Here is a 72,089-nt window from a genome sequence, read left to right as displayed (position 1 = left end):
ATTTAAAAAAAAGAGGGGATTGTTAGCACCTATGGAATGAAGAGTTTAGAAGGAATCAGGTAGATTACAATGAGCCCTGAAGTCAAGTGACTCTGTCACTGCTGCCTGAACAGAAACACTGCCACTGCCAGGTAGTTGATTTTAAACTCTGGGTGGAATCAAAGCTGGATCCAGCCCTGCAGATTTAGTTCTCTGTGTACAGTAGAATAATAAATTCCTTTCTGATTTGCAGTGACAAAAGAGGAGTGACATTGGCACTGTCTAAAAACACACATTATACAGAAACTGGCATGTTATTAGGATCATGGATGAATGTCACTAGTACAGCATGAGAGAACAAGAACAAAATTTGACATAGCTAAATTCAATGACCAGGCATTTTGAGGCCATCTGAAAAAAACAGTGTTTTGCTAATTACTAAATAAAAGCTCTTGTGATAGTCTTCATGATCATTAATGAATCAAAAATTAAATATCAAATGACCTGTACACTGTTCACAGTACTCATATGCCTCACAGCCCCTGATAGTGTATCTGCATCACTACACGATCAAGGTGACATGCCTTTTCAATTAGGATTTACACAGGTTTGTTTGCATAGACTAATGAAAGAAGCTGGGATTGAGCCCTAGGATTTACTTAAAACTGCCGCTGCCCAGCCCTGTGTGCTGGGATCAGGTGCTGATCCAGCGCACAGGGCCTGGAGCTCCCCATAGTTACAAAAATGTGGTAGTGGTGGAGTGGTGCCACCACGTTCCTGCCTCCAAATTTCCAGACCCCTGGGAAGGATGTGGAGAAGGCTGTGGAGAAGCTTGAGAGAATCCAGAGAAGAGCCACTTCTATGATTAGAGACCAGAAGAGCAAGCCCTATGAGGAAAGGCTGTTCAGCCACGAAAAGAGAAGATTTTGTGGGGATTTGGTGGCAGCTTACAAATATATCAGGGAGGAGCATCAGGGGCTAGGCAAACAACTATTCACCAAAGCGCCCCAGGGGAAAACAAGAAGCAACCATCATAAATTCCTAGAAGAAGGTTTCAGACTAGATATAAGAAAAACTTCTTCACGGTTTGTGGGACCAGACTCTGGAATAGACTCCCAGCATGGGTGGTGCAGGCACCTACCTTGGAGCGCTTCAAAAGGAGACTGGACACACACTTTGCTGGGGCTATTTGAGCCCAGCAGTCTTTCGGCCCAGAGCAGGGGGGCTGGACTTGATGATCTCATGAGGTCCCTTCCAGCCCTAAACTTCTGTGAATCTTCTGCGAATCTGTGGAGACTACAGATGATTATGGAGCCATGGGCCGGATTTAGCTTATGGGGCAGGAGTTGAGCACCCTGTATTAGATGATCCAGGTCTTTTTGTCCCAACTACCTTCAAGATTTCTAGGAATGGAGCTTCCTATCAAGTAGAATAAATATATGGCATTTATTATACAGTATTGGGCAATACATGTATTTTGCAATAAATGCAATTTATCACATAGGCATTATTCCACCATAATCACATGCTATATATGGTGAAAGACTTTGTGTAAAAAATAGAGATGCGAATTCTCCAAATTCTGATATAACACACGGTGGTTTGAAAAAAAAAGTTTACAATACTTTTCCCCATTTCTCAACCAGCTCTATTAAACTACAGCTAAAACTACTTAATGGAATATACATGAGGAACATTGGGTACAGTTGCTTCTTTTTAGTCTCTTTAATGTTCCTATTTAAAAGCAAAGTGACAAGCCAACATAGGAAGAGCCCCAAAATTTCCATATCGAATTTGTGCACAGAATCTCAGAAAGGCTGATACCTATCTTTCAATGGTTCATCAGCGTGTTGAGTGACTGAGCAATGTTTCCACAACCAGCAACATCAGATTATAACAGTAGTTCAGAGTTCTGCATTCCCCTTGTGTTGGTTGAAGCTATAGATCCATTTTCTGCTGCGATTCATTCTGAAAAAAAAATCTAATGCAGAAATATGCCCAGAAAAAAGACTGGAAGCTAAAAGCAGTCATAAGATAATGGAAATCCCAAAGGCGTAGTTCTGAAAGATGGTCAAGCTCCATAAAGGGAAGAGCTACCATCAGTAAACTTCCATTGTGAAGCCTCCATTTAAATTTTCACTAGACAGAGCCAGAAATTATCAGCCTTCAACAAGAATGAACATGCTGTCTAGTGCTTGGCCCCTAGCTAGACAGGAGGGTGCAGGTTGGACCTCCCACACCAGACAAGGGTTGCTCTGGGCAAAGGTGTCTAGTTTTATCATCATCAAGCTTTTCTAAATGAAGTGAACCTAAAATACAATATCATCATTGATCAGACAAACAACAGCCTGGCTATAGAATTTTAGTTCATAGAAGCTTGGTCTGATAATAACCTTCAGTCTGCAGCCACTTTCCTATGAACAATATCATTTAATCTGATTTCAGGAGCAGAAAATTCAATCATTTACACTGGATAGAACTTCTAACAACATTTATCTCACAGGCATCAAGGCTCTCAGAGCTTGCAAATAATTGGGATTAGAAATTGGTAATGCTGCTAAAGCAGCTGAATAAACAAAAGCGATTATTTAGCACAGACTGCAGTTAAAATCTTTAATATAGATTTAAATGGTTTACTGGAAAAGTTCCACTAAGCTACGTGACATTTAGCTTTGCCAGATAGTAATGTGCACAGAGGCTGAGGTGATTTTCATTCTCTGACCCGCCAATTCCCAACAATCCATCTACAGATCCATAATTATTCATATCCTGTTTGTTGAGCTGTGGTGGAAACAACTTTTATCATCTGGGAGTTTATGAAATCTAGCAATGTAGTATAATTCATAACTCTATCCTAACCTAGCCTTTAAAAGAAAGAGTTTGCATTTTTAATAGTACTGCTATATTTTATTAATATTTAATTAGAGAGATTGTATGCAAACAACAGAATTGCTTGCAGAAGTTTTTAAAAAGCAGTAAAATCAATTTATAAGGCACCTGAACCTTTTAATGTATCGCAGTTAAAGTAGCCAAATTAACTTAACTCTTCCCCATAAATATACTAGTCTCCCATCTTCTTTCCTTGAGCTGAAACAAGAAGATTTACTGGCTGTCTGCTTTTTTAAATCGGTATGTCTCTGATACCAAAAGTGGTCTTTATTGCCATCTTAACTTTTACTCATTTAATTGTAATCAATATTCACTGAGCACAAATTACTAGAATTATCATTTGCTTTAAATCCCTCCCCTCAGGGACACTCCAATTCAAAATGTCTCATTTAAATTGAATGTCTTGTAAACTAATTTTGTAGAGGACTATACACTGAGGCACAGAGATTAAGTGACTTGCCTGGGCCATTAAGGAAGCCAGTGGCAGAGAGGGATGTCCAACTTATTGTCTAAGTAGACCTAAAAGAGTCAATTTTACAGTTAATAGTTATCTTCTTATACAGTAATCTTATATTCTAATAATGCTAAATTAGCAATAGATTAATATTTATCTTGCATTTTAAGTGAATGGGATTTTTCATGTGATGACAGTTAACTAGATACTGCCCCCAAAACTCAGTTCCAACAGAGTTATGCCACAATAACAAAACAGGTGACACTACCCTGAAACTGAAATGACCTAAAATTTAAAAGCCAGGTGGCGCCATACACATCCTCCTGGCTTTCTTCGTTATAATTTCCACGAAACGGGGAAATGCTGACTGCTTGAGGAGCTTCCCAACCTGCTCAGAGGAAGCAGAAATTGACCAGATACGTCTAAAACTGGCCTAACAAAGAAATGATAACAAACTGATCCTTTTTCCTATTTCACCTTTCTTGTCTTCTCTCAGCCAATTACATCCAGTTAACAAAAACAATAATTACATGTTTTTCACTTCCTTGTCTTCCTTTCCTGCTCCCTATCCCTATGCATCCCATCATTGAACTAATTAATATTTATAAATAGCATGAATCAATTGGAACAGTCTATGCTCCTCTACAAGGTGTAGAGCAGGGTAGCAACCTGTGCAAAATGAAAAACAAAGCAGAAATAATAATGAGGGGATATGCTGCCTTCTAGCCAGTTAACCAATGAGAACCTTCTACAGGTTTAGGCTTAGCTTTGGTACAACCAGATTAATAAAAAACAGGAAGAAGTCCCCCTGAGAGACATACTTTTCAAGTGGAAATCTGCCTAGACATTATTGCTGGTGACAACACTATGCCGCTCCTAACCTCTTTCAGGGAAGTAGGAACTAATGGAATTTGCTAGCTCCTCTGTGGGAAAGTCCAAGAAAGCCGAATGCTCATAAAAATAGAAGATACTACTGAAAAATAGAAATAGTATTCAGTTCTCAGAGTGTTACTCATCTGAGCCTGACTTCTACTGCTTTTAAACTATACTCCCTGTTTCACTTATTAGCCAGGGAGCTGGATATGTGCATAAAACCCTTGGGCGAGTGGATAGACCATTTTTATGCAGGTTACATGGAAGTATATCATTTTGACTCCTTTTCAGATGATTAACAGTTTGAATGTTACATGGTATCAATCCCCAAAGAAACAGTAGTTTTCTATATTAATTGTGCATTGTAATACAGACACTTATATTCATACATTCTAATTTCTGTCATTCTACTAACAGTCACATATTTTAAGACGTATTAAATGAACATTTAAAACATGAAAAACATACAATTACTGATTTTTTTGCTTAAAGTGCTAAAACTTAGAAATGTTATAATCTCAAGCACATAAATTATTATTTTTTAATGAATGGATGTCAAAATCACCTTCTAAGCTGTAAATATTCTGAACTTCAAGAGATATTTTTATATGCCTTGTGTTTAAGGGCATAGGTGGAGTTACACTTCTTCCTGGGTGGAATAGTGCTACAACAGTCATAACTGGATGGAGCAGATCCTTCTGAGCATGCTCAAAAGGATGAGGTGAGCTGTTCATGGGTGAATAGAATTTAAAACCCACATTAGTGACCCAAAATATCAACTATATGTATGTGAAAGCTATTTACTCACACTAAAAGGGGGCTATAATGTGTGTGTGTGTACATGTGTATATATATGTGTGTGTGTATCTATATAATTATTAAATGAAAAATTAAGCTATGTTCTCCCTTCTGGGTTTCCATTGGAATTGAAAAACAAAAAAACTATTTTCAGGTGAATTTGTGTCAGTGGTACCTGTGTCACCTGTATCTTTCCAGAACAACAAAGAATATCTTTTCAGAATATCAACATGCATAAAAACTGCTAGACTCTTCTCAGAGCCATGTAGTCACATGAAAAGAGGAAATATTTAGAAACTCTACTAAAGTTTCCAGGAAAGCCTGTATCTTATAGAAGTATGCAAAACTGAAATTTCACTGTAAAAGCTATTAAACTAAAACATCTGTTCTAACATTTGAAAAGCAACCATAAAATAATGACATCAAAACATTAAATAACTCAGTAAAATTAGTGTAAAGAAAAAGGATTGATTTTACCTATGTAGGCTGGTTCCTTTTATCTTCAGTGAGGGGTGTAAAATCAACATCTGAAGTGGAAAGTGGATGTCAAAAATGAGAAACTGTCAATTATAAAGTAGCATGAGTGGCCTGGGATGGGGGCGGGGGGGGCACCCAAAATTTAGATGCTCGTTGTCAAAACTGCATTATAGTGAACAGAGCTGTGACAGTTTACATCATCTTAGAATCTATCGCCTGCTCATTAATCCCAACTCTGTCTGTGATTCCCTCTGTGACCATAGCAAGTTATTTAGTTCTCTAGAGTTCACTTTCCCTGAATGTAAAATAGGGATGCTAATGGTTACTTGCTTCACAATCATGTTATGAGAACTAATTAATTAATGTTTGTACTGTGCTTCTGAAAAAGCAAAGTGCCACCTTAGTGCTAAGTACATTATCATCACCTTCAGGCCTTTAAATCCAGTGAGATAAATGCTAATTCTGTATACCATTACAGACAAACTAGTTTTATGGTACAGCACACATCTGTATTTAACTGTGTGCTGTATTTAACTGTATTTAACTGAAGTTTCACAGCAAGGAATAATTCATTTTTGCTGCTTGAATTAATGCACAACAAAGCAAGTTTACCTCAAAGGAGGACTCTGAAGGCAAGTTACAACAGGCTAGAGAGCTGAGATTACGGAAAAAGATGCTTCATTTGTCATACATCAGACAGAAATGATTTACTAAGCAATTATGTCTTGCATCAACATGTTTTGCAGCTGCAACAAATTAAACTAAGCAAAAATAAATGTGCATTTTAAAGTAGTATTGTTTTCTAAATTATACAGTTATATAGAGTTTATTATGTGGCCAATGATTATGACTGTAATTACTTGAAAAGAGTTAAGGAAACAGACTAACCTGAAATCCATTTTGCTAATAGGACTTTGCAAACAGAAAAATAACTTTAAATTATTATTATTATTCTGTGTAGGAATATAATTGTCAGAGTGGATTAGACCAAGGTTGATCTAACTGTTATTGTGAGTGTAACAGTGATCAGGACAGGACAGTTCAGAAGGAAGTGAAACTTCCATAACAGAGAATTAGTGAATAACAGTCCCATTAACAAGTGTTCTACTAAATCCAGACAGTTGGTGGTTCACTAATAATGTGAAAAATCAGGTTTTATATAGTCCAAAGAAATAGTTATTCTGTCTAACATAACACATTTCTTTCTGCTAATGTACTGCATGGGCGTGTCTACATGTTCATTAATATATAGTAGTTACTGTGCATTTAGTTTAGTACTTGCTTAATGAAGTACTAACTAAATATGCAGTAACTACATTTACTGCACAGTAGAGCTGGCATATGGTCTTTTAGTGAAGGTTACTGCGCAGTAGCCTAGTATTACTGTGCAGTAGCGTATGAGCACAGTTTTTGCCCAGCACGCTACTGCACAGTGTTATTAGGCTAGCACATTAAGCATCTCGTGTAGACATGTCCTATGCGTAGCACAAAGACACAACATTCTGATACTATTGCTATTGCTGATAGTCGTGTTGTTGCAGTACTATTGAAAGTCCCAGGAATTATTCCAATTCTTCTCTCATAGTTTAAAAAGAAGAATGACACAAATGGCATCTTCCAAAAAAAAGGAAAAAAGAAATCAACATTCATGTGGATTAAATTTTCCTTTGTTCTTTTCTTTAGAATTACTATACATGCTCTTGTCAAAAAAACAAAAAGTAATCCAGGGTGATATGACAGTCAGATCTAACAACTCCTATATATCTGACTTAAAGGGGCCATTCCAACAGCTGAATTATTAGGGGCTATTTATCTCTTTTCTTCTACATCGTGTCTCCAGTCCAACCGTTCTATGCAGTCTGTTCCCAATACTTTTCACAGGCCACTGCTTCTGGTGTTGTTATTGACAGATCTTGTGGGGTTCATTTATTCATAGTAAATTATTGTAATCCAGTTCCCATTAAAGGGGATTATCGTGCAAAACATGTATATCAAAAAATGAATGAGCCCTTGGCACATGGATCAGACCACAGAAGGATTATATCTGTCATTGAATACATGCACACAGTAGCTGTATAATTTGTAATAAGATCCTTCAGCTCTGTAGATGTGGATATACCTCAAATTCCCACCTAACATGCACTTAAAATTATATGGAAAACACTCAGAAATATTAGTTTTATATTATTATTATTATTTTATTTATTTTATTATTTTATTTATTTTAATAAACATATATGTGTTTGTGTTCATGCATGCGTATGTGTGTACACACACAAACAGAAACAATGTTAACAGGCCAGCGCAAAATCAAGAAGCCAAAACCTAAGGCATCCATAATTTGACACCCTTGTATGCAGGCACTATGAAAATCTTCAATCACATTGTCATATATTATTTTTTCTACAGTAGTATTTCTAATTCAGGGCATAAAACCATAAAAACACCTAAGAGAATATTAATAATTATTTCTTTAGAGCAGTGTTTGGACAGTTCACAGTAAATAAGGCCTAGGACCACAGAAAACAAAATATTGAACATTGGTAAAAATTTAGCAACTGCAAAAAGTCTTCTAAAAAGTATTCAGCAGCTTTAACTGGTAATACTAATCCTATGTGTTTTTAAAGATACAATTTAAAAAATAACCATATTTTACAGAAAAGACTGTATCAAATATAATGTTCTTTTGCTTATTTTCAAAATGGGAAGCTGCTTCAAACTGCCTAATTAGCTCTGCAGTAAAAATTTTGGTGTCTACACATGAGGCCCTATTAGGTCACAGGAAACTAATTAACTCTGTAGCAGGATAGTACTTGTAAATGCTAGTGTAGCTTGTAGATGTGTAGATGCTGATGCGGCTGCCTGAGGCATGAGGAGGCATCAGTGTGGGGGCAGTCTGCTGGCTAGCCCCACACTGAAGCACCCTCATACCCCAGTGAGGCCCTTCGCAGCATGTGGAGCTAGGCAGATGCAGTCCCAGGCTGGCAGGCTGACTCCCAAAACCCCCTGTCAGCCAGGGCTGCTTTGACCCAGCTCAATGTGCTGCGATCCCAGGTACACGTTCAAATGGTATGCTTGGGAGCAATAAACTCCAGCGTGATCACTATTAAGCAGAGTTTATGGCTTTGCATTAATTACATATGTAGATGCACCTAGTAGGTAGATAATATGGGAATAGATTGGATTTGGGGGCTGAGGAGGGAAGCTGTCACATATAGATATGGGGCTTAATCTGTCTGTCTGTGTGTCTGTCTGTCCATAACACTCTAGGTCAAGTGCACATGTGCCACCGAGAGGGCAGGTGGCGATTGGCTGCATGGGCCCAGGGGGGCAGAGAGAGGCGAAGCGGGGGGGGGGGGGTCACAGTGGCAGCTGTTGTCAGGGCCAGGAAGCAGGGAGGGAGGGGAGTGGGAAGGAGAGTGGAGGGGAGGGTTCACGGTGGCAGCACCCCCCTCCACTGCCCATCTCTGACAACAACTGGCAGGGAGGGGAGGCAGTGTGGAGGGAGGGAGGCTGTGCAGGCCCAAGCAGGCGTGGGGCAAAGTGGGGATCATGGTGGTAGCTGTGGTTGGGGCCAGGTGGCAGGGATGGAGGGGAGCAGTGAGAGGAGGGAGGGGTCACAGTGGCACCCCCCTGTCACCTGGCTCTGACAACAGCCGGCAGTGAGGGGAGGGTGGCAGGGAAGGAGGGAGCTCCTGCGCCGCAAGCTGGAGGAGGAGGAAGAGGAAGAAGCAGCAGAAGGAGTCTTTACATGGCTGGCCCTGAAAGGTGAGCAGGGGGTGGGGGCATGTAAACACTCCCTGAAATCCATCATTCTTGACACTAGTCATATTCATAATGGGGAGACTATGGAAAGGAGATATATTAATTTACACAGATATATAGAAGATCTAGTGAAATTCACTGGAAATATATATTATTTTTTCTAAATGTTGATAAAATTATTCTTTGGTTTAAAACATCCATGTGCATAGGCTATATTTACAAGAAAAACTCACTGTGCCCAGGAATGATATCCTCAAGCATGCTATGATGCTTCTTGGAAGGTTCCTCCTGATTGTAAGCATCCTACCCATGTTCACATGATACTTTGGGCAGGGTAATTAGCGGTGATGCCAACTCTGAACTAGCTATCTCACATTTTGATATCAATGTAGCCAGAGGTGACCCGAGCTGGGTGTGGGCCCGGGGCAAATCAGCCCACATGTGGCCCCACCCCCACTCCGATCCCAGATCTGAAGAAGCTGCCGCCGCCATCAGCAGTGGTGTTGGCGGCTGGGGGTGGGGGGGGAGAGAGCGGCTGGTTGCAGAGACGCCGCTCCACCTCACCCTGTGCCACTCTGCCCCACTCCATGGGGCCCCCCAAAGTGCAGGGCCTGGGGCAGTTACCCTGATTCACCCTCCACCAGGGAAGGCCTTGAATGTAGCTGAGAGTGTGTATGTGTGTTTCAATATGCAAAATACAAACTCTCCTTGAATATTGGGCATGTAATTCATAGCTGAAATTCCTCTTGCTGAACCTGTATGGCTGCTTTGATTACTTGAGCTGGCTGGTTTAAGGTTACCTATGCAAACTGAATTCTCTGATTCACTCCTCTGAACTAGGTAAAATATTATTTTAAAAATAACCTTTGAGAAACAGTCAACAAGCATAAATATTTAGAATTCGATATTTAGCAACTGTTAAAGTACTTTTTATGCAGGGAGGTGTTAAGCTGTTGCTTGATTTTATATATGTTTCATTTGGATATAGTAGGTATTGTAATGCACTGCTGAACGCTGTTGTTTTCCTGACTTGGATATTAATAAAGCCAGGTTCTTTAATTTTAAATGTTTCTTAAAGACCATTAAACTCTTAACATTCATATAATTCCTAAGCATATTTTAATTCTGGTTCAATTTTTCTCTGGAGCATATTAAACCTATTGACTTCAGAGTGTTCAACAAAACCCTTGACATTCACAACCACAAGCTAGTATTTGAATGGATGTAACAAAATACATTATAAGGAAGGAAGAGGCCTATTAGTGATATTTAGAACAATTTGTTCTGACATGGGATTTCATCCAGCGAGCTCCCTCATAACACTCTATAAGCATTAATTTAAACATTTAAAAGTAAAATGGTGAAATATTAATGAATTACAACTTCAGGAAGCCTGGATTTACTGCAAACATTTTTCTGAGGCGGCTCAAGCTTATTGGACAGTTTTCTGTGAATGTAGCTTGTTTAACATGCTGTGCAATTAGAGGAGCAGTGGAATGGGAGTCTCAGGGCTCTGCCCTAGTAACTGAACATAACCTGTGCCTAAGACACTAATCAAAATAAGAGCCTGACATGAAATAAGTAGGACAAAGGCAACAGGAGTTACAGGCTCAAATTCTTTGTGAAATCCAGTAAAGCTGGAATAATCAATTGACTTAATCATCAAAACTTATGTTACTTTGCCTTCTCCTTCAGACACTTAAATCTTTAAAACATCATTGAAGAATACAGCTGACTTCTTTATTTTGTAGCATTTTCCAAGAGTAGTAGTTATCTTCTATGGATAACCAAAATTATACAGGTAGTTTGAAAGCATAAAGTACTATTCTGTTCAAGGAAAGGATAAAAAGGAATGTGTATAACATTGCTATAACATTATATTGTTATGACAATACAATCACTATAAAAATAACTGTGCAATACTGAGGTCCAAATGTATTTCACTTTGTATTACAGGACTTGTATTCATTGGGGACCTGCCCCAGTTGCAGCCACCAGAAGTACTGGACTCTGAAGTTAGTGTAGATAAACCAGTTTGAGTTGCTGAGAAACTGTTTGAAACCTGTAACAGAACAGAAGTTCAGTGCACATAAACCAGTTTTAAAATGGCCAAAACTGGTTTAAGATAAACTTGGTTGAATGTAGTATGAGACTTAACTGATGGAGGTCAAACCAGTTTGTGGAACTTCTGTCCCAGACCCCTACCTGGTTTAAGTTAAATCAGAGTCAGTCCCGCCTGCAGCATCCCAGCCTGCTTTTCAGCCCTGTGGTGGGTTGTGCTGTCTGCTCCAGAGAGCAGGGCTGGCCCCACCTGTCTGCTTTCTAGCTGGAGCAGGTGTGGGGTGTGGCCAGCCACCAGCCCAGCATGGTTGCCTGAGACAAAGGGGGCAGGGAGGAGCAGTTATTCCCTCTTCCTCCCCTCTGCCTGGCCACGCCTCAGAAGACTGTCAGGCAGCCTCCCAACCCACTTTGCTGGAGTGATGGGGAGGTAAGGCCAGCCCTGGCGGCAGCCTCAAGCAATCAGGGAGATGGAGGGGGCATTAATCCCCACCTCCCTCCAGTCCCACTGGCAGGAACAGCAGCCATGATTTGCTCAGCTTTCCCCACTGCTCATAGCTCAGCACTGCCCAAGACCCCCAGAGCTCCACTCCTAGCCAGGGGATGATCCCACTGCAGCTTCCTAGCTGCCAGGGCCAGGGTTTCTCTTGGGGAAGCTCAGGAGCAAGGGCCAGATCAGAGGGAGGGAGGGGAGCAAAATGGCCCCAAGCCCAGGTGGGGACATGCACAGAGAGATCATACAAGTGGCAGTTCCATCCTGGATGCAAGCCCCATCAAGCAAAGGGACCCAGGCTGTGGCAGGGGGTTGGGGAACAAGCTCAAGTGTGTTGGTGCTAGTGCAGGGCAGAGCTGAGCCGAGTATGCAGCTGGGGGAGCAGCTTCTGCCCAGCAACTCCATCTACCCACTGGAGAACAGTGCCTGGGCTGGCCCTGGCCCCTGCAGTGGCATGCACAACATGGGCTCATTTCCTCAGCCCTGAGCACTTTTACCCGTGTCCCCCAGCCACCTGGCACTGAGCTGGGTGTGCACCACTCACTCTTCCCTTACCTGATGGCAGTGGCGGTGCAGCATGGCCCTGTGTACTAGGTGCCAGGCATGGGGTGCTACCACTATGGCTTCCCCACCACTGCTACTGTCTGCCTGCCCAGCGACTGACATCTATCAGTATGGCCAGGGCAAGCCCCTCTGACAGCAGCAGTGGTGAAGCTATGGGGTAGTGCCTGGCACCTGGTACACAGGGTCGTGCTGCACTGTCACCACCACCAAGTAGGGGAAGAGTAAGCAGTGTGCACCCAGTTCAGTGCCCAGTGGCTAGGGGATGCAGATAACAGTGCCTGGGGCTGAGGGGTCAAGTTCATGCTATGTGCACCACTGCAGAGACGAGTTGGTCCAGGTGCTGCTCTCCAGCAGTGGGGGTGGAGAAAGCAGAAGCAGCTAGGCAGGGAGAAAACCAGCGGCTGAGCCAGGCCTGGCTGGACCAGGTTGGGTGTGCAATGAGGTGGGCCATGGCTGCTCGGTGTAGGGCATGACTGAGCTGGAGCTGCTGGCAGGGAGCAGAGCTGGGAGTGGTGTGTGGCTGGGACCTGCCAACAGCGGGGTAGCCCCAGTGCAGCCAGGTCCCTGACCCGGCCTGAGTACAATCCTGCACATTGGCTGGGAGCCACTGAAGCTACCTAGCAGGCAGCGGCTCCATGCCCCTAAACATGGGGTAATGTTACATGGGGTCCTGTGTGACTGGCCCTGGGCTCCAGCTCCAGTTCCAGCATGGAACTGTGGGCAGGGGCAGCTAAAGCTCCTGCCCTGGGCATGGGGGGGCAGTGTGTCCCTTTCTGGCCACTGCTTCCACTGCACCAGCTGGGGATGGAGCCTGTGGTTGCAGGGAAGGCCCAGGTCCTGTGGGACAGCATGGGCAGGTCAAGGGGAGGAGATTGGAGCCATGGCTCAGTGGGAGGGGCCCAATGGTGCCTGCAAGCTTGGGTAACCACAGTTGAGCACTGCACAGGTCACTCTGGGCTAGGCTCCCTCCTGCAGCATCAGCAACCCAGCGCCCCCAGGGCAGGAACTGCCTCGGAGCCAGCACAGCTCAGCCCCTGCTGCCCCATGCTCCTGGCCCATTCAAGCCCTTCCCCGCCTGAGCTTCCAGGAGCCCCACCCTACTCTGCTTCCGCTTCCCTGCAGTGCTACTGCGTGCACTTGGCCCCATGGACCGGCAGCAGCAGTGGGGCCTGTGCAAGGGGAGCAGCCTGCTCCCAGGGTGGCACATGACTCAGAGCAGGACTCAACACCTTGCACTCTGCTCCAGGAGTCCCTGTGTGTAGCCCCCATGCACTCTGCAGACACAAAGGGCAAGGCAAGAGTGGGTCCCTCTGCTAAGCAGGTCTCAAGTCCAGGGTGGAGCCACTGCTACCCTAATCCCTCTGTGCATGTTTCTACCTGGACTTGGGGCTATTTCGCTCCCCTCCTCTCTGCCCCTCCTCCGCAACTGGCCTTTGGTCCTGGGCTGCCCTAAGTGAAACCCCAACCCCAATGGCTGGGAAAGTGAAGCAGATTGCCCCCTGGCTGGGAGGGGGCCTCTGGGGGTCCTGGGCTGTGCTGTGCTATGACCATGGGGGAAAAGCCAGGCGGACCCTGGCTGGGGTCTCTGAAGGTCAGGGTGGAGGTTTAAACCCCTCCCCCATCATACTCAGCTTGTGAAGGCCTGGCCATGTCCATCCTCAGCTCATGGAAGGGAGGGCTCGCTCTAGCACCCCCAGCTTCTAGCCTGAACCACTGCAGGCATGTGGCTGCATTTCTGGAATCAAAAGTGAATGTCTATTCACTAGCAAATTGGTTCAATCTATGCAGGTTAGACTAACCTGCAAAGATTGAATCAATTCAGGCTCAAATCAATTTTGAATGTCTGTACTTAGCCCTTATATATACAAACTCAACAGCTATAAACAGCAGTTTCACAAGCACAGCTACTCTGGTTTCAATGAGGTATAATCTTTGACTACATATTGAATTCACACTGCTGTAGCTACTATAGAGGGGACAAACTGTGGTTTTGGGGAAAATATCCCCAGCCTGGATAAGGTCAAAAAACATAGGGATTAGTTATGCTAGTAGCACAATTAAAAAACACAAAGGGCTATTATCCATTCATCATTTTGTGGAGGAACTGATAACAGATTGTGCCTTGCAAAAAAGAAAATGTCAACTTGTTCAAGAGAACGTTGAAAGATAAGGATGTTCAGATAGCGGCAGCTGACAGTTAAGGTCGTATACACCTCATCTTGGTTTTTATGACCTTGATAATTTTCTTACTGAAATAAGAAGTTCATCATTCTTGGGAGCAGAAACATTAACTTACCTACTTTTAAACACATTTTTTAACACTTTATAACAATTATGAAAGGTCTCAGGGGTAGAATCAATAAATATTTTGGTTCCTCCTGTTGCCTGTAAGGTGGGAGACTATGACAACACAGGCAGAGATAGAAATAGAAAAGGTAAGGGAGTATTGGCTCAAGCTTGTAAGGGAAAAGCAGTAATGAATTGCCTTTGTTTTCTATGTAAGCAGAGAAAGAATTCCCCTTCTTTTATCTCTGGTTCTCTTCCCTGCCTTACACAAATATGTACACACATACATATATTTGATATTTATGTATATGAATATCCAGGGGTCAAAAAAACCAAAACAAAACAAAACTATGGCGGAAAAAAAACGGTGCAACGCACACTTGGCCAGTACATGCTGCTGAAAAGTAGAGCTGGGCTGCCCAAAGCCATGCTGTGGCTGCTGGCAAGGCTCTGTGTGGCAGAATCACCTTGGCTGCAGCCCTAGGAGGCCCCCAGGACCCCAGCTAAGGCAGCTAAGGCTGCTGGGGCTAGACCCAGCCTCTCCTACCCAATCTAGGGCAACTTGCCATGTGTCAAAGCATGTGTGGCACGGGCATTCCATGGGGACAAGTAGCAGCGGTGCAAGGAAACCAAATGTCCATGCACATCTGGGCGCATCCCCTGGGTATGCTGACAGCACTATCAGTAGTTCTGTATTGAAGGAAACTTCTGTAACTCTAGTAGGTAATTACTGAGCACAAAGCAGGCAGAACATATTTAAGCATTTAGTTTCACATTATTCTTTTTTATCTCCTTTCCTAATCAGAAACTTTGGCAATAGTGTTGATTGTTACTGAAATATTTAAGAAACCAGTTGTATACCACTAATTGATTGTGGACTCTGAATATGACTCAAATTTTAGTACATATTGAGGGTACCAATAACCATTGGGACAGACAGATGTTTTCATAAGCAGATGGAATATAATTTTTCCCAATTCACCACTGATTTTTTAGAAACCATGACAGATTTTTCAAAGGCATAAATGGCAGTTAGGTACCTAACCTCACTAACTTCCACTGGGAACAGGGAACTCTTTTGCGCCTTTGAAAACTCCCCCACCCCCCTTCCCTCGGAACTGCTTTACATAGGAAATAAGCTGGTCTAAACCTCTGTGTTGGCTTGCAGGGCTCCCCACAGGTCTGGAAATTTAGTGGCAGGGGAGCAGTGGCAATTAATGCTGCCACCTCTCCCCACTAACAAATTTCCAAGCCCCACCGCCAGATGACATGACCCCATGTGCTGCACCGCACTGAATGGTGTGCAGGACCCCAGTCCAGCACACACAAGGCCAAGGCTGGATTATGCCCACATGCCAGCTCCGTGCTGAATTGGATTGTGCACTGGACCTGGCCTGCAGATCAACCCTGAACTATTTATTTAACCCATAGCTGGGAAAGGTTGGGCAGAACTGGTATAAAACATTACACCTTTAGAGAGTTTATTATTCAGCTCTTCCAAGGGAAATCTACAGAAAGATACTGTGTTTGTTTTAACTATAATTCCCATTAGCACATTTGAAAATTGCCATTAAAAATTTCTAGTTCTAATGTAAATGGGTCATATTTCTAAGTATCCTTGATAATACAAATGTATTTCAGCCCTTGGGCTAGAGACAAAATTATACATAAACCAGTATAAGTGATAAGAAATTGGTTCAAATCTGTAACACAACAGAAGTTCAGTACACATAAATTACTTTCAAAATGGCCAAAACTGGTTTAAGATAAAGCTGGATGGATGCAGTATCAGACTTAACTGACTTAGGTTAAATTAGTTTATTGAACTTCTGCCCCAGATCCCCTCCAGATTCAAGTTAACTCAGTCCCCCAGGATCCCAGGATGCTTTGCACCTCCCCTGCAAACTGCTCTTCACAGGGTGGGCAGGCTAGCCTTGGCTCAATCTGAGTAGGGAGCCATGCTCTAGTGCCCCCTGTATTCTGGCCTGGGCCACTGCAGGCATGTGGATGTATTTGTGGAATCAAAAGTGAATGTCTGTTCATTTGCTTATCAGTTCAATCTACATAGCTAAGATTAACCTGTGAAGATTGAATCAATTCAGCCTCAGGCTTTTTGACTGTCTGTACTTAGCCTTGATGTTCAGTCTTATTTAATGAGGAAATGATTAATCTCAAATTGTTACTTGTTTGTCATTTTTGCTCATCTGGCAGAAAGCTAAATCTAAAGCTCGGTATTGCAAAAAAATACACATGAATAATTTTTGACCAGTGACAAATCCCAGTAACTTCAGAAGTATTATTTACATGCGTAAAAAACTTTACATATATAAGTATGCACAAAATGCATACAAATAAAAATATGAAACAATTAATTAAAAAAATGAATGTATTTAAGTTAAGCCAGAGTTCCCTTTAATGAAAAACTGCATTCTAGTATTGGTTAGTAAAAGACTTGGCTAGACTGGACAAAGGCCTGTTTAAATCCTGAAAATTAGGCATTTATAATAAAGACTAGAGAGGATAAGAGAAAACTTTGGCTGTTAAATGGAAGAATTTGTCAACAGTTGAAATTGATGTAAAATCCCAGAGGTGAAACACAATTTGTCTAGCATTAGGGCCCAATATCAAGAAACATTCTTGCAGTTGAAGAGTTTTCATTACCTTATCTTCTGTGCTAGAATTGTCGATGCAAATATCAAATTCTGAGACATGCTCGGGGCGGGGAGGGGCAGGACAAGGTAGCGTGGTCCCAATCCAGACATGGTGGAAGGGACTGAAGGGGAGAGCAGCCTGGCCCCGACCTGGATTCATGAGGTGGGGTAGAGAGGCACCAATCCAGAACTTCAGGGGTTGGGAGGAGTGGGGTGGAGCAGCCCCAGTCTGGATGCACCCTAGGGTGGTGGGGGGAAGAAGGAGCATCTGATCCAGATGCCAGGGGGTAGGCAGGCTGGAGCAGCCCTGATCTGGATGCATTGATTTTCTCTGCTCCTCACCTGTAATTTTTTTCTGATCCACAGGGATCCCTGAGGGCTGGATTTGGCCCATGGGCTAGAGGTTGAGCACACCTAAGCTAGAACATGGGCATTTTCACATAGTTTTGATAAGTGACTTCAGTTTTGTTTAGCTTGTTCCACTTAGCCTGATTTGACTATGACAGGTGCAGTATAAAACAAGAAGCTTTAACAATCCCTAGGTAGTATAAAGCTGGCATAATAGCTCAGCATGATCCCCTCTTGTGGCTCTCTGAACTAAGTGAATTAATGGTGAAAGAGGAACAGCTACAGACTCTCTCAATGCTGTAGATGTTCTTGATGGTTAGAATGTCCTCTCAGAGGCATGGGAAACTCTCCTTCTTTCTTTTAATGCCAAACCAATTCTGATCTAGCCCAAACAATGGGGAACCCCAAAACTGGTGTAAGATTCCGCTGTTCTCCACTTCCTCATAGGTCCTGCACAAAGCATCAGACCCTAGAATTCAAAAGGTTATAGGCTATTTGCACCATGATGGTGACAAGAAGTTAGGTTGCTCCAGGTTAGTAGCATTATAATAAAACATATATATATATAATCTCAAATGTTTTTATGTAATATTATATATATATATATATATATATATATATATATATATATGAAAAAATCTTCAGCATTCCAAACCTGAAGTGACTTCTGTGATGGTTACATCTGTCTGTCTTTGAACAAAACTGTTGAATTCAAAATGATATTTGCATTGAGACTTGTGTTCCAGTTATCCGAGTTCTAGCATATTAATCACTCATTATTTTGCAAATGCTCACCATCAGCAACTGACATTTTTACATAAGGGATAGATAACAGGGAAACTAAATTGACTGTATACAGATTAAAAAACCTACAGAATTATTATTAAAATGTATATCTGTAATTTCCTGAAAACAGACTAGTTTCATATTTAATGCAGCAGCTGAGAGGGTAAGAACAAGGTAACAGTAAAAACAATTTACATATCTAGTAAGGTGCCAGCACAATACTTCAGAATGTGCCATCTTTCCTATGATTTTCCACAGTCTTTTCAGCAGCACTGCTATATTACCTGCTTGTTCACTTAAATAACTGACCTAACTCCCTTATAGTTCTGCTACAAGAGAGGCAACTAAATGAACCAAAACTTTCCTAATTGAATGCTTACCTTAATTCAAAGCAACATTTTATTTATTTACTATTTTCATTTTCACGGCTTTATTTGTCAATTATTATGACCAATTAAGTCTTGGAGTGCAAAATGGTCAGCAAAGCAAAACTGAAAAACAAAGACATTATTTCATACAAAAACAAAATAGCAAGTACTTAGATACCACATTACTGTTCTGATTTTGCTACCATTGAAAACCAAAGGGATAAGGATTACAGGCATCAGGAACAAATGCAGTGGCAAGGTACAGCACATTACTTATCATTTAAAATAAAAAATAACTTCAAATGTCGGGGACTAAATTATATAAATTGCTGTTTTCTATTGATTGTCACAGGAGATTTTTGTCCTTCACATAAAAAGATATTCTCATAGCAAAAGGTTCATGAAGCTTTAAATGAAGATATATATCTGATCCAGTTATCAAAAATGTCTTTCCTTGAAGCAAATAGTACAACTTGAAAAGCTTTGAATATCACAGCCAACAAAACAGCAGATTAAAAGATCTTTAGCAGATAGAGTTCAGGTGTTTTTCATATACCAGAGATTATATTTTTCAGAGTTTCTAAAAATACTTTCAATTATCTTTTCATAGAAGTCTGCTAGGAAAGGACATTTCTACCTATAGTAGATATAGCTTGTTTGAACTTCTGTTTATTAGGATAGATGTTATAACTATTCTTAACTAGACTAGCTGCAATACACGAGACAAAATTGTGTCATGGATATAACTTACTACGAAGTAAAGTCAACAACAACAAAAAAGGCCCAAAACATATTTATTACATGGAAAATTAACCCACACTATCCTACTCATTAATTATGATGAGAAGAAAGGCAAATAAAACCCCAAATTAAAAAGCATATTTTTTAATCAATATGAGAAGACAAGTTGGAAAAGGATAAATTAAAACTAAGAGAGCAAATTCACAACTTTTAAACATTCCTTTTATAAAACTTGCAGTGATTTAAATTAAGCTGCTTGCAGTGCACACATTATTCTAAGACACCAAGTCAGAATATAGTCAACATGCATAGAAATATCTTACAGCTCCATCTAGTGAAACATTCTTAACACATCACACTTTAGAAGCAGAAGTTGATTCATACTAATTACATATACTGTATTTACTTGATTAAAAGATGATGTTTTCCCCATTTAACATGGGGGAGAGAGTGCCTCATCTTGAAATTGAGTATGAGGTGGCAGGGGGAAGGAGGCTGCTGCAGCTCCAGATCTGCTGACCCCTGCTCCCTCGGCACCCCCCACCACTCCTCTCCTGCAGTCTCAGGCCCCCACTGCACCCAGTGCCATTTCTCCTTCCCTTTCTGTCTCCCTCCCACCCCTGCACTCCCCTTACCTTTCCTCCAGTACCAGTAGGGCTTGTCCTCACTGGAGCATGGAGCACAGAGCGTGGCCCCAGCCTGGCTCTGTAGCAGCAGTGCTGACTCCATGCTGCTATGGTGGGGCCAGACTAGAGCCAGGCTCAGTGCCGCAGGCTGTAGAGGGGATGGAGCCTGCCAGAGCTGTAACAAAAACTAGGAAACTATGAAAAGTAAGAGGGGCAGAGGTAGAGGAGTAGGCAGGGGGTAGAGACTTTGAGGGCTGGGAGATGGGGGAAAAGGGAGGCAAGGACTCAAAGTTGTGGGCACCAGAAGTAGCACAGAGAGAAGGGAAGGGAAGGGGAGGATAGGAAAGGGGGCAGGGGCCTGAGGCTGTGAGGGGAAGAGGGGTTAAGTAGGGTAGAGACAGGTGGCAGGGGATAAACTGCATGCCTCCCCCTCTCTGCATTCATGCTGTCTGCCCACTGCCTGCCCCATCCCCCACTGAATCTCAACCACCTGCCTCTTTGCTGCCTCACCCTGCACCTGCTCTTTATTGCCTCTCCCACCATCCCCATCACCTACCCCTTACTGACCCCCCACAGCCTGACCATTACTGCCCCCACCACCTTCTCTATTACATGACCCTCCACTGTCTGTTCCCTTACTGCCTGCCCCCTCATCACCATAACTAGCTTCTATACCTGGAAAATTATAATAATTTTATATATTTACCATGTATACCAGTGGTTCCCAAACCGTGGTTCGTGTACCACCAGTGGTACGCAGACAACCTGTGAGTGATACGCACATAGGCAGCAGAAGGCTGGGGGCAGAACAGTGTACACAGACAAGGTACACAGCTGCAGCCTAGCCACAGGTGGAGCAGTGCCCAGCAGGTAAGTGTGTGGTGGGGAATGGGTATGGGGGAGGGAAGAGATGGGAAAGGCAGATCAAGTCCTCCACAGTAAGGGAGGGAGTTGGGCAAAGGTAGGGATGGGGGATGGGATGAATGGAGCCCTAGGGAGGGTCATGGGATGGTCGGAGCCCCTGGTGGCTTGTCTAGGGGTGCAGGGGGGCTACCACTGCTTTGTGCACCCCAGGGGAGGCATGGGGGGCAAGTGGCCACCAGATTTGTGCATGTTGCCCACTGTGTACTGGGCTCTGTGCACATGGCATCATGTGAGGCTCCCGAGGAAATGGCAGCAGGGTGCAGATCCGAGCATGCAGTGGACAGTCCGTCTTTGTCCTGCATACAAATCTGGGGGTACATAACCCCCATGCCTCCCCCAGGGTGTGCACAATGGTGGGAGCCCCCTTCCAGCCCTGGATGAGCTGTCCAGGGCTCTGACCATCCCACTCCAGGATGACCCATTCCAGGGCCCCATTCACCCCAGCCCCTGCCTCTGTTTTAATACAGCCTGTTACCTATGTGTATGAAAAATGTGCTGGTGGTACTTAAGGCTATATTGTTTTGAACTGGTGGTACGCAATCTGTCAGAGTTTGGGAACCGCTGCTGTATACAATCTAATATGTGTGTGTGTGGGGGGGGGGGTCATCTTAAATTCAAGGTTATCTTAGATTTGGGTAAATATGGTATTAGATTAATTAATCAAAGAAAATATTCTGCTTATACTTTAGTTCATATATAAATGTGTTTTAGCAACACACCTATTGTTTTAACAATTCACTTGTAAGTCCATCTGCCTCACTCATCAGCATGTGAACAATGTAACAATAACTAAAATATCAAAGGGACAGCATTGATAGGATATATTCATGAAACTGGTCACTGAATCAAGTTAGATTACCACAATCTCCCTCTCATCTGACTTCTTTCTCTCTGTATTCAGGCAAGTACTTTGCCCTATTTGTGTCTTAAAGAAATCCTTGCTCAATCCTATTTCCCTCTAATTTCTCCCTCTCCCTCCATCTTACTACTCCCCACCTCCTTAGCTTCTTGATCGGGCTCTCTCCTGTGTGGACATTGTCTCTCTCTCTTTAATCACAACCAAGAACAGGGGCGACGTGTAGGGGGTGCACGTGAGTACATGTGCACCCCCTGAGCGTGGCGGTGCAACCCCTACAAAAAGGCGTCACTGACACCGTCAGCAGTGCTCGCCACCCCACCACCAACGCTGCCCTCGGTGTCTGCAGGCAGTTCGCGATCCCTGCTGGCCACTGCTAGTGGCAGCTGTGGGTGGTTGTTGACCCTTGGTCAGTGCTCGCTACTCCCCCCACCCTTCACCGTCAGCACCGCCAGTGGCATCTACGGGAGCTCCCCTGCTTACCACTGCCACGCTCCTGCTGCCGCCATGCCCCCCAAGCTGCTGGGGGCATGCATCATTCATGAACAAGAATATGGACAAATGCACATTTTAGCCACTTTAAAAAAGGAAGGGGATATGCTGTTTAGAACTTTGCATGAGCTGCTATGATCTATTACAACATAAATCACCCTAATTTTGCCCCTGAATGAAGCAAGGTTGAAGTTGGAGCAGTTTTGCAACATTTAGCAATTTGTATTGCTACTGAATAACGCAGATGTAACAACTGCATCACAAAAAAATATTTTTGATATCCTTTAATATTGGTTCAGTTGTTACATCTGTTTCTATCCTGAAAATGCCCTCATGACAGCCAGTAATAGACTCTCAAAATCCCAGACTCTTTTAATTTATTCATTTTCCTCAATCTCTCAACAAAATTTTGTATCATCAGTCATAGACTTCCATACACTATTAAAGGGGAATCCAAGACTCAAAATGGGCAACTAGCAATATGGACATTTGGTGGAGTTGAAATGAATCTCCAAGACACTGAAAACTTATCTGAACTTTAATAAGCAATTCAACCCTCTTTCAAATATAAAATAGTTAAGTCTCATGAAACCAGGCTTCTCTGATTACTTTAAATTACCTTTTAAGTACCAAGGCAAGAATACTGAGAGAAAACCTTTACCTTTGGTACACTGGCATATCCACTTTGCATCCCAGATTGGTTCATGAAGTCCAATGATTGATTAAAAAAAAAAAAAGAATATCAAAGTAAAACAACTGACTGAACTTTTCCAAGATGTTCAACTTTTGTTTAAAGAGTGGACAGAACTTGTGGGAAAGTACTTGTTTTAGCCCAGTGATTCACATTCTGGGTGCCATGGCCTTGAAACCCTTTCATGGGTGCCATGGGATACAAAACAATGTTAGCACAAGGCCCAATGACTTGATACTGAGGCAAAATGGTGGCGGCAGAGGAAGGAGAAGGAGACCAACCTGGGGCTGCATAACCCACTCCCCCATGCAACAACATGTTCCCATTGCTGAAGAACGTGTTTCCAGAATCAGGCTCCTCAGTCACCTGAGGACCCATCAAGCCTGACGGATGTGGTCCTCAACTCCGTCGGATGCAAACACAATAAACAAGATAAATTCAGAAATTTCAACTAGAAATTCATAGTGTTAAAAGCATTCTGACCTCTTATGGTCTTTCTAAATTCTTTGCAACAGAATTGCATTTTTGTAGTAAAAAAATAAGTGAAAATTAAGAGCTGACATTTTATGAGAGAGACACCTTGAGTCTAACAAGGAGTGATCCTAATCTAAAAAGTTTGTCTAAAACAGTTTGTCAACCTATGTCATCAGTGAGCAGTCTAAGCAGATACAGAAAGAAAAATAGGAAATATGCTCTTAGTGTTCATAAAAAAAAAAAAACTATTTATATTTCCTAAAAATAAAGACACAGGAGAGAGGAAGAATGTGTATTCATGGCAATAGAATTGCAAATAATCATTTGGGACATTTACTCATTGAGGACAAATATGTTACAGCAGAAAACTTTCTTTGGATTTTACATGCTGTATCATTGCCTCTTTTCTTGCCTGTGAAGATTCTGGTCCTGATTCTCTAACCACAATGTGCCTTGTCGACTCATTTACTTTTGCCAAATGCAGAATCAACAAACATGGAATGTGGGCCCCTGGCAGATGTTACACTTAAGATGTGATTAACCAGTTAATCATGTCTTAAGTAGCAACCTGGCCACATATTTGTGCAATTAATGACATGATAAAACAGGAAACAAGCCACAAAGTCATTCTCAACTGTGAACCTGAAAGGAGGTTTTGAAGTTTAGAAGAGTTCATTCAGTTGGTCACATTAACTTTCATTTGGCAACAGAATGTCTGGGCAGATGTCACAAAGGCAGCTGGAGAAATTGGAGACTAAAAGAATATAGAAAGATCAGCCTGCAAGCCATGAATGTAGATGTGCTAGCTGAAGCCATCATGTGATCAGATAAGACCACAAGATGATAATAACCCATGGAGGGAGGAGAGGGCAATACAGAGCTCTGGAGCACACTGAGGCAGAATCAATCTGAGTTACGCAGTTTTCTGTAAGTGGTGTTGTTTAGACTGGTAGTGAGCAGAATATACAGAAATATTCGCACCTTGGTGAGGGGCACAAATCTTAGAGAGGGTTCTACCATTTTCAAACCAGTCTATGTGCACCAAACTTCTGTTTTATAGACCAGTTTTTGATCACTTATATGGGTAAAAATGTAATGTCTGTACCTGGCCTATGTCAATCTGGAGTCACATGAGATAATGACAGCACAAACCCTCAAACCCATCCATCCCAATTGCTGAGAAATGAAGATCAAGCTCTTGATAAAGATGCCTATTATGAAGATTTGTTAGGCCTTCAACCTCACCAGGGGTCTATATGATTCAGGACAATAAAGGGTTAATTCCCCTGGCCCCATCCAGAGGTATACCACTATCAATGAAAACTTCACACTAAGGCAAAGGTTAACAAGGATATATTATCAAGGTAAGTATAAAAAAATGCAACAATAATAAATCCACAATACAACAATGAACCAGTCAACAGAGAGTTAAGAGAACACTATATACAATAATAGATACAAGAAAGAATCAATGAAAACCTGTCACTGGAATGGCAGGGACGATCACTCTGAAGCTGACAGGCAAGATGGCCGGTCAGTATTCCCTAGAGGATTTCTATCTTTTCCTCACTCTCAGTGAGTACTCAGTACCTCCAAAGGGATGGGCGACACTTTACCATCCAAGGGTATGCAGGTGAGTACAGGTGAGTAGAGGATGGCTCTGTCTATGAGTGTATACCTCCGTGAATGGATGGAGTTCAGTTACACACTCCACTCAAGCAGCTCCTAATAATCACATATATGAGCAGGTTTCACACCACACACTCATCAAGTGACTTAGTTTCTCACAAGCTTTCAGTCCCAATTGGACACAACGCGCACTGACACCAACTCCGTCACTCTCCCAGGTGAGCACCCAGCCACCACACAGGCTCACGGTGCACACAGACTCTATCACTTCCTCCATAGCTCTCCAAGTGACAGTCCTGACAGGTTTTATAGTGTCTACCTCACGCTACCTGTCACTCATATGCCAGAACCAATTATCAGTCAGACCCTTCTGTCAATCATCTGTCTATCACATTACTGACCAATCTGGGTGGTTGTTACCTCAGGTAAGTATTTTATGCCACACTTTACATTGGAACCATGGTCCCTCCAAATTCAGCTTGTATAATACAGGCTGATTGTGCATGCTTGGCAGTCCTACGCAGGTCAACAAACCCATAAATTCAAGAGTTCAGTCTCCTCCATCGGGGGTACTGCAGCTGGGGTTAACAGGAAGGGCTTCTGTTTTTAACCCTCCACAGTGGGAACAGCACTCTTACCTATGATGAAAGCCCAGTGGCTACCCCCACCCACATGGGAGAAGTGAATCTTATGGGCACACAATGTGCTGTTTTGTTTGCTTACTCCTGTCCGCACTTCTGGGGAACTCTGGGTACATCTACACATTCATTAATGTGCCGTAGACGCTGTGTATTAAATTTAGTACTTCCCTAACCAAGTAGTAAATCAATGTGCAGTAACTGGTGCTACCACACAGTAGCACTGGTACACAGCTTTTTACAGACACTGACTGCACAGTAGCCTACCACTACTGCTCAGTAGTGTATTAGCAGAGGATTTGCCTGGTATGCTACTGCACAGTGTTATTAGGCTGCTGAGCAGTTAACCTCTCCTGTAGACACACCCACTGATCACAATCATACAGAGTGAGAAGAATACAGAGCAAAGGAGAATAAGTAGCTTTTTTGTGGCTTTTGAGCCACCAGCTGAGAACCACTGCTGGGGAGTATCCTAAGAGATTTTACAAAATTTACTGAATTTTATTATCCAAATTAATCTTTGTTCCAGGTTCTCAGAGCCTCTGAAAAGCAGACACTTGAGGTGAATTCTTAAACCCTTATTTAGTACTCCTGATTTCTGCAAGTACATTCATAGCAGTTGACAAAGTACCCTACAAAACCTTACACTTTTCTAAATAAGTTAGTGTCTAAGGGGACCTGCCTTTTACCATTATTTCAGTGAATGAGGCATTCAAATTGTTTATGCTTCAGAAAGACTTCTAGGGATGGATCACATGCTTTCACCAGAAACATCTTAAATTTGAGATACACTTACTTATTTAAAAAGCTTAGCATGAAATGAAAAGGTTTTATTGGTTTTCCAAACCATTACAAGTTATGAGTCAGCAGAATATTAAAAATGTTACGTTCCAAATTGTATTTAGGCATGTTAAAATGTGATTAAAATGCATTATGAAATGAAAGTTCTATATAATCTAGTTAGTGCTTAGCTTCACAACAACTTTGCCCAGTTGGCTTTAAAACAAAATCCACTTTACCTTTTTGCAGGGGAAGTGACACATCAATATTAATGTGAACAAACCAGACAAAACAACTGTCAGACCAGTAACGTAACTAAGGTCAGGTGACTGAAATAGCAACCCCAGGCACCAAATTGGCAACTGGGGGGTGGGGGGGGTGGACGACAGAAGAATAACAGTATCACTGCTGCTAGCCACCACTGACATTGGCACCTAGGAGCTGCCAATACCTCAGGGCCAGATAAACCCTTTAGTGGGCCCTTGGCAAACAAACTTGTGGGCCCCAGGCCAGTCAAGATCCTTCTCCCCACACCAGCACTGCTGACCATGGGGAGTGGGACTCAGAGCCACTGCTAGGAAGCAGTCACCTCAGTGGCGAGGCCAGCAGAGGGGAGGGGAAAGGAAGGGAGGCATACAGGGCCATTCACACCACTGCCATGGAGGCAAGGACCAGGCCCCCCTGCAGCTCAGGGCCCTAGGTATGTGCCTAGTTTGCCTATGCATTAATCTGGCCTTGACTACCCTATGCATTACTATTGCCTCAGATGCTGAGTTGCCTGCTCTTGCCTCTGCCTCAGACTGTAGACAAGGGAGGTGATACACTCCCATTGGCAGGAGAAGAAGGTCAAGTCAGCCACAGGTCTGAAAAATCTCCCAAACATACCCTTGCAGAATTAGGTAAAGCTTTGGAAAACAATCTCTGTATACTGTATTTTGGAAACAGCTAGGTATTTTGCCGTTAACAAGACTAATTAACATAATATAAAGTTACTTGTGTAGGTGCTTTCACATCAGTGTATTAGTCTGGATTAGCAAAACTGGAGTTAAACAGTATTTTTCCTAAATAAAGAGCAATAAATAGAGCTCTAAATATAAATAAAGTGCTCTCTAATTATTTTTAGCTAGATAACGGTAACATTTTCCTCTGAATCCATGTGATTTAAGATCAGAGTTTCATTGGGAAAGCACCAGTTACTCAGTACTCCCTAATTGCTGACTCTTTGTCATCTGGTCTTTAGCTTTTGTAATGTTAGCTTCTACTGGAGCTGGAGACTATGCAACAAAAGAGGAAAATAAAGAAAGGAAAACATCTAAAGGAAAATATCAAGAAGACTAAGACACGTACAAAGAAAATATAATTGTTTACTTTTGAGAAGATATACAAGATTTTTACTAACAGCCTCTTAAAATTTCATTTTCAGTATTAGTTTGGCTATTTCTTTCTTTTTTTAAAGACAACATTGATCTTCTATTACTCTATGCCTTTATTTCTAACTGTGGGAGTGGGTAGATTGCAATGAATGTACAGTTTTAATGCAGTGTTATAATGACCCCTTGTGGTAAAATTTTTTACATATTCTGAAGCTTTGGATGTCAAAGTCTAAATTCTGCCCTTGGATTTGCACTATTTCTTCATTTATATTCTGTTTAGCTTGAATCAATTTAACTTCACAAACAGAATCTACATACTACTTATATTTGTTTAGCTACTACACAGTTGTCAGACTATGTTCTTTTGAAAAATCTCAGCCTAACACCACAAAGTTAATAAGTGACTGTGTCATATTTTTCACATGAAAACTTGTTAATGTTGACTGGCATCTATGTATAAATAACCAGAGTTTACGCTCATAAATTTTACATATACGTATAGGTAAACATAGCAGAAAAAAGAAAATGTGTAGTTCTAACCACTACCGATAACAAGAAGTAACAGGAGTAGATATGGTAAAATGTTATTCCTTTGGGTAGAAGAGTCAAAAAATGAGTCATTCTTACAATAAGTTTATCAAACTCAGGGAACAATCAGTTCACTGTTTTATTTGATTGTAGTGCTTTGGTGACTTTCTTTTAGATGGATAAAAATAATTTATTTGTAGAACTTACTAAAATTATTTGTCCATTAGCTAAACTGCAATATAAACCAGTCCTGACTCATAGTCAAAGCAGGTTCTTATCATTAATTTTCATTGTACCAAAAATCAGATAATCATATTTTTCCTGTTTTGGGTGAAAGCAGTTCATCTACACAAAATGCATGGCCTAATTCAAGATCCTAGTACTATCTTTAAAAGTAATTTAAAACCTAGAATGGAATTTATGCATCTCTGATTACTTCTCTTTGGGGCTATACAAGATGCTTCCTGCGGAGTTGCCTAATTAGCTCCTCAGTAAAGTGTCTCCATATACACGTTCGGCGCTATTAAGCTGGAGTAAACTAATTAACTCTGCCATAGGTTAGTACTGCCATATGCAAGTACTATCTTATGGAGGACTCATTTACTCATCCACAATGCATGTGTAGACAGTGACTAAGACTGGCTGGGGAACAAGGGTGCTATAGTGCGGGGCTACCTGCCAACTGAACTGGCACTGTTGCACCCTCATACCCCAGCCAGCCCCTCCACAACATGTTCAGCTGAGTCAAAGCAGCCCCGGACTGGCAGGCTGACCCCATGGGCCCCCTACCAGCTGGGGCTGTGCCGCCCCAGCTCAACATGCTACAGTCCCAGGCACACATATAAATGCTGCACCCCAAAGCAATAAATTCCAGAGCAAACTGCACCAGAGTTTATTGTGTCACATTAATAGTCACATAGATATTCCCCTTATATCATAATAGCTAAGATCCTCAGAGTGAAACTTATGGCAACAAGGAATACAGCTTTCTCACTAGAAGATCCTTGGTTTGGAATCTGCTTCTGCCAGGAGCCCTTAGACTAGTGGTCTCCAACCTTTTTAAGTAGGAGATCACCTTTGGCATTTAAAAGCAACCCAAGATCTACCGTGTGCTGCTCTCCCCCTCCCCCCTGCCCAGCAGGTAAGTCTGTAGGGAGGAAAGGAGGGGTGCAGATCGAGAAAAAATTATTTGAGGGTGCGCCTCCCCAGCAGGTAAGTCCCACCCAGCCAGGACCCCATTCAACTTACCCCTGCTTCTGCCTCTGCAGCACTGTCCCTCACTGTGGGGGCCTCTATCTAAGCTCCCGTCCCTTCCCTCCCCCATGGACTGACCTGCTGAGCTGGGGCATGTGGTGTGCATACACACAGGCGCTCAGTCCCCTATCTCAGCCTCAGATAGACTCCAAGAGGCTCCAAGATGTACCAGTGGATTGAGATCCACCGGTTGGTGACCACTGCCTTAGACTTAGGACATACTGCAAGAGTCATTTCTGTATAAGACTTCACCTAGCACATTTTTGGAAGTTCTCCAGCCATATAACCCTGGATTCCCATCAGCTGGAATTGTTCCCTACTTGAGTATTAACATAGCTGGGACTGTTAGGCTGTAGTTTAGCAGCTCTGATATTGCTTATGTAATGCACATCTTAGAGATGTGTATATTAAAAACAATACTTGCTTTTGGTGAAAACAAACTGTGTACAAGGTTGTGTATTGATCTTTTGCCTATTGGATTTCCTTGAAAAATAACAAAGATGACTGAAAAAAACAAAACCCATCAAGCCAAAGTAAAATGAGGTTTCTTCTTTTTGCCAAAAGGGAAGTACCTTAAGCCAGTGACTATGTGAATGCCAAGAGTACCAAGACTATTTTTTCTTAATTTCTCTCAACATTGTGAATCTCTTATTCATACAGTTATACAAATATCCCCACCTATTCAAGGGGTTACCCTGGAACTAGCTGTTCAACCACAGCAAGAAGCAATTCATATTCTGGCGTTCATGAGCATTGCAAGAAGTGGCTTTCTACACTGAATGGAATAAGCTCCAGACCTTACCTTGAGGGACTTCCAACTAAATGATCAAATTTTGGTCATTTTCTTACACACATAAATCTCTTGAATTTGATAGCATTCACAAAAGTAAGTGACTGTTAGAACCTGATACTGATGCAGAAACACACTGCCATTTTATAAGTATATATAAATACACATATAGAAAAGCCAGCTATCTCAAATTTGGTAAAGTTTGTTTTGCTCTCTCCTCCCCCTTTTCTCTGAATTTATGCTATAATAGTTGTGGGGTTAGCGCTAAGAAAGAAATTTGGGTGTATTTGGCAAATAATAATAATGAAACCCATGGGATGTTTAGGACCAAGTAGAAAGTAACACACTGGTTCCAGAGAAATTAAAGTGGTTCGTATTGATATAAATACTGTCCACGGGCTTCATGTATTTAGAATCTATGCAAAGAAATACTGGTACGGCCTCCCTAAGTGTAGTGAGATACAAGATAACTCAAGCTGCTGAACTGAGTAAGAGTACCGCCATGTGCCAGCACAGTATATATTGTAGCTATAAACAAAAATCATAAACCAGTCTCTTATGTTCTTAATAATGGCGGATACCAGTGAGTATTAGCAGCAGATCAGAGGCGGGCAATTATTTCAGCTGGGAAGCTTCCCTCCCTGCGCCCCCAGAGTGGCACAGCAGGGGGTAGAAGTGGGAAGAGGAGTGGCTGCTGGAGGCAAGGGGAGCACACCAGCAGCTGGCTGGCTGTAGCCACCAGACCCACCAGAAGCTGCATGCGTTGGCCGGGGCAGTGGGGTTGTTCTGTTTCACTCACCTCCAGCTGCAGCTTGTGCTGTGCTGCACCACACTGCTCTGGGCGGGTGGGTAGGGGGGAAGCTTCAGCAAGAGGCTCATGCCCAGTGCATGGAGATCCAGCTCCCATCTGCCTTCTACCCACTCCACCCACCCACAGGGGTTGCTCATTGAGCTGGGTGGGAGGAGCGGGTGGAAGATGGTTGGGAGCTGAAGCTCCATGCACTGGGCAGGAGCCTCCTGCCTGCCCACCCAGAGTTGCATGCACAACCCATCCAGAGTTGAAGCTTCCCGCCCACCCATCCAGAGCTGCATGGCGCAGTGTAGCAGAGGCAGGTGTAGGGGCAGCCACAGCAGCACCCACAGCTGGAGGTGAGGGAAGCAGAACAGCCCCACCGGCCCTGGCCAGTGCACAGCCCGGCTCAGCACAATGTAGTTTTAGCTGCAAGGCCGGGGACTGCATGGTGCGGCACGGAGCCAGTATGTCCCAGCCCGTCTGCTCTGTGCTGCACCCTGTGGGTCCCAGCCTTGCAGTGGGGAACCACAGCTGCTGGGATAGGTTGGGCCAGGCTGACTCTGTGCTGCACCATGCAGTTCCTGGTTACAAGGCTGGGACACACCAGGTGCAGCATGAAGCCAGCCCAGCTTATCCTGGCTGTGGCATATAGTTCCCCACTACAAGACTGAGACCCACGTGGCTCAGCACAGAGGAGCTGGGCCAGGCTGGGCTGGTTCTGAGCTGCACTGTGTCGTCTCTGGCCTTGTAACCAGAACCATGTTGTGCCAGGCCAGGATGGGCTTCACTCGCCTCTAGCTGCAGCTTGTGCTGTGCTGCACCACGCTGCTCCGAGCGGGTGGGTCGGGGGGGAAGCTTGAGCAGGAGGCTCATGCCCAGTGCAGGGAAATCCAGCTCCAGCTCCCGGCTGCCTTCTACCCACTCCACCCACCCACAGGGGCTGCTAATTGAGCTGGGCGGGTCGAGCAAGTGGAAGATGGTTGGGAGCTGGAGCTCCATGCACTGGGCAGGAGCCTCCCACTGAAGCTTCCTGCCTGCCCATACAGAGTTGCATGGTGCGGTGTAGCAGAGGCAGGTGTAGGGGCAGCCACAGCAGCACTCAGCAGCACCCACAGCTGGAGGTGAGGGAAGCAGAACAGCCCCACCGACCCTGGCTAGTGCACAGCCCAGCTCAGCACAATATGGTTCTGGTTGCAAGGCCAGGGACTGCGTGGTGAGGCATGGAGCCAGTATGTCCCAGCCCGTCTGCTCTGTGCTGTGCCCTGTGGGTCCCAGCCTTGCAGTGGGGAACCACAGCTGCTGGGATAGGTCGGGCCGGGCTGACTCTGTGCTGCATTGTGCAGTTCCCAGTTACAAGGTTGGGACGCACCAGGTGCAGCATGAAGCCAGCCCAGCTTATCCTGGCTGTGGCACATGTTTCCCCACTACAAGACTGAGACCCACGTGGCACAGCACAGAGGAGCTGGGCCAGGCTGGGCTGGTTCTGCGCTGTGTCATCTCCGGCCTTGTAACCAGAACCACGTTGTGCCAGGCCAGGATGGGCTGGCCAAGTGCTGTGTCATATGGGTCCCAATCTTGCACCCAGAAACTGTGCTGCAGCCAGGATGGGACAGGCAAGGCTGACTCCTCACCTCCCACCATACCGCCAACATATACCCACACCCTGCCACCATAACCCCACACACAGTCCCACCCCCCCACCATAACCCCACACACAGTCCCACCCCCCCACCACAACCCCACACACACTCCCACACCCCCCACCATACCCACACACACACACTAACACCCTCCCACACACTTCAACCCCCACCATACTCCCAAACACACTCACACCCTTCCACACACTCCTACCCCAACCACATACCCCCCATCCATACCCCTTCACACCCCACATACACCCCCATACCCTCACACCTACTTCCCAACCACAGAGTCCCCAAATATAAGCCCCCTTAGCCCCCCCAGTATGCAAGAGTAAGTGTATTTTGAGCAATTATGCAATCACCTGTGGATACACTATGCAAACACACATAAATTGGGACAAAAATTAATTTTTAAATAAAATTAAAATGAGTTATAATAGATGTTTGATTTTTTTTAGTACATGATTTGGTTTTTTTTTCAGTTTCAAGATGTCAACCCTGCTCTCAAAGGGGGTACTTTAGGGGTAAAGGGAGGGATTTCTGGTGGAAGGGCAGGATTTCCAGGCCCAAGATGGTGACCAGGAGGCGGAGTAACTGTCAGGGGTCGGGCGATCCATGCAGCCCTCGACAGCTCACCAAAACTCGTTAAGTAGCCCTCCAGCCAAAATAATTGCCCATCCATGTTCTAACCCTCTCCCTGTCAACCATTTTGTAGACTCTATACCCATTGTAACTGCATACTAATTGAACACGTGTACAAATATCACCTAACAGGCTATAAGGGCACTTACACATATACACGCAGTTTGCTCTGATGTGCTGCAAATTCATTAATTGAGTTTGCAGAACACGCGAGTCTGCAGAGCACATGATTAATTGAGTCTGCAGAGCATGCGAATTGACACGCCCAGTGCTGCATCGCATGCATTTGTATAAATGGTGAAATGCACATCAGTGCTGAGAAAATGAGGGCTGTGCACTTTTGAACTAAAACATGTTTGATATGTTTTAGTTCAGAAGTGCACCACTGCCATTATCTCAGTGTTGATGCACATTTTGCTGTTTATACAAATGTACCCAATGCAGTGCCTGGCATTTTTAGAAGTGCCTGGTGCTGCATCACATGTATGTGTACAAATGCCCTAAAGGTCTTTTCTTCCCATTTATTAGATAAAACCAAAAATATTAGGCATATGATCCAAAAAATTAATTTGATTATAGCTGACACATACAAACTTAAATTTAGAAAATGGCTTTTTATTGATTAAACTGTTACAGGTTACCTTTAGAACTTTTTAAATCTGTGAAATGTTGTGCTGTTGTAAAGTTAAATTAGTTTCAAAGCAGTCACAGTTTAATTCTGTCTCAGACCTAGATAACTGTGGCTTGCCACTAGAAGATCTGGTAAGCAGGGGTGTGGAAAGGTGCCAGGACTCTATTCCTCCTTTAGGGTAGAAGAAGGGATAGGATGGCATGTAGCTAGAAGGAAGAGAAACCACCATGGGGTCTATGACTTCCCGCACTCCACAGCCAGCAAGAGCCATCTGGAGCTTTGGGTGGGAGGGGAAAAGTGTTGAAAAAAAACTGTGTAAAGTGAATGGGCAGGGGGGAGAAGTAAAGAGAAGTGAAAGGAAAGAAGTGAAAATAATAACACTGTAATAATAATAATAATATCAAAATCTTGCATATGTTCCACTGAACTGGGCTTGGGTTGGGGTGGGGAGGGGTTTGGGTTAGTACTTACACCAAAGGAGAGCTGAGACCCACGGGGATCACTGCATACCACCCTGGGGCAGAGCTGAGACCCCATGCATTCCACGTCAGGGCAGAGCTAAAATCCAGCTGGAAATGGTTTCCATTGTTTGGCTCATACTCTTCATGGAGGTAAGTAGTAGGATTGCTGTTGCTGTTCGCATGTGGGTGTCAGAGCAGACAGCAAACTGGTGAGTTGCATCTGGATGCTTAGAGTGGTCAAGATATCCTGGGGTCTTATCCCTGGAGGGCAGCAGGGGGTGTTGGCTCATGGTCAGCACCACCCCCCTGGGAAGTAGGTTAGAAGGGTTAAAAGCTTGTTCATGGTGGAAAGGAGTGGGGGGAGGCTGGTAATGGTGCACCTTGGGATGCTGGAGGAATGAAAATAGAGTGTTTTATTTTCCCAGAGCAGATTAACAATACCTTGGAATGACCTGGGTAAAACTGATCAAAGATAAACCTCACCTACAGTTGCATACCTTTAAAAAGCTTAGAGGGTACTTAGCACAGGTTAACACCCTTTAATGAGTGAATGCTCACATTTTAATTGCCTTTATGATGATTTAAAGATAACCTCTAACACCACCCTAAGAAATGTAGCCATTTTCAGCATACATGCTTCTTATCCTTTAACTCTTATCCTTCTTATTTCAGGGAGGTTTAATACACTGTTAATCAAGTTAACACAATTTAAAAAGTTTTAACAAAACTTAAAATAGCCACTGACTTTTATATAAAAGAGATGAATCTAAAAAAATATGGCTTTTAGAAGGGTCTTTCTTTTGAAAGACATGTTTGGATAGAAAAATCTCTAGACCATCTTCCCCTTGTCTTAGACAAGACATGAGGGTCAGATGATAGCTAGATGCTCATTGCTAAGGCCAGTAGAGGTCAAGCATTTCATGGAAGTTTCACTCTTGTCTGCAATAGTTGGGTCTGATCCATTGGCAACACATAGGGTTTGCACGTGCACTCCTTGAGCTTGGTGGTGTACCCCCTGCAAAGAGCACTGCCGATGCCTCACCACCCCTCTCCCCCACTGCCAACACCGCTGGCAGTGCCTGCAGGCAGTCCCCGATCACCACTGGCCACTGCCGCCACTGCCAGTGGTGTCTGTGGGTGGCCACTGCCACACCCCTGCTCCAATACCACCGCCGACACCTGTGGGCGGTCGCCATGCCTCCTAACTTCCAGGGGCATGCAGCGTTCATGGTTTGATCCACTGTTCACCGATTCATTGGAAAATTTAATTTATTTCAATGGATTCTAGATTCTGGTCTCATATACAAAACAAGAATTATTATTCAATATTGGTCTCATTATTTTTATATTATGCTCACCAGGAGTATGATAAAAGTCAGATGGAGAGAGGGCAAGAAAAAATTTAATGAAAAATGAAAAACCAAGGAGAAAACCTCAGGATGAAGGTATCACATCATGATAGTAATCTTCCAATCTTATACATTGTTATCTTTCTTGGAGTGCAATGGAAAATTCTTGAGGATCAAAACAAGTAACAGATAGACATTTTAAATTATCTGAGTTTTTCCAATAAACCTTGAATTATTTTCAGACAGCTAATTCAGTCATTACTTAATATATGATTAGAGAGGATTTTATGATGATAATACATACAAGAAGTATGAAAATGCTAGTCAGGTTTCAGCGGGGTTGGGGGTTTTTTAAATTGTACATTTTCCAGTCTGGTCCAAAGAACTTTCTGTAAGCAATAATTAAATACTTTGTTCTCTCTTCTACTTCTTCTAGCACCACAGTAGATCAAATTTCTGACTCTGACAGGAAGGAGCTGGATTTGTTGTCTGACTGATTAAATGATGTTGTGTAAGCATCAAGCAAAGTGGAACTAAGCTATGCAGGGAGGAATAAACAGGAAGAAATAAGTCACTCTGACTAAGTGACTACCTTCCAAAGAGAAACACAAGACCGAGCGCTAACACTCTTCCTTCCCCCCAAACAGGAGAAAAGTCCAAATTTCTTTTTCTCCATGCAAGGGTACTCAGAGTTTTACTTCAATGTGGACCATGGGTACCTGGAAGGACTGGTCCGAGGTTTTAAAGCTGGGATCTTGAGAAATGCAGACTATGTCAACTTAGCACAATGTGAAACACTGGAAGGTGAGTCTATTAGTTTACCTTATTGATAAAGAAATAGTGTTGGCTAGAACTTTGAAGAGAACTAAAGAAAAGAGGGAGGTTAAAAAGAAAGTTAAAAAGTAGAATAGAAAGATGTTGTTTGAGAGATTAAGTGGTAACTGCTTTTTCTTTTATGAAAATATCCTAGAGAACTGAATAGGATGAAGGCAAGAGGGCTGTATAGAAAGTACTCTATAAATCTATAGGTTGAGATTTTTAAAACAGTTTAGGTGATTGGAGTTTCCAGCACCTCTAAGGCACTTTAAAAATCATAGCCAGAGAAAGTTATTGAGATAAATACCTTCCCAGATGCATTTTTAAAATCATTCTGTAGAATTCTGCAAAGTTATATAATTCTCTTTTGGGCTATACAGAATGGTTCACAGAATCCTAAAGAAAATGTATTATTTGGTATTAACGCTATTACCATTTCTTAAAAATAGTTCCGTTCTTAGTACTTTAGTACTTACTAGTTTTCAGAGTGCTAGGAGGCATTCTTCGTAACAAAAAAGGGAAATTTGGCTTTATGGAGGTAAAATTGCGCTAGTTTTTAACTTTGAAAGGCTTCTGTGAAGGTGACTTTGTTGTAGTGGTAAATAGAGCACATGATTGTTCCTAAAACAGTTTTTCTGCAGACCAAACTGGTCACAACCTGAATAATGCAGATTTGTTGAAAGCAGAGAAGCAGCTGTTGACCCCTCTCCAGATATTTCTGAAAAGATAAACACAGCAGGAACCTTCTCTTCTGGAAATAGTTTCTTTTCCTCAATCAAGATAAAAATTATAATAGTTTACAAAAATCTTTTACATTATTTACGATAGACAGACAGACAGATTTACAGGTATAGTGAACAGAAATATAAGGTTCACTGTGTCTTAAGCATTAGTGGCTTTCCTTATGCAGTGATGGTGGCGTTGTGGGTAGGAAAGAAGGAGAAGAAGCAGCTGAAAGTTATCCAAACAGAACCCCCACCAACTACCATATTACATGATAAGCCTGGCAGTGTGATCAGTTTCTGTAGCCTCTTTTGTACCTATAATTATGGTGTAAAAAATCTGTTGATATTCTGTTACAGCAGGTAATTTCCATGAATCAAATGACTCCTATTCAATGAATTTACAAGCCCGTCTGGGAGAGCTACTAGAGCTCCAGAACTTTATGAAACAGCATGGACAAATGACTAAATTATTAAACTGATCTTTCTCACTTCCTTTGTCCCCTGGGGAATGCAGAATAGATTTATAGGTGATGCTTCCCAAGTCTTCTGCAGAGTATAAATACGTTTCTCAAAGAGGGAAACAATACCCTGATTTAGGTGTGTTTTTAAATGTTCAAAAATAAAGATTTAATTATATTTGAGAGAAGCAGAAACACCATGTCAATTTGTTCAATTTAAAAGTAAGATATTACCCTGACAAAAACAGTGAAGTTTAACAGCTTTTTAAACTTTCTGACTAAGACATTCTATTACAATTTCTGTAGGAACATGAGTATGCATGTTGCTTTGTAGACAATCACAGGGAAGAAAGGTCATTCTCCATATAAGCTTAACAGTATAGGGTCATTCTAATGCTTTTTTTGTTTTTGAATCTCTACTTTTAATTCTTTCTCATATCCATACTAGTGTAGCAGAAACAGCAGTTTGTACCGAGCTACCTTCTAGCATGTAATTCTTCATCCCACATTTAACTGATAAGCAGTACTGGGTATCTTTAACCAAATGCTAGAATTCCTTGTATCACTAAAATTAACACTTAAAACCAAAACATTAAAAGTATTAAAATACCATACTGTATAATGTAAATGCACTGTTCTGATAGTAAACTTGTGTGCAGAGATGGTGATTGGTACACAATGCATTTAAGAGATAAAGGGAGTTTAACCCATTAAACTGAGGGCAAACAGGCCCCTATAGGAAGTAATTAGTGTGTACATTATATGTTATAGCTAGTGGGCACATCTACACATGCAGCAGACTGCACAGTTGTTACTAACTTAAGCGGGCACTAAATGACTGTGCAGTAACTGGTTTTACTGTGCAGGCCCATTGCCATATGGTTATTTTTAACTGCTACTGCACAATAGCAACAAGCTACTGCGCGCCCGATGATATTACAACGCTGTCACAATGATCCACAGCACAGTAGTTTGTTGCTACAGCTATGTAGTGTCTTGTGTAGATGCACCCAGTCTTCTGGAATTACCACTTCCAGCCCCATGGGCATGAAAACCTATATATTGTTTAGAGGAAGAGGAAATTAACAGATTATACAGTGTATTTAGTAGTATAGTTTCTGTCCATAGGTTAAATCCTAAATCAGGTTAAGTTAGGAAAAGTATTGTACAATATTAAAAAAGCATACTAAAAACTAGAATCAGAGGCCTTTCAAATTTCAAAGTTGTTTGGATATTTACTTTGCACTTGGGTGAGAATCACATTGTAAGTACAACTAAGCTGGGGAGGGTATTAAAGTGGCTTTAGGCCACCTTTGCACCTTCATTTCATGGTCTGCTCCAGGATAGAAAAGGCCTTCACTATAATTTGTATACCAAGGTGACCTGTTTCCAAGAAGTTACCCTATGGCCAGCAGAATTGCCACACAACTAGTGGTGTGGTCCTGTCCCCGACATACCAGGCCTTGCAATGAGAGCAAGCCCTAAATGATTAGCTTTTGCCAAAATCCAGGCTGTAGTCTTGGCAGTAAAATGAGCAACCAATGGTTAGAAAACATACTAGGATTTGGAGACCTGCTTCCATTTGTTGGTGCACCAAAAACTTTTTCATGACCTTGAGCCAGTCATTGTCCCTGCATCAATTTTCCATCTGTAAAAGGATAACAATGATGATTCTCTACTTTACAAGGGCGTCACAAGGAAAAATTATTGAAGACACACTGTTTAGTGAAAGGGATTGTGAAAGTACAAGGTACAGACAAATGTGCTGATATGATGAATCCCTGGGTAGGTTCCATGTAAACCACTTTTAAATTGTAGTTCAATGGTGAAGTTAAGTCAGTAGAGTGCTGCTTTTTGCTGGTCTTATATATCTTAGGGTGCCTCTAAATGTGTAGGTAAAGGTGCAATAGGATCTAATGCATGATCAACACAAATGCACACTTGCATGGCAAGAAGTGTGATTGTGGATCATATATTAGATCCCACTGTGCCTTATTAGATAGTGGATCATGCATTAGATTCCATGGCACCTTATTGCTGGTGCAGTGGGAGCCCAATCCTGGGCTCCCCCTGCACTGGCAAGAAAGAAGCAAGGTCCCTCAGCTGGGAGACCCCACAGCTGAGGGGCTCTCAGCCACTGGGGTGCCCATGAACCCCCAGGACTGACTGGGAGATGCAGTTGTCATGATCTCCCAGCCTTACAGACACGTAAAACCCGCTTTGGATGGGAGATTGCAGTTGTGCCTTGTGACTGATAGGACCCTGCTGGGTCCTGGTACTGGGAGGAACACTGCAGGGAACCCAGCATCTGCAGCTGCAGGACTCTGGGTTTCAGTAGCTGCAGGATACTACTGGGATGGTACACTCCTATGGCTGAGAGTCCCATCAGCGGAGCTCCCAGCTGCAAGGGAGACCCTGCTACACATGCAAATTAAAGCTAGATAGCAACCAGCTATAAGGTTAGTACACATTTTTGAGGTCTAACTTTATAGCTGGTTGGAGCTTTTTATGGCATGATAGTACTTTGCACGTGTTGCTGGTCTTGACATAATAGTGCAATTAACCAGTTAATTGTGTGATACCTTCAACGTGTAGAGGAGTCCATAGTATGTACCATAGCCCATGACCATAGCATTATAATACCTTTGATACGAGAGCAGCATCAAGAGAAAAGTCCTTAGTAAACTTCGTGGACTTTTATACTTCTTCTTTCAAGGGGCTAGAATTCTACTTGAAAAAGGATTTTTGAGGGAAATGGGAGTTTGGAGGGACTTGGGTTATTTGAATTGTTTTACTTACAGTGAGGCTTTCTTGAAAAGTTAGATTGTTGCCAAGTTTCCTAAAAATGGATCTACCCATTCACCTATAGAAATTATTCCACAGCCAGATCTCCTCAACAAAGAATGTTTTATGAAGTACTTATCTTCTTCCTGAGCTTTGATATTTGCATTGTCATGGTGGTTCATAGATAAAATTTATTCTTTGATGTAGTTGCAGATTAGGCCAATTATTGCTTTGAAATTAAGATGTAGCCCATTAACTAATAGGGGAGTTGATTAGGAGCCAGTGTAGAGGCTGGATCACAAGACTGATGTGCTCACAGCAATGTGACACATGCAAAATGTGGGCAGTGACATTTCACATCAACTGGAAGCCTTGCATTATCTTTTCATTTATATTCTGATATGAGTTGCAGTAATCCAGCCTGGAGATAACAAAGGCATAGATTACCATGACCAGCTGGGGGGAAGAAGTGAAGTTTTCTAGAAAAAAGATGACTTCTGAAAACTGATTCTACCTGGTCATCTAAGCATTGCAAGTTGAATTGAATCACGACACTTTACACAACTTGGATGAGTTGGTGGATCTGTTTGCCTTTCACTGGAGGCCAAGACAATGCCTTGGCCAGTCCTTTCTGACCAGTATCACTCTGATTTTGCCTGGGTTTAGCTTAAGCTATCTGTTGGTTGTCCAAGAGCTAATTTCCTGCAAATATTCTAACATTTAGTAGTTGCACCAGGAAATATGACAGTTGTCAGCATATTGCTGGTAGCTAAGCCATGGCATTGGCATCTCACTGTCTCTCCCAGGTATTGAAAATAAAGACTAGTATAGCTTCCCATGAGATTCCATAGGTGAAGGTCTACAGAGTACAATAATACTTGGCCATCATGATTAAATTCTGTTGGAGAAGTATATTTGGAAGCAGCAACATACCTTGTGTCAAAGACATCAGAGTGGTGTAGCAATATTAGTATGGAGATCTCACTTGTGTAAACAGCTACAAGGAAGTCATCATATAGTGACTAGCACAGTGTCTGTCCTGTGCACTGGTCTGAACCCCAACTGTGGTATACAGGATGTCAGCTAAAATTATATACTGTTGGAGTTTGGTGGCTACAGTTTTCTCAACTAATTTATTCAAGTATATATGGTTGAAGATGGAAGAGCTGATGAGGAGATCCTTAAGGTGAAACACTGGTTTCTTGAGGATTGGGAAAAACACTGCCTTTTTTCCTATTAAAAGAAGGCATTTCTCACCGGCTCTTACCAAACAGAAAGGATAAAGATGAATTTCACAGTTTATGGAGCTAATCTTTTTCAGAATACTCTGCTTTGGCATGAGCCAAACTTAGTAATGGTAGCAGTCTGAAAAGGTAGAATTTTCTGTCCCAGTTTGCTCCATACCTCTCATGTTGATCTTATCACTAAAGCTGAAAGCTTTTTATAGTGCTTGATGCTTATATCTGGGTAAATTAGCCAGCTAACCCTTTAAAAGCAGGATCCTGGTATCTCAGGATACCAGAAAGGAAACTTTGAGGATATCAAGGCAGATGAATCAGTAGCAAAAATGAAAATAGACTGCATATTACTTGATTTCCAGTTCTCTACTCATGATGAATTTGTGCACTCTAACCCCTTCCTTGTGACAAAAAAAAGAAAAAGAAAAAAAATGGTTACTGATAATTTTTCTCTTAATAAAAAAGGTAGGTATATGATACAAAGTATAGCAAGTATAAAATTATTATAATTGTTCTTATACTTTTAGATTTGATGTAAGCATAATTCTATATAATACATGTTTGATTATTTTTTCTTTTTCTCTAGCTATTTTCCATAGATGACTTTTAGCTGAGTATTTTCCCTGTTGAACATTTGGACTCTCTCTCTCCTTCCTGAAAAGGCCTGTACTGTAGAACTCTGAATATTTCCAGTTATCTGACTTCATCTTCTCTGTGCTTGAAAAGATACAAGCTTTAAAGTTTTTGTTGGCAGCCTTGTCTTTAACTCAATAAGACTTGTTTAATAAGCATCCTTTATTAAAGAATTTGTTTATAATAGTAGTATTCAGCCTTGTTCAGAAGGCTCTAGAGACAGTTGCACATGTATTAACTGGGACAAACCTTCCCAATGAGCATATGCGATGCAAGTACGGCAGTGAGTTTAAGTGGCAGTATCTCTGCATAAAACACTCTGTAAAGTTATCCACACAGGGAAGTTACTGCATAGTACCCTTGGGTATGAATTTACAATGCACTAGCTTGTGTTCTGGGAATTTTGAATGCAGAGTACCAAGTATTATAATTAATCTAGTACATTCTGAAATTCTCCACTTGGGAATTAATTTGAAAATGCAATCATTGAAAACACAAAATAAGCCCCATAACATTATCCAAAACCATTATCTTACAACAACTGTGTTAACATAATATAGGGTTATATATTATAACATATAATATAAAACTGCATTCTTTCTCTCTCTCTCTCTCTCTCTCTCTCTATATATATATATATATAAAAATTCTATTCTATTTATATATATAAATAATACAACATTGTAGTGGCTTTTTAAAATGAGATACAAAATTTTCAATATTGAGAATAGATCCAAATCCTTTCTTCTGCCCTGGGGGTGAAATGGTTATACAGCCTTGGGAGAATGGCTAAGGGACTCTGTGTAGAGGAATCTTCTGGTGGCACAGAGTTGCTGACCACCCCACTTTCTGCCCCAGCCAGTGCAGACAGCATGGACATGATATTGCTATGTTCACAATGAACCCAGCTTCTGAGGCAGTTCCTTGAGGGATGCTAACAGCAGAAGCAAGTTACAGCAGTCTAAAGGTCAGATAACTCAAATGTCAAGAGAGCATAAGAGTGATCTTTCAAACCCTCTTCAGCTACACCATACATAGCGCTTGGCCACATCCCAGTATCTGATCTGAGCAATACCATTACATTTATACATTTGAGCTCTGCTGCCTATCTCCTCACATGCCCTGCTATATGATTATATTGTTATATGATGATTAAATAAGCCACATGAAAGTCATAAACCAGATTCAATTTTGGTTTATCTCAGATCCTACCACCATAAACTAATTCATGGAAATCCTGGCAAAAGAAAATTAATTGGAGAACAATTATTCCATTGCAGAAAGCTCTCTGAGAACTAGTGCAGCCAAAATAATGCACAAGGTAAACTTGGGAGGGGGGAGGGCAAAGGAGTGCATTTGGGAGATTTGTTCCCACAGTCTTATCAATAGGACTCTCTGGTGATTAAACCTCCTCCCCTAGTGTATGTAGTCTTTGAGAAGAGGAAAAACTACTTGTAAACTTCTCCCCCATCCCTAGCCCCCCGTGTAGAATAAATCTTGTTTGAAAAGGAAGTGCAGTTGCTCTAAAGAAGGCAATGGCTAGCCTTCCTTTGACTTCAGTGGAATAAGATTAGGCCCTTACTGATCAAATATAGGGTTTTAAAGAAAAGAAAATGTAAGATTATTCCAATTTGTTCTATTTCTATCATAATGACAAATTATACTCATAGTTTCTTTTGAATCTATTTATAGACTTGAAGTTACATCTACAAACCACAGATTATGGAAACTTCTTAGCCAATGAAACTGGCCCTCTCACAGTTTCTACCATTGATGACAAATTGAAAGACAAACTACTCACAGAATTTCATTACTTTAGAAATCATGCTTTTGAGCCACTTGCCACATTTTTAAACTTTATCACGTAAGTAAAGTTACCTCCTCATTTAAACTTATACCTCTTTTAAACTTAAACCTCATTTGAACATTAAAAAGAAATGTATATCCAACCAAATATTACAAGGCTAAGAAAGGACAATTTCTTGTTCTTGCAATTTACATACAACTGGGTGAAAAGTGATATTTCTGTGACACTAATATTACAGAAGTGAAGCTGAGTGTTTGGAAACCTAAATAAAAGCTATTCTTATTGCATGGTGAGGGACTACAAAAATGGGATTTCTTCTCAATGCGGAGAGGGAATCAGATTGGGAGATGGTATTTATAAATTCTAAAATTATGATTTTCTTTAATGCTAGGGACTTTTTTGGCAAGATAAACAATTTCATGATATTCAGGATAGTTCAGGATAGCAATTCTAAATAAGAACACATATAACAAGCTCTGTAATTCATTTAAAGGTGACAGTCTAAATTTGAACTGAGGTGCCATATTTTTAACATACAATTTGAACATAAAAGCAACACAATTTTCTCTGACCAGAATATTAGCTTTGGTTAAAAAGCCTGTATTCTATGTTATATTAAATGAAAAGAATGATCAGGTCTTGATACAACTCACAAATCTGTGATCTTAACAAGATGTTAATGAGAGAACAGAGACCTGTTTTATGTTGGGATGTTTACCTGTTTACTCCAGATAGGAACAACAACCTTGCAAGGTTTTACTTCCTGGCTTATTTGAAGGCAATAATGTTTTACTTGACACACAAGTTATTTTTTTTCTTGTGACAGATGAGTTGGTTTTGTGTCTGTACTAACAAATTGTGTCATGATGACGAAAGACTGCACTAGAATAGATGTATACCATTGCTGTGCAAAATTCAGCTACTGGTTCACAGAATTTTGCATACACAGCCACATGTATGCTCCCATACATGAATAGGCTCTTCCCCATAAACACAGATGTTTTGCAGTACTGCAGGATAACACTATTTTATGGTACATGACATGCCTTTCACATCATTGAATAAAAGCTGCAGGACCTGTTAGCACCCTCTCAAATTTTGCATAAGAAAATCCATTCATTCATGTGCTTCTCTAGTAGAATTCTGGAGGAGTGAAGCAAAATGAAGATTAGTATCTATATTATAAATATCAGAGGTAAACACTATCAAATCTATCCCATTCACATTTGTCAGTCCCTCAGGGTATGACTATACCACATCCCTAGGACCATCAAGGAAGGGCACAGTCATGCCCTGCATACCTTCTCCCACTTACACATCAAACCTGGTAATGTGGCAGTGAAGCTGTTCTAGGGGTGTGCTATAGGACTGCTCTCAAATATGCCAGACTCTTAAACTTGAGAACAACCACCTGGGGCATCTCTGGAGAAGCTTTCCTGATACACTTAGGGGACAGGTGAACAAGGCCTGCAGACCTCCTGTTTGATCACATACACTAGTTCTGTATACTTAGAGCTAATCCATTTCCACCTTACTTGAGTTTCCAAACCACTATTCAGTCATCTTATTTTGTAACACACCTTTATCTTAGCCTTCAGTCACAAAAAGTGGCAGGAAGGGGGACTCTCTGACTTTTGGGATAATGTTTTTTCAGGGATTCACGCAGTGTGGACTAAGATTGCCTTAGACACCTAATATGTTGAACAGGATTCAGCCTGTAGCATTTAACAGTCCTGATAGTGCAGTGCAATCATTTTGGAATTGTGTTACCAAGAAATTAATCTTCACCATAAGGATGGTTGCAGAGCTTGAGACAAAGGCACATTAGTTGTTGAGTTATCAAAAGGTATTCTATGGGAGGGAGAAGTATTCCAGAAAAGCTTTAGTTTTGAGAAGATGCTGCTGCTAACCCAACACAATGTGCTTTTGGTGCTATCTATGGTCAGACCTTAAAATAAAATCAGACTCCAAAGCTATGCAATTGACTATTTTACTCACGGTCTGGCTCCCACTTCTCTTTAGAAGTTCAAAAACACTTGTAAGTCAAAGCAACTTTAGGGTTCAAAATTAATATTATCTAGGCTGCTATCTAGCAGTCCTTATTTTTACTATCTAGCAGTCCTTATTTACTGGAAGGGTCTGAGCAGCTAGCAATGTTGCAAGTATATGGCGATTTATGACCATAAGATCTCTTTTTAAATTAACAAATAGTCTTCTCTTTCTCACTTTTTTCAAAGCAAACTTCCTTAAAAGGAAAACAAGCCTTTTTCCCCTTTTGTTTTTCAAATTTAGGTACAGCTATATGATTGACAATGTGATTCTCTTGATAACTGGTACACTGCATCAACGTCCAATAGCTGAACTTGTTCCGAAGTGCCATCCATTGGGCAGTTTTGAGCAAATGGAAGCAGTCAGCATTGCCCAAACACCTTCAGAGCTTTTCAATGCTATTTTGGTTGACACGCCATTGGGTATGAATGATGATTTCTCATTTGTTTACAGATGTTCCTCCTCTTGTGCTGTTGATAAGCTCACTTTATCTCACATCATTTGTTTCACCAGATATTATAGGATTTTAAAATTTAACTTATAAACAGTTAATAAATATGTTGCTCAGATACTTTTATACTCAAACAAGCACCTTTTATATACCTGGGGTAGTCAGCACAAACAAAATATTCTAGGGAAATGGATATTTTTATAACTACTTTTCAGAAATATCAAATGACTGATAATGGTTGAGTCCTTTTTTCAAACTTTAGACTTGCTAACAGGTGTTTATCTAAGTGAAATATGTATAAGAAAAACCTATCCAAATTTCTGTAGGTGCAAAGGATCCCTAGTAAAAAGCCACCAGTTATTAGTAGTGTTATAATAGCAACTGGGGTTAGGCATCCAGTGGGCATGTTACAAACAGAAAGAGACAATCTCCATCATGAAGGATGTGTAATCTAAAGACAAAGCAGACGAAGGGTTGAGGATACAATACAATACAATTTACAAGCAAAGTAAGATGAAGAATTAATGGCTACACAAAAGTGAGAATGTGGTGTGCAACTCCTGCACTACTATTTTGAGTTCAGCTCTGTGGGTATTCCCTGTATAAAAAAAAAAAAGGTAGAGCAAGAATGGACTAGGGAAAGATGAAAGATAGAGTGTCCTCTGTTATCCTCTAGCTCTTCCACTATACAGTCAACACACACATAGAGGATGTGCCAGGAAGGGAAGAATATCCCAGCACTTAGGTATGAGTAAGAGTATTGTTACACATTACAAGTAGCATGTATATATGCTAAAGACAGTTAAAGCATGACTGTTTGCATGTTAGAGAGAGAAAACTTATGCTAGATGCTCTCTGAGCATCTCAAAACTATGCCACTTTGGGTGAGAAATATCTTTGGGTTGTGCTTATGTTGTAGAAATGTAATTTGGCTCCCAGCAGTCAGTCAGCTTCCACAGAAATAAAATGAGCAATTTAGGTCCTCCAGCATCCCAGAATGCATCACTTCCAGATTTCCACTCCATGAACTATCTAGACACCCTCCCAAACTCTACTGCCCAGAAGGTGGTATTGCCTGGGGGGCAGGCGGGGTCCTGCCAGTAGAGGGGCTGCCACAGTGCACCCCTTGTCAATTCAACAGCCTCAAAGCCCAGCAGGCAGATCATGGTGACATCCTTGTGGCCTCATGCTCCTGCTACACTAAACCTCTTCCCAGAGGCTGGAGTTCCATGCTGGTAGGGTAAGACATCAAAGGAGGAGTTTGCACAGTAAGAGCATGGACCATGTTTTCCCTCTCCTGGCAGCAACATGCTTTGGCTTCCTCTACCAGCACAGAGCTGCAGCTACTGGGGGAGGGTTTAGTGCTGCAGGAGTATGCTTCTCCTTCCCTTCATGCTTCTGCTGTGATAAATCTCCTAACAGCTGTGGCTCTGTGTTCCTAAGAGAAGCCAGAGCATAGAGCTGCCAGAAGGGAGAGAGTCAAGCTCCATGTTTTTGCCATGCAAACCCTCCTCCGGGCAACTATAGCTTCATGCTCCTCTGAACACCACCAATAAGTTGTTTACTCTGTGTCCTTCTATGTCTCCCATGGCTACATCTGAGACATTATCTGAGAGCCATGGCATGGTGAGAGGGGAAGCTAAGGGGTTTGGTGGTGCTGTGAGCAGCAGGGCTTTGTACCATTGAAGAGTATGCCTAAACAGGGGTCACCAGTTCTGTGACGGTTTACTGGTCCAGAATAGGCTCCCTCACTCACACACACAGAGAAATCGAATCTACAGTGACTGGGCTAAGAGTTCTGGGGCTGCCTTAGGTATTCTAGGAGCTAGAGTTGCCCCTGGACTGTATCTTCTTCTGTTTGATCCTACATGTTTTGTCCACACTGCAGGCACTGCTTGGAGCTGCAGACACTAGGTTGCAAATGTAGTTGAGGTTTTGCTGCATGACCCTGCCATTCCTCATTGCTCCTCCAAAAGACCATCTCAGTCACTGCCAATTCTGTCCTGGCTCTAAAGCTATATATTAGATCACTGCCTGACAAGTACCAGAAGCCTGTAGTGAAGTGAATCCTCCGTTCTCCAAGAGCTTGGGAGGATGGGAGCGCAGGGCTGCAGGAAGTTCCCCTGCTCTAACCCCCAACAACCTTCCCAGAACAGGGATTGACATCCTAGCACCTAGCCAAGACTGCTTGCCGGCCCTCTAGCAGTTAGTCAGAGCTGTGCAGATCAGATATGGTTGCCTTAAAGTGCAGCTGCTTAGAGCACATTCTGACTTTAATACCACATAACTGTCTTCAGATTTAGCATGTACTCATCGTCAGGGTGTAATGGAACACCCACATTTCTGCAGCCCACCTCCAAGACAAAGGAAAAAGGATTCTTCTTCTCATTGCCCACTACAAATCTCCCTTAAGCCCAACCCATTTATTTGGGAGTAAATAAAACACTTAAAATTGTAATTTTATTGTCATTTCCCATTTGAAGCTTTCTGGAGATTTATACATTTGCCACTGAACTGCTTGATTAATTTCCCTCCCACCAGAGACCTAGTATAAAGAGAGAGAGAGAGAGAGAGAGAAAAAACAAGAACCAGGAGGATTTCAAAATGTTTATCTTCCCATCTTGCCCATTAGTCTTTTTTGTGCAATAAAACCTCCAGGTTCTTCCTTACAAAATCAATAGATGACTACTAGCCAGAGATACCTGCATATATACAGATGAATTTACTCTGTAATTAAAAAAAATTCTGCTTTCAGCTGATTTCTTTCAAGACTGCTTGTCTGAGAATGACCTGGATGAAATGAACATTGAAATAATGCGTAACAAACTGTACAAGGCAAGTAATTTAATACTTACACGTTTGTATCAGTAGATCTTGAGGCACACTGCAGAGGAGATTATCTCCATTTACTGGGGGTGTCCCCATTTTACTGATGGGGAAACTGAGGCATAGGGAAATGAAATGAGACAGACTCCTGAGACAGAACTGAATCTAGGTTTCCTGAACTCTACATTTAAAATGGTACATTTAAAATTTCAAGTTCTATGTCCATGCTCTAATTTGAAATCTCATTTAATGAAAATGCTTTTTCTGTAAGGCCTCTGCCCACATCCATTTGTTTATTAAATAACAAAATCATCCATCAAAATCGCAGAATTGCTACGCTTAAGAAACCAAAGTAGACTCTTTAGATTGTTCTGTTTGTTTGAAAGTGCTATATATTTGCATTTAAAAGTGCAAATAAGTAGAAATAATTTACAAGTGCAATTTGTTGTATTTATGTTTGTTAAATCTCTGTCTTAATCCACTCTTTTAATTCTTCTAAGTCACATAGGAGAGAAAAAAATTAAAGCTAAAGATCATAAAATAGGAAATTAGGGAAGAAATAACATATTTGTCTTTCATTTGATGAAAATGTGAACAACAGCAATATACAGAATACTTGTATAGCAAAAGCAGTATTATTTTCACTTGTAAATGCAAATACATAGCACTTGAGCTTGTTAATACTCTTTCTTAACCCTCTCTTAATTCCTCCATGTGGTCATGGGGACCATTATAACCTGTAATAAAAATTCCTTCCTTCATTGTTCTCAGGTGAGGTGTGAATCTGATCATTATTTTAGCCCTAACTTTAGGCAGAACTGTTTTGGATCCAACATGAAATCCCATGCACAGCTTTAAAAGGGCTGTCACATTTATGATTAGTGTGTAGCTAATAATGGCTTCTTTTGATAAGATCATGTGATGCAGTAGAAAATGTCTTTCTATAACATAAAAGGATAATACTACTTGTGAAATGCTCTGACACTGGATATGGCTAGGTACACCTTTAAGACATACTCCCAGCATGCTGTCACACTTTCAGAGGTGCCCCTTAGCCCCAAACTCTTCCCTACTGTCTGCTAGGGCTGTGCAAAGCTTTGGTAGCTGATTTGATTTGGAGGAGATTTGGCCCAATTCGGCAGCCAAATCTCTGAATCCAAATCAAATCGGGAGACCCATTAAAAGGTCTGAATCGATTCAGAAGCCTCTGAATCAATTCAAATCTCTCTGGCCATAGACTATACAGGCAACAGTCCTGGACAACACTGGACACAGCTGCCTCCAGCTGGTAAATCTGTTGTGGTGGGTAGAGGGAGGAGGGCAGATCAATGACCCCACAGCAAGGGAGGGATTGGGGCTAGGGCTGGAACAAGCTGCCCAGCCGAGGTAGGAGGGCAGGGGCCTTGGGGAGGGGGGCGCCTGCTACTGCATGCTGCCGTGCACCACTGTTCCAGGAACTGCTCTTCCAGTGGCTCCTCTGGTGGCTCTCACTGCTGGTCTGAGAGGTAACGGGACATGTGCCCTCAGATCTGCATGGGGTGGGCTGAGCTCTGGGAGGCTAGCCCCAGCTGCCCACTGCCGGGATGTGCTCCACAGGATGGGTGGAGCCAGGGTTGCGCTCCAGGCGGCTAGCCCCAGCCACAGCCTGGAGCACAGCCCTGGCTCTGCCCGCCCCACAGAGCACAATGGAGCAGTGGCTATGGGGGGGGCTGCAGCCACCCTAAAATTCCCCATAGTTCCTGCTGCTGACCCTGCCCCAATCTGGGTGCACGCTCCTGCCCCCATGCCCTGCCACTGCTCACCCAGCTGGGGCAGAGTGGGGCGAAGCTGTAGCTTGTCTGGGAGGCATGGGGAGGCTGGAATGGCTTCTACCGCTGCGTGCCACTTGTCTGAGGCAGCGCAGTTACACCATCCCGTGCCTCCCCAGCCCGGCTGGGTGAGCAATGGGAGGCCATAGCCCCTGCTCCCAGCACTTTCCACCGCCCATCTGGAGCACAGCCTGGCCCAGCCTGCCCTGCGCAGATCCTGGGGCACATGCCTGCTCCCATGCCTTCCCAGACCAGTGGCAAGAGCTGCTGGAGTAGCCACCAGAAAAGCAGCTCCCAGACCAGCGGCGCGCGATGGTGGGAGCCCCGCTACCCGAGCCCCGTGCCTCCCGGCCCCAGCTGGGCAGCTTGTCCCTGCCCCAACCCCAATCCCTCCCTCACTGTGGGGGTGTTGATCTTCCCCCCAACACAACCCTTCCCTCTCCCCTCCACAACAGACTTACCAACCAGCTGGAAGCAGCTGTGTCCAGCATCATGGAGGACTGCTGCCTGTCTTGGCCAAATCTCCAAATTGGTGCTGAATCTCCAATTCTTAATTGGCTGAATTGAACAGGGACAGTAATTTGAATCACCGAACCGAATCACTGTCCTTCCAAATCAGCTGAATCTGAAGCAAATACTTGCTGCTTTGCACAGGCCTACTAAGACCACTAAGAGCAGACTGATGTACTATAAGAGCCACTTCCCTGACCTGTGGCACCTCAGATTTACCCACCTTACCCGTGTCTTACTAGATCTTAGCAGCAGGGGGTTTTCAAGCTAGAATAAGATCGTTGGCCAGTAACGGCACTCAGAAATGCTAGATCCCCCACTTCCAGAGAAGATGCCTGCCTGTATGGTCAAATGCTCTAAGGTCATAGTTATCATTGCCAATAAGTGTGTTATAAATGATAATCAAAAGTTTATAAAAATAATAGCAAACAATAAATCAGTAACCATAAGATGAAATACAGAGAAGAAATATAAGAATAAACAAATAAAAGAAAATATCAGAACAATAATCTGATTTACACTGCATCTTAAACCCAAGAATTAAATTTTCATCCAGCTTAATAAATTAGAAAGCAGCTTCTGCTTCTGACCTTTCTGTCAGCGTCTTCTGCCGGAATAATCAGCCTCTTGGCTGACGGAGTCTAGTATTTCCCTATGGTTAAGCAAACTAAAGATAAACACCTGCTCTCATGGCAAGGCTTAAGTATGGCTTCTTGCCCATCCATTTACATACACTGACTTCTTGGAAAACATGTATTATGCATATAACCTCCCTGCCCCGTGTCCCAGCTTGCCCCACCCCAGTATGTGTGTTTACCAAACCAAAAGCTTTTTCTCATCGAATTATGACCAGAAGAATATTTTCTTCTTTCCAGATGTCTGAAAGATATTCTCTTATTTAATTTCTCCACCACGAGAAATATCCTTAGGTGATATTCATCACCTCTAAGGTCTCTCCTGTTAAAATGCAAACTTGTCATTGCCTAGAGGGCCTGTTTCACTAAGAACACATCCACCATGGTCTACTGGATGAGCAAACAAACCCATGTCAGAAGTTAATTCTCAGTAGGCATGTCTAAATGTGCAATTAACATGCCATTAATGAGCTCCTTGGCATATGTCTACATATGTGTCCTGCTGGGAGCAAACTGCACCTGACAGAAGCAGCCCAGTGCAGGGCTGCTCCTGCCCTGCTCTGCCCCACTGCAGCAGCCACGGGGGCTCCAGGCTCCTTGGGTGCAGGGTACATGGAGGCTGGTTTCAATCCCCACCAGTTGGTAAGAACTATGCTGGCTGCGGGGGAAGCTGTTTCCCCGACCACATGGGGATTGGGACCCATCATGCAGATGTAATAACAATAAGGCTCAGTACAGCTCAACACTACTTATATGTAACCTACACATGCTATGTCAGTAAAAGAAATTCAAGAATACATGCATGACAGCCCAGAAACACCTCAAAATATAGTGGGGTCTGTAACACTACCCTAAAAAAAATATCTCAGACATTTAGAGGTTTGACTAACTAGGTCAGGTGCAGAGAGGAATCCAAGAGATAATCTCCTGACAATTAGAGAAGTATTTGCATTTTAATTTTTCAGACCCCAAATCACAATTACACACATGCCTAATTTTAAGATTGTGAGTAGTACAAGAAACTTCACTGGTTGCATTTATGTATTTAAACTAAATCTATGATCATATGCTTTGTTCTACTGGCACTTTAATATGCAGCTATTTAAAGTGTTCCATTTTTTCTTTTGTCCTTTGTTTAGTCTTATCTGGAAGCTTTTTTTAAGTTCTGTGAAAAGCAAGGAGGTACAACAGCAGAAATAATGTGTCCTATTCTTGAGGTAAGAGGTTGCAGTCTTTGTGCAAAATACTCAATGTTTTTGTAGCTCAATTACTTAAATTGTTTCTCTTGTTTTTAATTTTCCAATTTGTGAAACTGTTTACCTGACAGTCAGTTTTCCTCTGAGTGATAAATGCTCTACTACGATCTGATGAAGTGATTCACTTTAAGGCCAAATTCAACCATTAGTTGAAGCAACCACTATAGTTCCAAGACTATGTTTCTATAGCTGCTAGAACATCAGAGAATTGATATGGTGTGCAGTTGATTATTCATTGCTAATAGTGAGGAAAACATTAAAAAAAACCCTAGGGGTGTACTGATAAAGATTTTCTTGGATACTGATAGCTGATTATTAACCAACCACCCCTAGCCCCAGCCTCTGCAACACTCCCTTCCTTACTGTGCGGACCTTGATCTGCCCCCCCGCCACATTCCTTCCCTCCCCCATACCCCTTGCCCTCCATAGACTAAGGGGAGCTGATCTCCATGCTTCCCAGCTGTATTCTTGGCCATGTGCATGCATGCAGTCACGCACGTGCATGCAGTGTCCCCTGTGTTTCACTCCCAGCTACCTCAAGCAGGACCTCTTGCAGGCTAGAATGCTTCCCACTTGCATGGGGAAACCTGCCATTTTCTGAGGGAACCCAGACATCCAGGGCGCCAGCCGTACAGGGAAGAGGGAGCCCAGGTGTCCAGGGCCCTGGCCAGAAGGCATAAATATCAGTAAACATTATCAGCTACAACGGCCAAAAAAAGCCAATAATCGATAATGTCATTTCCCCTTTTATCAGTGCCAAGCTAATATGCAACCAATATATCAGCACACCACTAAAAAAAACCATTTTGCACCCTGAATCTATGTGCTGAATACCAAAATTCTCAAGTTAATTGATTTTCAAGGGTACTCATTGACAGCTATAGAGTGTATTAAAGGTATTATTAAAAAATAAAAAAGGCAAAAACCAAAAACAAAAACTTAACGATAGCCTAACCATGCTCCCATTAAAATTAATGGTTGAAGTTACAGTTGAGTGTAATTTTGCATTTCTGTTTCACAGGAAATTGCACCAGGTGTGGCAAGGGGGACTCCCTGACTAACCACAGTGCTAGGTTCCCCACCTGCCTTTGGGCACACCCCCCACCTGTCTCACCTGCCATGCCTTTGTGTTAATTAATTAGGATATTAATTAAGGCAGGATACTGCCCATTCTTGCCCAGATGCCAGGGGGTGCTATCTGCAGCTCTGTTCCTCCCCCAGACTGCAGCCTAAGCCTTGCAGATAGCATCCAGATGTTACAGTGCTCCCAGCCTACAGCCGGGCCAAGCTTAGGCCTTGTTGTCAGGTCTCAGTCACACGCATTCATACCACCCTCCTCTCACTAGGGCCTCACACACTCCACCCCCTCTCACAGGGTCTCTTTCATGCATCGACATCTCATACTGCCTTGCTCTCTCTTGGAGTGGACCCCTTAGGCCATAGGCTTTACCTAGTTCATACCTTGGGTGGCAGACATACCATCTTTTGCACCTCTCCCGCAGCCTTCACTGGGGTAGTGGCCAGGCAATTACCTGATCAGGTCTAAGCTTGCCCTGGCCCCTTCCCAGGGCAACTCCATACACTCTGACACACTGGGCTCCCAGCCCTCTGGTTCTTCTCCCCCACTGGGGTCCCTCCTCTCTATCCCTGAAATCCAGGGGAAATCCAGGGCTGCCTACGGGCCAAAAGGGGAGCACATAAAAAGTGGAAACAGGGAGAGATCACCAAAGAGGAGTATACCTCCTCTGCTCGCACTTGTAGGGAGGCAGTTAGGCGGGCCAAAGCTACCATGGAGCTGAGGATGGCATCCCAAGTAAAGGACAACAAGAAATTTTTTTTTAGATCTATAGGGAGTAAAAGGAAGGCCCAGGGAGGAATAGGACCCCTACTAAATGGGCAGAAGCAATTGGTGGTGGACAGGGGGGACAAGGTTAAAGTCCTCAACGAGTTCTTTGCCTCAGTGTTCCTAAGTGAGGGGCAAGACAAGTCTCTCACTGGGGTTGTAGAGAGGCAGCAGCAAGGCGCCAGACTACCGTGCATAGACCCTGAGATGGTGCAGAGCACTTGGAGGAACTGGATGCCTTTAAGTCGGCAGGCCCAGATGAGCTCCATCTGAGGGTATTGAAGGCACTGGCCGATGTCATTGCAGAGCCACTGGCGGGAATATTTGAACGCTCGTGGCGCATGGGCCAAGTCCCGGAGGACTGGAAAAGGGCCAATGTGGTCCCCATTTTCAAGAAGGGGAGGAAGGAGGACCCGGGCAACTATAGGCCAGTCAGTCTCACCTCCATCCTTGGCAAAGTCTTTGAAAAAATTATCAAGGCTCACATTTGCGAGAGCCTGGCAAGACAAATTATGCTGAGGGGAAACCAGCACGGGTTCATAGCAGGCAGATCATGCCTGACTAATCTAGTCACTTTTTATGACCAGGTTACGAAACGCCTGGAAACAGGAGTAGGGGTGGATGTCGTATACTTAGACTTCAGGAAGGCCTTCGATACGGTATCCCACCCCATACTGGTGAACAAGTTAAGAGGCTGTGACTTGGATGACTACACAGTCTGGTGGGTGGCGAATTGGCTAGAGGGTCGCACCCAGAGAGTCGTGGCGGATGGGTCGGGTTCGACCTGGAAGGGTGTGAGCAGTGGGGTCCCGCAGGGCTCAGTCCTTGGACCGATACTCTTCAATGTCTTCATCAGCGACTTGGACGAGGGAGTGAAGTGTACTCTGTCCAAGTTTGCGGGTGACACAAAGCTATGGGGAGAAGTGGACACGCAGGAGGGCAGGGAACAGCTGCAAGCAGACCTGGATAGGTTGGACAAGTGGGCAGAAAACAACAGAATGCAGTTCAACAAGGAGAAATGCAAAGTGCTGCACCTAGGGAGGAAGAATGTCCAGCACACCTACAGCCTAGGGAATGACCTGCTGGGTAGCATGGAAGCGGAAAGGGATCTTGGAGTCCTAGTGGACTCCAAGATGAACATGAGTCGGCAGTGTGACGAAGCCATCAGAAAAGCCAATGGCACTTTATCGTGCATCAGCAGATGCATGACAAATAGATCCAAAGAGGTGATACTTCCCATCTATCAGGCGCTGGTCAAACCGCAGTTGGAGTACTGCGTGCAATTCTGGGCACTGCACTTCAAGAGGGATGCGGATAACCTGGAGAGGGTCCAGAGAAGGGCCACTCGTATGGTTAAGGGCCTACAGACCAAGCCCTACGAGGAGAGACTAGAGAACCTGGACCTTTTCAGCCTCCACAAGAGAAGGTTGAGAGGCGACCTTGTGGCTGCCTACACGTTCATCATGGGGGCACAGAAGGGAATTGGTGAGGTTTTATTCACCAAGGCGCCCCTGGGGGTTACAAGAAACAATGGCCACAAGCTAGCAGAGAGCAGATTTAGACTGGACATTAGGAAGAACTTCTTCACAGTTAGAGTGGCCATGGTCTGGAATGGGCTCCCAAGGGAGGTGGTGCTCTCCCCTACCCTGGGGGTCTTCAAGAGGAGGTTGGATATGCATCTAGCTGGGGTCATCTAGACCCAGCACTCTTTCCTGCCTATGCAGGGGGTCGGACTCGATGATCTATTGAGGTCCCTTCCGACCCTAACATCTATGAATCTATGAATCCCCTTTCTAGGGCCACCCCTTACCAGGGCGTTCTTAACTCACACTACGGCTGGTGTTCTGGGGTCTCACAGGGACTCTCACACCCCCCCCCCCAGAGCAGCAGGTCATTGTGCTCAACTATAGGTCTTGCTGTTTTTGACCCACACTTGGCCTCCCAGCAGTGGAGGACTTACTGGGGTCAGGACTTGTCCCTCTCTCTCAGACTGAGCCCCCTTACTCAGCCTCTGGCCCAAACTACAGCCTTAGGCATCCATAGACATACCTACACTCCCTTTACTTGGGGCTCCACACCACCCCCTTCACTTGGGGCTACAGGGCTTCCCTCCCTGGTGGGCTCAGTTGGCCATACCTGTGCCTGGCCCCAACTACGTTTCCTCGGGGTCCTACACCACACAGGGCTCAGGTGGCCGCAGCCGTGCCTGGCCCCCCACTCTCACTCCTTGGGGTCTTGCACCCCACAGGGCTCAGGTGGCCGCAGCTGTGCCTGGCCCCAACTACCTCCGATGACAAATGACCCACCCTAAGGTGAGAGCTAGGGTTAAGGCACCCCTACCCGCCTTTCACCAGGGTGATAATTGGCCTGGCATTTCCTGGGGGCTTCTGTGCCACTGAGAGCCCCACCAGGCTACCGACTCCCAGCAGGGTGCAGTTTTAGGTCATGCCCAGGACTAGAAGCCTCCAAACCATCCCCTACAGCTCCTGCCCTTATCTCCAGGTTGTTGCATGTAGCCTTTCAGCCAGGTGATGTCACTGCCTGGCCTGCCAGCAGCAAACTGATCTGTTTATATGGATGGCCAGAGATCTAAAATGGCCACCGCAATAAGGCACCTGCTGGCTGCTTGGCTTCGCTCTTAAAGTGGCAGGCATCAACAGTGCCCTGCCACACCAGGTCAACATTTGTCTTTGTCCCAAATCATAATTTAAAAGAGTAAATTTAAAAATATGTATTGAATTAAAACTAGAGGTGCACTGATACATCAGTCCCAATTTGGATCGGCACTGATATAAGAAAAATTGACAGTATCAGCAATCGGCTTTTTTTGGCTGGGATGGCCGATAATGTCACTGATAAATGCCCCATGCATGCACACAGCCAAGACATAGCACACAGGCAGATTTTGGGGTGGCTGCAGCCCTCCCCATAACCCTCTTCCCAGCATCACCGCTGCCTGCCCCAAACGCATCCTGGTTCAGCCCCCTGCTGGGAAGAACTCAGTACCACCCTGGCTCCATCCCTGGCCCCAGCCTACCCTCGCACTGCATGCAGATCCGGGGGCACATGCCCTCGTGTCCTTTTGGGCTGCTGCCACCCCATCCCTGCACCCCCCAATGAGCTGCTCATGGCTCCATCACGCACCCTGCCCCAGCTGTGCAGCACCTATCCTTGGCCCTGTCCCAGCCCCACTCCCTTCCTCATTGCAAAGGCCTCGATCTGCCCCACCAACACCCGTTCGCTCCTCCCTCCCCCCACAACAGACTTCCCAGCTGGACACTGGTCTCTATGCTGCCTGGCTACATATTAGCAAATGGATCGGTATTGGCCGATATGGCTTGTTAAAAACTGGCCATCAGTACCAACCCAAAAAATCTTCATAGGTGCACCCCTAAGTAAAACTTTTACAATTGGATGCAGAAATGTAACATACACTTGTCTAAAAATGAAATGTTTCATATGTTTTTTAAATGTCCTGACATTTTTCATTCAGAATTATTGCAACCTTCAGTTGCATTTTCCTATTATAATTTCCATCAAAGAGCATGGAACCCAGATTTCTCAATTTTCCATTATGCTTCTTAACAACGTTACACTGCCAGTGATAAACCCAGAGCCCTTTGACTCCCATAATACACACTCAGAGCTTGCTTTATGGGAGATTTAGTTTTCCAGGGAACACCTTAGGAAAGAAAGGGAGCCCAAACAGTAAGTCCTGTAAGGCAACATAGTGATGGGAAAATACAGTTTAATGTTTTTATCAAACTCACTCAATGTCTCAATTCAGTTCAACAAAATGAAATATTCAACTTAGACTGAAGCAACCAGAAATTAAATATCACTCCCCTCTCCTCCCAATCAAAAGTTTGGCAAAAGGATTTTTTTAAAGACATTTTTGATTTTTCAGAAACTACATTTTCAGTCAGAAAAAAAATCATAAATTCTCACTCAACATTAGATGATTCCACTGGTAAATCAATGGCTATCGGGATGGATTTCTTTATAGAAGACGTGTTTTTTCCTGTAACATTAAATGGATCTTAGGTCATGTGTAAAGCAGTCCATCTCTTAGTTAAGCCACTTAATAAAGAATCTTAATTATACAGCAAAATAGCTGACATTTATGATGTATTCCTATACATGTACACAAGAATAATCCAGAAGACCTTTTGTAGAAAAGGCAGACATAATTAAATCAGTGGGATTATTTGTGTAAGGGTTATATATAGAATGACACCCCAAACTAAACTGTACTATATTTAAAAAAAATTTTTTTTAAATCTACATGTGCCTTACTACATGGTAACTACTTGGGCATAAATCTGCAACCTGTATGATGCAGGTAGCAAATTTACACCCAAATTGGTGCAAGTCGCCATAGTTACTGCGCTGTAACACCCACACATGTAGACACACACCCACAGTAACTTAAGTTACTGTGCAGTAACAGTGAACGTGCAGATGTGCCGATTGTCCTCAAAATGCTACAAATGGAATTAACCCCCCCCCAGAAAAAAAATCACTCTTCATGGTTATGATGAGTAAAGTGAGCAGAAGAATTTGATTTATGAGAGTAGTCCCACTGGAATTAATGTGTTTACTCACATTAGTAAGGCAAATAAGGTTTGTTTGTATTATTTATTAGCTATAAGCCTTTTCATGCACACTTATTTCCTTCTAATTATTCCATTATTGTTTGTTTTCTTTCCCTACTCAGAAGTTAGTGCCAAAGAGCCACCAGGTTGTTCTTACAAAGTGTTCTAATGCAGCATTTCTCATCCCAGAGGTCATGAACCAAAAGTGTGCCACAAACAAACTTCAAAAATGGTTTCTCCTTTAAAGAAAAAAGGGTGGGAACCTATAGCTTTTCCCTTGCAGGCTGGCAGAATTCCAGCCTGCAAGGGATTGCTTGTGGCCCCTATATGCCCCCACACACCCCCACCCCACCCCACCCCACACATTGGGGGTGGGGGGTAGCAGGTCAGGAGGGGCACTGGATCGGGACTGGGCTTTGATGTTTACAAATGGGTCTTGGTACAAAAAAGGTTGAGAACCACTGTTCTAATGCATCATCTGAGGGGTTAAGAATGTGATTCTTTCCTAAATTTGTAAAAGTGTTGCAATTCCATGAGTGAGCTACTTCTATTGCTCAACTTCTATTGCTCAAACACCATGTATTTCTGCTCAAGGTGGTTTAAATGTTCACAATGTGAGAAACATCTCATGACTGTCTAAATTCAGTTCATTCTGCTTGTGCTGTACTATATTTTGAATAATTCTGATGCTATCCCTAGCTATTCTATTACTTTTTAAAAAGGTTAATATCATTATTATTAATAGTAATAGCAATAATGGACATACTAAAGCTATTTTTGTTCTCATGTCAGTAACAAAGTGCAGAGGCTCAACAAAAAATGAAAACAGGTTCATATATTACTTTCACTTTCATTTACCTTTGAGATGTTAATTCAGGTTCTTAGGGTGATAAATTCAATTTTGCCCTGAGGAGAGGAACAGTCCAAGTTATATGCCTTTTCTGAATTTTAGTCTGTATTTTTTCTGCAGCAACAAATATCAGACATTTAAAATTATCAGGAGAAATACAGTCCCTAATTTTAGGTTTTAAGAATCAGTTGTTAAAAAGTAGACAGAAGAAGCCTTTAGGTCTGAAGTTGACAACAAAAAAAAAGCGCAGTTCAATTTTACCATTTTCTTATCAATCATTTTAAGTCTATGTGGGCACATCTACTGCGCAGATTAGTATACTATGCAGTAGACACAGTATATTAATCTACTGAGCAGTAAAATGTCATCATCTACATGTGAACACCATTTACTGCACCATAATTAGGCTACTGCACAGTTAGCTAGCACCTGTAAGTACAGGTACTACGTTAACTATGCAGTAGTTACTGTGCAGTAACTCTCACGTAGACACTGACTGGAAGTAAATTTGCTCCCAGTCAGTCTTGGCAGCAGGGAGCCACAAGGGACAAGGAGCTCTCTGTTCCCAGTCCTGGCGCTGTTCAGTTGCCATCTCCTCCCAGGAGCTGGGAGCTAATTGGCACTGGGACTGGGGAGCTCTCTGTCCCCTGTCCCGGCTTCCAGCACAAAGCTGGTAGCTTCAGAGGGCGAGCAGGGACTGGGAACCTAGCTCCCATCTGGTCCCTGGAGCGGCTGGTGCTGCATGAAGCTGGCTGCTTTGGGGAGAGGGTGGGGGCTGGAAACCCATCCCCCGCCTACCCCTGGAGCAGCTTGGCATGGCACAGAGCTGGCCTCCATGGCACACAGAGCTGCTCCAGGTTCCCAGTCCCCACCCGCTCCCCAGAGCAGCCAGCTCTGCACCAAGCAAGGCCGCTGCTGGTGGCAGGGGCCTTGCTGGCAACTGTGTCACAATAGCCATAGAACCAGGAGAGCTCTGCCTGCTGCAGAGGCAGCTGTCTCCCAGTCCAGTGCACATCAGGTCCCTTGCTGATGTGCATGGGACCAGGAGAAAGCTGCCACTGCATCTGACAGAGCTCTCCTGGCCCTGTACCCACTGGGAGCAGACCCATGCCCCATGCGAGTCCCTGAGCTAGCACCAGTGGGAGTCTGGAGCTCCCGCCGGGCTGCTGCAGGGGGCAGAGCAGGGAAGGAGCAGCTCTGTGCCATGTAGACACGCCCTGTGTGTAGTGATTATTTTTAAGCAATTATTTCCATTTCACTGTTAAAGATTAACACATCTTACAATGACCTTGAAGTAACTTATCTATTCCTGATTCCATTTACTTTTTAATATTTTGAAAAATGTTGTTCAAAATCAAGAAGAAGGGAGACTTCCTGGCAGAATTATACATCCTGGCCACATCTACTTGCGATGAGGACTGCACAATCATTACTGTGTAGTTTAAACAAGTACTAAATGACTGTGCTGTAACTGGAGTTACTATGCAGTAGCATTGCCGAATGGCTTCAGGTGACACTGACTGCTCAGTAGCTCATTACTACTGCACAGTAGTATTGCATCACACTTCCTGCTGTGCAACGCTATTGTGCAGTAACAAACTACTGCACAGTAAGCGTCTCGTGTAGACACAGCCTCTGAAAAGCAAAAAGCAGTTAAATAAATAGGTGGAGGATGGTTAAGACATAAGGTTTAAATTCTCTTTGGTTGATTAGTTAAAATGTAAGTATTAGTTATGATGATTATGTTTTATTAAATATGTATGTACTTATTCTGAAAACTGTGCTTTGGTTAATTCCTATAGCATTAAAAACCCTTGCAAATAATTCTACCAAGTGTAGCATTTATAGATATCATTAATTAAATTAGACTTCAATAGGCTACTTCTGGTATTGAACACTATTATACTGTTTTTCCTTTTCAGTATCAGATGTTCAACCTATGTTACTTTTTAAAATATATATTATTCTTTTAAGTTTGAAGCAGACAGACGTGCCTTTATCATCACCATTAATTCATTTGGCACTGAGCTGAGTAAAGATGACAGAGAGAAACTATATCCAACTTGTGGAAAGTTGTATCCAGAAGGCATACACCTGCTGGCCAATGCAGATGACTATGAGCAAGTGAAGTGTGTGGCAGATTACTATGCAGTATGTATTGTATTTAATTTCTAACGAAAAGATGATTCAATATTCCATAGGCAATGATTTCTTAGGATATCTTTTGTTGGACCAAATTCCATAGCATTTGTTTACAAAAATACATAAAAGGAACTCTGACCATCATATGCAAGGCCAAATATTTTAGAGAGGCAAAATAAACAATACAGGAATTATACAAATGATCCTGTAGAGAAGTCAATGCACATAAATATTGTATTCTTTCCAAAAATATTTGAATAGTGACATTATCTTGACGCCATGTAAATTGTCCATCATAGAGAGGTCAAAATAGAGCCAAACCACACCTTCTCGCAGGCAAAAAGTGTTCCCATCCCACTAAAAGCCAAAGAAGCTGAGATTTACTACATACTTGCTACCTCAGGGAAGAAAGGGTTAGAAAGCCATTAAAGAGATTAGACTACAGCCTTCCACATCTAGAGATGAAAGAGGAAGAAAAGCTGGCATAGGACTTTTTGGTTTTCTGGCAGCTTATCTCCTATAGATTTACTGTCATTGGTGAACTGCAGAAAATATCTCCATTACCAGGGTTAAACAACAAAGTTTAAGACCTGCTACCTCCTGTAGTCTTAAACACAGATATCCACTACTGCTAGAGGCAAGAATGCAACCAGCACATGTGTTAGTATTTCCTATTCCCAGTGTGAAACTCTGTTGAGCCCTGGCTTCAGAGCCATAAGTTTCCACAAAGCCTCAAAAGAGGGAAACATGATTTCACAGAACTGGTATTCTCTCCCTTTCTTTCCCACTCTGTCATTCTTCAGTGAGGACTATTTGATCAGTATTATCTTTTTTCAGGGGAACTGTAGAATGGAAGGAAAGACAAAAAAAACTAATAGATACCTGGAGTAAACCTGTAAGGGCATGTGTAGATGAATTGGGAGCCCTAAACTGAAGTGGTGGGTTTTTAAAAACACTGCTTCAATTGAGGGTGAAGTAAACCCCCGTGTCATATGCACCTGTGTCTTACCTGCCTCTCCAGCGGTGGAGGAGGGAAGGCAAGCTGCCAGTGGGTGGAGTGGTCCTTAGGATGTGTGGGGGTGGGAGGTTGGTGCTTCTCTCCACGGCAGTGGCAGCCCCACCAGGCGGCACCCGCCCACAGGCACCCAGCTAGGGTGGTCCCAGGGGGTACCGCAGCTGTGGAGGGAAGGACTGGGTTCCCCGCAGCTCATGCAGGCAAGCAGGCTCCAGGAGGAAAAAAAAAAGAAAAGAAAGAAAGAAAAAAGATCAGACTCACTGCTTTTTTTTTTTCCTCCTTCGGTGGAGCCTGCTTTCCCGGGCTGCTGCCAGGCTGCCTGCATGGGCTGCCTGCACAGCGCCTGAGCCGCACGGAACCCAGTGCTTCGTTCTGCAGCTGTAGGGCAGCAAACTAAAACTCCTCAGAGGTGTTTTAGTTTGCTGCACGCCAAAGTAATTTAGATTTCATAGACATTAGGGCTGAAAGGGACCTCGGAAGATCATCGAGTCCAATCCCCTGCCACAGGGGCAGGAAGTCAGCTGGGGTCATAGGATCCCAGCAAGAAAAACATCTAGGTTTCTCTTGAAGGCATTCAAAGTAGGTGCTTGAACCACCTCTGGTTGTAGGCCATTCCAGACCTGGGGGGCTCAGACAGTAAAGAAGCTCTTCCTTATGTCCAGCCTGAAACAGTCTTGCAGGAGTTTATAACCATTTGACCTTGTCATCCCTTGGGGCGCTTTGGTGAACAAATGTTCCCCCAGATCCTGGTGAACACCCCTCATAAACTTATAGGTGGCCATCAGATCTCCCCTGAGCCTGCGCTTTTCCAGGCTGAAGAGTCCCATAGCTCTCAGCCTCTCATCATAAGGTCTGTTTTTGTGACCTCTGATCATGAGCGTGGCTCTTCTCTGGACTCTCTCAAGCTTCTCCACATCCTTTTTGAATTGTGGAGCCCAAAACGGGACTCAGTACTCCAGCTGCGGCCTCACCAAGGCTGAGTACAATGGGAGAATGATGTCCTGGGATTTGCTTGAGAAGCATCTATGAAGAACCTTGCATTTTTCTGTGTTAAACACCATCACGTTTTCGTCCACCCATTTCATGAGTCTGTCAAGGTCAGCCTGGATTATCCCCCTGTCCTCAGGTGTGGATGCTTTACCCCAAAGTTTGGTATCATCGGCAAATTTGGCCAGTCTGCTTCTGACTCCAGTGTCCACATCATTAATGAAGAGGTTGAACAAAATAGGTCCAAGGCCTTGGGGGACCCCACTGGTCACAGGGCACCATGACAATTGACTTCCGTCAACCACCACCCTCTGGGTCTGACCATAGAGCCAATTCCCCAGTTAGCAGATCATGGTGGACCCGAGGCTGCAGTTGGCCAGTTTTGCCAAAAGATGATCATGGGATACCAGATCAAAGGCTTTTTTAAAGTCAAGATATATGACATCAATCTCTTCCCCCTTGTCCAGGTGATAGGTCACCTGGTCGTAAAAGGAAACGAGATTGGTCAAGCATGACCTATCTGCAACAAACCTGTGCTGGCTATCCCTCAGGATGTTGCCATCGGCCAGTCTGTTAAGAATGGCCTCTTTGATAATCTTTTCTAAGACCTTCCCAGGGATAGAGGTCAGGCTGATGGGCCTATAGTTTGCCGGATCCACTTTCCTCCCTTTCTTAAAGATAGGCACCACATTGGCCTTCTTCCAATTATCAGGCACTTTACCAGAGTGCCAGGAGCTCTTGAAGATCTGTGCCAGGGGCTGAGCTATGATGCAGGACAGCTACTCTGGGGTGTAAATTGTTAGGGCCGGCTAGCTTGAAGGTGTCCAGCCTCTCAAGGTGTTCTTTCATGAGGTCAGCTTTGATGGAGGGCACGGAACCACCCTCACTTGGGCATCCCTGTCCTGTAATTGACAGGGGCATCCCGTGGGACTTGTGAAAGACCGACGCAAAGTACCCATTTAGTAAATTGGCTTTTTCCTGGGCGTCAGTCGTCAGTTCTCCTTTCTGGTTTAGCAGGGGTCCGATGTTGCCCTTGCTTTTCCTCCGGCTCCCCACGTATCTAAAACAGGACTTTTTATTGATCTTGATACTTGTAGCCAGTTGGAGTTTCCATTGCAGCCTTGGCTTTCCTGGTTCACTCCCTGCAGGTCCAGACCAGTGCAGTATATTCCTCCTTGGAGGTGGATCCTATCCTCCATCATTTGTAGGTCTGTCTTTTTAGATGTAGGAGGATCGCTAGTTCCTTGTTGAGCCAAGGGGGCTGCTGTGCCCTCTTGCTGCCTTTCCTCCAAAATGGAATAGCTTTAGCTTGTGCATCTAGGATCGCTCCCTTGAGGAGCAACCACTCTTCCTGGACTCCCCTCCCCTTGGGGTCATGGTCGCTCAGGGCCTCAACGACAAGTCTCCTGAGCTTGTCAAAGTCAGCCCTCCTGAGGTCTGTACTGCTGACTGACCTGCCAGCTTTACAGCGGATGGTGAAGGTGATCAGCTCGTGGTCGCTGTCACCCAGCTTCTCTTAGATCATTAGGTTGCTGATTAGGTCATCCCCATTTGGAAGTACCAGGTCGAGCAGCGCTTTGCCTCTCATTGGCCCATAGACTTCTTGAGTCAGATAGAGCTCATCCATGCACATGAGGAAGCTATGCGACCGTTCAGATTTGGCCGAGAGCTTTTCCCATGAGATGTCTAGGTAGTTGAAGTCCCCCATGACAGCCATGGACCAGGAGTGTGCAGCCTCAGCCAATTCCCCGGCGAACTCCTGCTCAATTTCTTGATTCTGAGAAGGAGGTCTGTAGTAGACTCCCACTATTGTATCCCCTGTGCAGTGTTCCCCACGGATTTTAACCCAGAGGGTCTCTAATCATCCACCCTGGGTGCTGATGTCAGCTTGTAGGGATGTGTAGCTTTCCTTGACATAGAGAGCTACATCTCCCCCACTTTTGTCTACTCGATCCCTCCTGTACAGGGTATAGCCATCTATACCCATGGTCCAGGCATGGGTGGAGTCCCATCAGGTCTCCGTTATCCCTATGACATCGTAATTGTTTGTGTTGAGCAGGAGGACAAGTTCCTCCTGTTTATTCCCCAAGCTCCTGGCATTAGTGTACAGGCAAGCAAGTGTCCCTTTGGGGGCCCTTGCCTTGCCTGCAGCTTGCTCTAGGGATGGGGCAGGGGTGGGTTCCCTTAAGTTCCTTGGCCTGCTGGCTTTGCAAGTGTTGCTCAGAGAGTCAGCAGTGGCGGTAGTCCCCCTGTCCCCTAGTGGGCTTAGTTTAAAGTCCGGTGGAGCAGGTCAGCCAGTCTGGCTGAGAAGAGCCTTCTCCCCAGCGGAGAAAGGTGGAGGCCGTCCCTTCCCAGCAGCTCGCTGCCTCTCTCACCAAAGAGTGGACTGTGGTCATGGAAGCCAAAGCCTTCCCGATGACACCAGCGCCGCAGTCTTTGGTTCGATACCTGGATCCTCCTCTCCCCTCCTCACCCCATAGCCCAAAACCAAGGAAAACACCACCTGTGTCCCCAACTCCTTAAGCCCACTCCCAAATCCCTGTAGCACTTCATTACCCAGCTGGGAGGGTTCTGAACCGTGTCATTGGTGCCCACATGGATAAGAAGCATAGGGTAGTGGTCAGGGGGCTGGAGGAGTTTAGGGATCTTCTCTGCAATGTCTCGGATATGGGCTCCCGGGAAGCAGCAGACTTCCCGGGCGGAGGGGTCAGGGCGCCAGATTGCCCCCTCCGTCCCCCTCAGGATGGAGTCTCCCACGACAAACACTTTGTGTTTTGTCTTAGGGAGAGCGGGGACAATAGCTTCAGTTGAGCCTGTGTTGCCTGCGGGAGCTAGCAACTTAGCAGGCTCTGCTGGGGCTACAAGAGGTTTGTACCTGTTGCAAAGCTCCAGTGGGGCAGGGACCTTGGTGCAGTGGGTCTTGGGGCCCTTGACCACCTTGGTCCAACCCCTTGGCTGGATAGCATGGGAGGTCCCCGTGATTTAAGGTGCATTACACTGCTGAATGTGCTACAGTGGCTGGAATTAATGCGCAATACACTGCTGACACATGCAAACATCAACACCATTAAAGCAGTGCAAAAGCATTTAACCCACTTTAAAGTGTCATGCACACATGCCCCGCAATTTGTTTACACACACCCAAAGATTTTTGCCTATAACAGATACCTGTTAAGATCCTGCTTCCTTTTTTTATATACAAGTTGCAGCTGCAAAAAATTGTAATTGGAAATAATTGCTAGGAGGATACTGACTGGGAAGCAATGTCAAATATATCTTCAACAATTACATACTAGGGTATCATTACAGGTTGAACTATTAAAATGCTTTATTTAGTCATTGTTATAGGTGAAATAGGCCCAGCAGACTGGTGGAAGTGAAATGAATGCTGTATGAAGAATCACAGCTCATGATCCGAGCTCTGCTTACAGCTCTGGGTCTGATGGGTATTGTTAAAATTAGAGACTTAGAACCCATTCCTAGAGGGTGAAAGATCATGTCATTCTCTAGCAACCCATTTCCAGTGCTCTCATTTCAAACGAATATTAAACTACAGGGGAAAATTGGGAAGACAAGAGGAAATACCAGTACTTTTAACTTCAGTGCATAATTGCTTTGATTGTATAAACCATGAAAAATGACTACAATTTGCTTAAGGTTTTATGTGCAGAAAGGTTACATAACATAGGGTTTTGTTTTTGTTATTTTTACTAAATAGGATGAATGAGCAAATTATTTGCCATTTGTGGTTGTTTGTGCTTCTAGGAATACAAGGCTTTGTTTGAAGGGGTAGGGAATGGCACAGGAGAAAAGACATTGGAAGATGCATTTTTTGAACATGAGGTAAGATACTGCACCTCTAAATGTATCAACAGCAAGTTAGCAGGTTTGCCCATCTATGACAGGAATTGCTGGTGCTCATTCAGCTAGTGGCACTGCTCCTTCCTGAACCTGTATCGATACAATGGCCCACCATAACGTTCAAGCATAGTGCTGCTACAGCCGCCATTTTTGGAAAAAACATAAGGCTTGCATTTTTAAATAAAATAAAAGCAATAGCATCCTTTGTAAGAATGTGTGTAGAGGAGCAGGTTCTGCTAGCTTAGTCAAATTTCATGCCAACTAATTATATACTTTTTCCTGAAGTTTCCCCTTGCCTTATCCACTGGAGAATGTATTCATTAACTATCCTACCCTTCTGTATAAAATTTCTGTGATCTTTTTAAATGCTTACCACAGTTAACCCAGGGACAGTATTTCAATCACAAGTCTATTGGTGAGGTGGTTATAGATAGCTTGTTGCAGATAGTTAAGCTAGTAAAATACTTTAGAAACTTTAGGGATGAAAGGTAATATTTAAATGTCAAAGTACTCTAATACAGTATTTTCAATACTTCATATTTTTTCCTTAGGTAAAACTGAATGTGCTTGCCTTCAATAACCAATTCCATTTTGGAGTATTCTACGCTTATATAAAGCTGAAGGAACAAGAAAGCAGAAATGTTGTATGGATTGCTGAATGCATTTCTCAGAGACACAGAACCAAAATCAACAACTACATTCCTATTTTCTAATTCAGAGAATTTATAATTGTAGAGTGCATAAAAAGACACACTTACTGCATATTAGGGGGAAATTGTTTATTTTTAAAAAGTAATTATTATCAGATTTTGCCAAATGAATCAAGTGATAGTTATCTTTACACATAGCACAATGTGAACAAACCAGAACCAAAATCATAGATGCACATTTTTTCACTTATTTAAGGAACATTTGATAGATTTGTGTAGACTATTTTGACTGAGAAACAAAACAGAACAGTGATCCTGTTTTAATTTAATAAATAAAATGCCTATAAATTCTTGGAAATAAGTTTTCTAAGCATGAAGCTTACAAATATCGCCAAATAATTTAATTTGGAATTAGCTAACAAGCTATTTTCTCTAAGCTCAGGGTTCATTATGGGCCAGAAACCACCATTTGAATCTTAGATCATGATTACCAGTTTCTTCTTGAGGGATATTACAATGGAATATGGAAGACCAACAGAGAGACAAAGTCTGAGGTTACTTTGTAGCTCTTCTGAGGTTTTTTTGCCTACATTAAACTTCAGGAAATCCCTGGAACACATGGCCAGTAGTACAGAGGTTCCAGATACTGTCAAACCTCAAATACTTCTCCCTTGCTTTAGAGACATATTATGAGATTCCACCAAGATGGCTTTACTTATTCCTCTCAGGCCGCATCCAGAGTGGTACGATGGACATGTGCTACATACTTTTCACTGTGCAGACTTACAAAGATCTATACTCTCCAACACTTTAATATCAACATTAGAGATTCTCAACTGGGATTCCAGGAGAGACTTGTAAGGGTGCCATGGGGTCCAAGGAGATAAGTACTTGCTCTTCCCCATACCCTCCTACCCTGGTCCCTGTGTGAGGAGGTAAGTACTAGCTTGTTCCTGTTGTCTCCCCATTTGCACCTGGCCCCTGGGCACAGAAGAGAAAACACTGTAATAAATAACTTTGTTTTTAAATGGGGTACTGTTAAATTCAGAAAAAGTTATGAACTGGTTCCTGGAGTCTACAGAAGTTGAGAACTACTGATCTCTATGTTGTCACCAAAGGAGGGCATGGAACATAAATGAACATATCAGCTAATTCTCTAGCACCTTTAAGTTAGGCATAAAGAGCATCAGCTTTGATCTATTTAAAGGCCTAGCTCAGATCAACCACTGAAAATATAGCAGACAGTTGAAGTTAAATCATGGCAGGAAAAAGGTGATTTGACTGAGGAGAGGGGAGCACTTTGAACACTCATTACCTCTGTGCTATCACCCTGCATTAAGACATTTATCTTCTGAGTATTTAAAGAAGTTGAAGGCTTGATATTCTGCCTGGACTACTTCAAGATTCTGGATCACTGAATAGTTCACCCCAATCTTCGACCTAGGGTATGGACAAACATACACTTGGAATGGCTTCAAAATGGGGAAGGAACTATTGCTCAGGACTGTACAACAGCTGTTATGCTCCAAGAAGTACTTGTGCATGAGCTATGCAAGCGTAGCAAAACTGTTCCAACTTTAACCCTGCTGCATCCAGAGTCAAAGTTGGGGCAGTTGACCACACGGGTATTGCTGCAGGATAATGCACATGAAACGATTGCAGCGTAGTTCCTCCTTCCCTTCTGAGGCTGCTCCAAGTGCATGTTTGTCCATACCCCTAGTCTTCCCTCTATGGCTAGGGACAGGAGTTACACATAAACCAGCTTAAGTGATCAGAAACTGGTTAAAACCTGTAGCAGAACAGAAATTCAGTGCACATAAACCGCTATCAAAATGGCCAAAACTGGTTTAAAATTAACCTGTTTGAATATAGTATCAGACTTAACTGATTTAGGTCCAACTGGTTTAGAGAATTTCTGTTCCAGACCCCTTCCTGGTTTAAATTAATTCACAGCCCCCAGCATCCCAGCATGCTTTGTAGCCCTGGGCTGGGTAGGGCTGTCTTTTCCAGTGGAGCACAGTTTGCCCCACCCCTCTCCTCCCT

At 43.3% G+C, this 72,089-nt stretch overlaps 1 protein-coding gene across 2 annotated transcripts; it reads left to right on the top strand.

The window, feature by feature from the left end:
- Positions 1–36,647: 36,647 nt before the first annotated feature.
- On the top strand, positions 36,648–71,302 carry ATP6V0D2 (ATPase H+ transporting V0 subunit d2). Of its 2 annotated transcripts, XM_006269712.3 has the most exons (8): positions 36,653–36,911; positions 44,454–44,625; positions 46,861–47,039; positions 49,824–49,903; positions 53,987–54,064; positions 63,366–63,542; positions 69,301–69,378; positions 69,948–71,302. In XM_006269712.3, exons 1-8 carry the CDS (start codon positions 36,782–36,784, stop codon positions 70,107–70,109), a joined length of 1,056 nt encoding a protein of 351 aa, XP_006269774.1. In that variant the 5' UTR covers positions 36,653–36,781; the 3' UTR covers positions 70,110–71,302. The 2 variants fall into 2 exon arrangements, with proteins under 2 accessions (XP_019342337.1, XP_006269774.1); XM_019486792.2 differs by lacking the exon at positions 63,366–63,542 and having other exon boundaries at positions 36,648–36,911.
- The last annotated feature ends 787 nt before the right edge of the window (positions 71,303–72,089 follow it).

This window comes from Alligator mississippiensis, chromosome 3 (assembly GCF_030867095.1).
Source record: "Alligator mississippiensis isolate rAllMis1 chromosome 3, rAllMis1, whole genome shotgun sequence".
NCBI lineage: Eukaryota > Metazoa > Chordata > Crocodylia > Alligatoridae > Alligator > Alligator mississippiensis.
The sequence above is the reverse complement of the archived record's forward strand: the minus strand, read 5'-3'. Positions and strand labels throughout refer to the sequence as shown.

Bases quoted from the DNA above. Each gene is read 5' to 3' on its own strand.
- ATP6V0D2 (XM_006269712.3), top strand. From the start codon at position 36,782: ATGCAAGGGTACTCAGAGTTTTACTTCAATGTGGACCATGGGTACCTG. The intron at 36,912-44,453 runs GTGAGTCTATTA...ATCTATTTATAG, and splicing joins ACAATGTGAAACACTGGAAG to ACTTGAAGTTACATCTACAA. The intron at 69,379-69,947 runs GTAAGATACTGC...TTTTTTCCTTAG, and splicing joins ATGCATTTTTTGAACATGAG to GTAAAACTGAATGTGCTTGC.